This window comes from Canis aureus, chromosome 29 (assembly GCF_053574225.1).
Source record: "Canis aureus isolate CA01 chromosome 29, VMU_Caureus_v.1.0, whole genome shotgun sequence".
In the NCBI taxonomy this organism is placed as follows: domain Eukaryota; kingdom Metazoa; phylum Chordata; class Mammalia; order Carnivora; family Canidae; genus Canis; species Canis aureus.
This window is the reverse complement of record NC_135639.1, coordinates 28,244,111-28,304,615: the sequence shown is the minus strand read 5'-3', so window position 1 is coordinate 28,304,615 and position 60,505 is coordinate 28,244,111. Positions and strand designations below refer to the sequence as shown.

Genomic DNA, 60,505 nt, shown 5'->3' with positions numbered 1-60,505 from the left:
AGCTTCTGCACAGCAAAAGTTACAATCAGCAAAATGAAAATGCAACCTACGGAATGACAGAAAATATTTGCAAACTATCAGATACAGGGTTAATACCCAAAAAACATAAGGAACTTAATAGCAAAAAAAAAAAAAAAAAAAGCAAATATTCTGATTTTAAAAATAGGCAAAGGCCACAAGTAGGCATTTTTCCAAAGACTATCAATGGATGGACTATCAATGGCCAATACGTCCATGAAAAGGTGCTATGCATTCTAACTGGCTGATATCTCATTGTGGCTTATCAGTACCTCATACCTCACAACAGTTAGAATGGCTATTACCAAAGAGATAATACTGATGAGGCTGCAGAGAAAAGCGAACCCTTATGTACTGCTGGGGAGAATGCAAATTAGTACAGCCACTATGGAAAACAGCATGAAGCTTCTTCAAGAAATTAGAACTATCATATTATCTAGCAATCTCATTTCTGGGTATATATCTAAAGGAAATGAAATCATGAGATATCTGTACCCCTACATTCGTAGCAGCATTATTCATGATAGCTAGCTAATACGCGAAAACAACCTAAGTGTCTACCGACGGATAAATGAAGAAAACATAGTATATATATTTACAATGAAGAAAGAAGGAAATCCTGCCATTTGCAATAACATGGATGAATCTCAAGGGCATTATGCGAAGTGCAGTAAGTCAGAAAAAGACAAATTACTGTATGATCTCACATGAAATCTAAAACTGCACCCATAGAAACAGAGTAGACTGGTGGTTAGGAGGAGTTGGAAGGGAGGCAGGGGGAATAGGGAAATGTTGGTCTAGGGTTATAACTTCCAATTATGAGTAAGTTCTGGGGATCTAATGTACAGCATGGTGACTGTAGTTAATGATACTGTATCATATACAGTTTACCCTTGAACCACCCAGGGGTTAGGGGCACTGACCACTTGCATAGTCAAATATCTGTATATGACTTTGACACCCCCACAGTTGACTGGAAGCCCTACCAATAACATAAACAATTAACATGTATTTTGCATGTTATATGTATTATGTACTGTATTCTTACAATAAAGTAAGCTAGAGAATAAAAAATATTAAGAAAATCATGAAAAAATACACATATAGTACCCTATCTAAAAACATCTGCATATAAACAGACCTATACAGTTCAAACACATGCTGTTCATAGGTCTACTGTATCTGAAAGTTGCTAAGAGAGTAGATCTTAAATGTTCTTACCACACACACACACACACACACACAAGGTAACTATGTGGAGTGATGGCTATTTCAGCTAACCTTATTATGGGAGTCATTTCACAATATATAAATATACCAAATCATCATATCATACATCTTAAACTTACACAATGTTTTATGTCAATTATGATTCAATAAAGCTGGAAAAAAAAAAAAGTAAGAACTTACACCCTCCACTCCTCTGCAACACATACACACACACACACAGAAGAAAACTATTTTCAGCTCTTATCTTCTGAGAACCCTGTATCCTAAATGTAACTGGGGAGCTTGTACTACATGTATCAACTCCAATGTTCAGAATATATATCTGGCCAAACATTTTAAATCTTACGTAAAAAAGAAAGTTTAATTAAAGAACCAAAGGGAATTCTACTAGACTAGTTCATCCTCAGAAACACACAAGTGAACTGAAGTATGTCATTAAAATTTTGGTTTCTGAGTTAAAAAAAAACAAACAAAAATAGTCTGGCTTTTTCAAAGAGGCTGTGAGAAGTCACCAAAGGATTCTAAGCAGGTGGGGTAACATGGCCACTTTACATTTTGGAAAGATTGTTCTGACAACATTGTGGAAGGTGCATTGGAGGGATCATTGTGGTGAGGAGACACAGCTATAGTGCAGCAGAGCAGAGGACAAATAATGGTCTGGAACAGACGTAGTGGGAAAGGACAGAAACAGAGCTATGAACTCTTTTTGGACACAGAATTGATGACCTCAGACACCTTCCTAGCTAACACCCAATTCTGAATAAGGATGCCTGTCTTCCAAACTAGACTGGCCAGTCAGTATCCCTCATCCCTTGATGTCTTTAGTCTGAAAGGTCCTCCCTAGGATCCCCCTGCCTTGACCCTGCAGGCACATTTTAGAAAATGCTTTATTTTAGAAGTGGCAGCCCTACTTCATCATCTAACACATACACAGCATACACACTGTTTCTCTGTATCACAGTTCCAAAACGGAGCACATGTCAAGATGTCATCCATCTCCAGACATCTGACTCACATAGAGAAGAGATAGGAGGAGCCCATCACATACATCAAGCTATCAAAACACTCCTTTTTACTGCTTCTGCTCAGTCTAGAAGACTCAACCTGAAATAATTTTAAGATTTTCTGTTATTTGTAATGTCATGGAAAAGCAAATTACTGACATTCACAAGGTGATAATCTATAAAGAACAAGTTTGTTTTCTTTTTTTAATTTAGGATCTTATTAGCAATACATTAGCATCATTAATAGAAAAAAACTGTTGACACAGAAACTCAGAAACCAGCCATTAAGAAAATAATGTAGTAATCAACCACTATGAGAGAAAGTAAGTCCTCTCATTTGATTCTACTGGCAAGCCCAGGTTTATCCTGAGCTCTGAGAGACTCTGTCCTGAGTGGATGATGAAACTTTCAAGTAAAAGGTAAGGAGTTATAGGTGTGAGTTTCTGAGGGATACTGCCTCAAAAGAAGTTCAGGAGTAGTCACAGTCCTCCAGTTTACTCCAATGTTGGATGTTTCTAGGACGACCAGCGTAGTTTCCTTTTGAGGAGTTTTAACAATTCATCAGCCTCAGGAGTCAGGTCTTATAAAACGTTCCTCCATGTTAAAAAAAAGACTTTGTTCCAGAGGATTAAGTTTTTCATCGCTTCTCCAGCTTCTTGTACTTGGCTTCTGCCAGGGAGATAGGGAGAGGAAGTTAAATCTTTTAAAACCAGCTCTTTAAAAGATCTTTTTAGTCAGCATTTCCAGGCACATTCAACAATATCTATTATATTAAAAAAAAAAAAAGTCTATTGGCTTCAATCTCATAATCTGTCCAAACTGGGTTCATATTGGAGGCATATCATAAATGTTAACTATCATATTAGCTAAGGACAGATATTTGGATATCTATCATCGACTTAAAATTGTGTGTGTACAACTTAAAATTAGGAGACAAACATGTACACACACACACACACACACACAGAATTAGGAACAAGTTCCTAATTTACAAGCACCTGCTCAGACGGCTCCACCAGGATTAAGCAGATCTACTGGCACTTGAGTCACGGGGAGCCTTACTAAGCACAGAAAACTGCTTCTCCAGGCACTGCCCCAGGCACTCTCTGGGAGCCAGACTGGAACTCTCCAGTTGTATAAATGTATGTTTTCCCTTTTATTTTCTTATTCCTACACCTCACTATGGGAAAGCAATTTTGAAAGACACAGAGATTTAAAAGACCATCAAATAAGCCTCTTAATGTGATAGATTATCTTTTTCTTTAAAACCTTGAAAACAAAACAGAACAAACCCTGAAAGCATCTGGTATGATGCCTTCTATATATATAGTACGGTTCACAGTCACCATTTAGTAAATGTGGATAATGAAAATGTTAATCACACTCATCTCAAATCTCAATCTTTTACAGACTTCTCTCCTGAAGTAGTAAGAAATTGTCAATGATGAAAATAAAATAATTTGTAAATTATTACCTAGGATAAAGACAACTACATTGTTTTTAATCATGGATATAAGAGCCAGAGCCAGTTAGCAAACCATCAACAATACAGGTACCAGTTTCCTCCTTAAAAGAAGAACAATCTTTCAAGAAAAATCTATAACTTCTCTATTTTTTAAGACATTTATTCACATTACTAAAGCTGCTTCGGTCTGCTGAACCACAGTTTTAAGAGCTTGAGCTTTGTAATCAAACAGACCTGGTTTGGAATATAGCTCTTTCACATGCTAGTTTTGTAACCTTACGCAAGTTAACCCCTTCGACCAGTTTACTCCTCCAAAGAATGGGGATAAAAATCACATCTTATACATTATGGGAGGAGAAAAAGCTTAATACATGTAAAGCACTAAGAACGGTGCCTAATATATATCATTAAGTACTCAGGAAATCGTATTTTTATTACTACTACTAATAAAAAATTACCCGGGGCACCCGGGTGGCTCAGTGGTTGAGCTCAGGTGGTGATCCAGGCTCCTGGGATTGCTTCTCCCTCTGCCTATGTCTCTGCCTCTCTCTGTGTCTCATAAATAAATAAATAAAATCTTTAAGGGAAAAAAAAATCACTCTCACTAGGTTTTTGTGAAGATTAATTAAAATAGATCATTACATGCACACCATAAATGTTAACTATCCTAGCAGGTAAGATCATACGGCGGGGGGGGCGGGGGGGGGGGACAGACAGGGTACCCTTATTAAATTAAAAAAGAAATGAAAATGATTACCCAGTTTTTTTGAATATGCATCCAACTTGTAGGCTGCCTGCTCCAGAGCTGCTACTTGCTCTTCAATTACATTGATCTGATCCAGATAAGGCTGCAGTCCAGCATCTTTGAAAACAAAGACAGACCACACGTTCATAAAGCCTCAACACGGAGTGCAGAAAAACACAGAGTGGGAAGTAACAGTACTAGTGTCCCGCCAGCTGTGCCCCAGACACACTAGCCGGGTGACAGGATTCTGATCAATCGCAGGACAAACACTAGCAGGCAGCAGCCAGCTGACCAAGCAGAACTGTGAGCTGGACAAAGCAAGTCTCTCTCATCCATGAACAATCCTCTTTTAGATTCTTTGCTCCTCCAGCAATCTTTCCATTCCCGAGTCAGTTTCTTGAGTAATCCCCTACCAACAAAGAGTGCCCACAGAGAAGGAACACAAATATGGAAAAATGGAAAAATACATCCTACCAGTGTAACATTTAAAGATGCTCTGGTTTTCTGCTTATAGAGTAGTCCTTTATGGATTTCATTGTTAAATAAATTCACTAGAATCTAACCACCCCTCTTTTCCCCTATCCCTTTCCAGGAATAAACTGATCAAATCAAGATTCAGAAGCAGAAATAACCATACCAAAACATGCTAATCCTCAATATGGCAGAAATTCCCTTAACTTCGTGATTTACTTTTAGAGAATGAGCTCCCTCAGGACAGGTGCCATGACCCTTCCACTTCTCTACAACCCCAAGCACAAAAGAATATTAAATACAAACATGTTTAATTATAAAAAAGTATTACTTACATTTCTGGTTTAAGTCCTTTAGGTTTCTACTAATGTTTATAGCGATATCTTTCATTTCAAGATACTTCAGGCTGGTTAGTTTATTCATATTTTCCAGGAGCTTATAGTCTTCACTGGTGGCTTTAAAATAAACAGAAGATGTCTTTACGATTTGTCACAGATCACCAGAATGTGGAATCATAGGCCAAATGGTAGTTCAAGGCAGGACCCCAAGAATGTCAAAGGAGCAGGCCACTACTGATTTATGACATTTATACCCAGCCTGTGTACTCTGAATGTCTAAGTAGAAACTCAGATACTAATCAGCTGACTATTTAAACCAAATAAGATCCAATGACTTCAGACTCTTGGTTAAAAAGGGAAATAATAAATTCAGGTCTTAAGAAAAAAGAGGTGACATAGCCTTGGTTTTCCTATGGTATGAAAACATGTTATTTGAGGGATTGCATCCTAAGTATATATAAAACTTCCAACAGGCATCTTTCAGGGCACGCGGAGTGTTGCGGAGGGAGCCACACACCGACGCGGCTAAGGCAGCGCACAGCCCCCAGAGCCCAAGTGCCGCTCCAGCGAGCGAGCGAGCGGCGCAGGGCAGCACCCCAGTCAGCCCACACCCCGCCTCACCCGTCAGTTCTCCAGTCAGGTAAGTTGCCATTTTGGAGAACATGTCCCGGCAGAGCTCAGTGATGTCAGCCTCAGCCGGCTCCTTTGCTTCCTCAGCTGTCTCCACGGCGGCATCGTCTGAATCAAAGGAGAACGAGGACGGGTCGGGCCCTGCACCGGGTCCTAACCCAGCCACGGCATCCTCTCCCCACACCGCCTCCCGTGTCCTCATTCGATCAAGTCGGCCCCGTTCTCCACGTGCCATAATTTCAAGACCCTCACTTCGTCCTTGCCCACCTGACACACCGACTCCGTTCCCTTGCACTCGCCCTTGGCTCAAGCCCGATCCCGTGGCCAAATCACCTCAGTCGCCCGCTCAGGTGCGCCCCTCCGACCTGCTCGCTCCGGCCAGGTGAGCCCCCGGCCTCCTGCTGGGCACTTCATGCCCATCTACTCTGCGTACCTCGAACCGGCTCCTCTCTCTGGGTCGAGGGGACACCCTCGGCCGCCGCCGCCGCCGCCATGCCGGGCCCCGCGCTGCTTCCGGTAGTTGGGCTGCCCGCGCCTGCGCGCCGCGCGTGCCCCGCCCCGCCCCGCCCCGCCCCGCCCCGCCGCCCCGCCCCGCCGCCCCGCCGCCCCGCCGCCGCCCTCCCCGCGCCTGGCTCACCGCCCCGAGGTACTCCGTCTCCCCGCTGAGTTGTGCGGCTCCGGAGGAGTAATACAAAGAGTAAGCGTGAAGCTGAAATTGAGGCTAAAATAAGCCATAGTGAGTCCATCCGTTGCCAACAGTCGCGACGTCTGGAACTGACATTGCGCTCATCCCTGTCACTAGTCTAGTAAAACCCGATGACCTACCTGTCTGGGGCCGGTTGCGCTCAGGTGGCCCGCTGACCAAAGCCACAGGGCAAGTTACCCTCTCCCGAGAGACGCCCCCACCCAGGCCTGTATTCGTCGCCAAAGACTGCTCAGGAAATCCACGCTTTTGAAGGCAGTCTCATCCTTCCCTTGGGAAACCTTCAGTCATTGATTCCTGAGCCGAAATACTGGTCCTTCAGTGTCTTGGTTAAACAACTCATTTGCCCCTTTTTCTTTTAAGATTTTATTTATTAGTCATGAGAGACACAGAGAGAGAAAGTGAGAGAGAGGGAGAGAGGGGCAGAGACACAGGCAGAGGGAGAAGCAGGCCCCATGCAGGGAGCCCGATGCCGACTCCATCCTGGGTCTCCTGCATCACGCCCTGGGCCAGAGGCAGGCGCTAAACCGCTGAGCCACCCGGGGATCCCCAGCCCCTTTCTGAAACTGCAGGTTGGCACCTACTTCTCTTCAGCTGATACAGCCTTTCTGGAAGAACGCTTTGTAACTTTTTACAGCTGAGGATACACTCTAGTTATCTTGATTGAGTTTAGCTGTTTCACAAGTCTCCTAGGTGTATACACTGTACATGACGGGATGGTGAAAAGGGTGGGAGAAGGGAATGGATGAGAAAAAGCAACTGGGGATCAAGGTGCAAAACGAGAAAGAGGTAAAGATCACAGGGGAAGGGAAGAAGCACATATAGTGAGTCTTGGGATGCAGACCTATATACCCAAAATTTTGGTGTAGATTCCTAGTTATTTTTCATCTCACCTTCTTACCTCCCACACCCTACACCACACACACACACACACACACACACACACACACACACCAGCTACCCCTCATGGTAGCCTAAGGGCTACCTTACTCTCTTCATCCTGAGGACCAGGTCTCCCAAGGTCACTGTCTCCACTCTTTAAATGGTACAGTCATAATACTCACCATTTCAAATCACTCCTAAAAGTCAGAAGTTCTTATTTCAGAACTTCTCAGGCAGCCCAGCTCCTTCACATTGTCACTGCCCCCACTCTGCACCTTCCAGCAAGGATGAGTACTCCAGCCCAAGTACAAGAATGGTTCACAGCTCCAGCCTTCTTCCTCGTACCATCCCAGAAGCAAAACGCAAAGGTCCTGATTTTTCTAATGATTTTTATTGATAGTCACCAGAGAAACCCATATTATCCCTTGCAAAAATAGGGTCAGAGCCCACCACATTTTATTCCAAAGATCTCAAAATCCTGGAGTCATTTCTTTGTCTGATTCTTCTCAGGTTCCATCTATGTGCCTGTTTACAGCTCTCGCAGTTCCCAGTGTTTAGTGAAATGTCGGGAGCAGGCTTCTCAACTGAGCCTTCATGGTTTTTGCCCTGGATGGAGAGGTCACTCACTCCCAACTCCTCTGCAACACTGTAATCTCCAATGTGAGAAAGTCTCATCTCCTCCAAGGCTTCCCCTTCTCTTCCACCTGGAAACTCTATGGGGAAGACAAGAATTCCATGGCTGCTAGCAGCAGATCTCTAGATGCACAAAGGATAAAGATTTACTGGCAAATTGGAAGACATTTAGATAATGCTGCTCTCTTGGCTTCTACTTTTCTCACAAATCGTGGTTATCCGGGTGCCAGGTGCTTAGGGAACATAACCCTGGCTTCCTTTATTCTGTTTGTTAATGATTTTTTTTTTTTTCATCACAGCAGAGCTAGGAGCACAGGGAGTAAGAAGCCCAGGGTGAAATGTTACTTCAAAGAGCTACACAGAGCTACATGGCTACCACAGAAACACGGAGTCACAAGCCTAAGCATGATGCAAGTGACACACAGAAACATTGGTTCAAAAGGCCGGACCCAGGTGGGACTCAGCAGTAGCAGTGGAGGGATCTGCTGCCCTAGAAGTGGAGGGCATGTCCTGAGGAGTTCTCTATGGAGGCAATGAGAGAGGAGCCAGCTATCTGATGCTTTAGAATCCCTCCCCCACCACTCTCCTGCCCACCCTGGACTCCCCAGGGGTCTGGAGTCACAGGTGAGGTTGGCTGCAGATGCTCCCAAATGCCTTGATCCCCCTGTTGGAAGAAAAAGGGACAGGTTATTTGAAGGAAGAATTTGGGTCCCACTCTACTTCCTTTTATCTAGAAAATCTGGATCTGATTCTTCAACCTCAGACCATCTCCTGGAGGCCACAGCAGCCCTCAGGCCAGAGCAATCAACCTCAGATCTTCCCTCCACTCCTTACCTCCACTGATATAGTGACTACTAGGAACATGTTCTGCAGGAGCCTGAAAACAGGCTATTTCAAAAATGTTTTGCCTCCACTCACTGAGTAGAACAGATGGTAGGGTTCAAATGTGGGAAACCAAGAGGACTCAAGTGAAGGGCCACTCACCATGCCTGGGGAGGAAGCTAGCTGCTCCTTCCTCTCCAGCATCTCTAGCTTTGAGCCCACAGCATCTACTTGGGACATGACTCCTTCCAAGACAGTCTCCAACTGAAGAACTCTCCTTGTGAGTCTGCAGGATTTGAGAGAGACTAAGGGAGCAAAAATATGCATCATGGGGCTAAACATCTATAGGGGTAGGGGAGACATTATGGTCTGTGTGTGGATGGGAGCAAGGAAGGTAAGGCCCAGCCTTGTAGGGAGAATAAAGGAGAAGGGGAACACAGGTTCTCCCTGGGCTAGGACAGAAAATTAGAAGGTTATGGAAAGAAGCTCAACATAGGACATTACAAACACACTCAGCCCTGCTGCACATACGTGTAGAATTCTTCTCCTGAAACCCAGCCATCTGCTCTGGTAGCCTCTGGACCCGACTCGCCTGGTGAGCTACTCACAATGGATTGTCCTAGGTTCTCAATCTCTGCGTTGAGGACCACCTGATTAGGAAGTCAGAGAGGAGAAGATGACTCTGGGAAGTCATCAGCTCCTATTTCATCACCTGCTCTGATGGACTCTCAGGACCAGGCCCTTAGGCTCCAGTTCATTCTATTCCCTTTCTCTCTGAATCTCTAGAGACAATAGGATCAGTGTAGTAGTGCTGGACACAAAGCTGGACCAACCTCTGGGAGGGAATCACCTTCCACAGAAACAAAACATGAGCTCTTGGAAGCCTTGATTAATGAGACCCTCACTAGAAGCCAACTCAGTTTGGGAAAGGAAGAACACTACCAGAATTCCTGCCACTTTCTCTCCTGCCCTTGATTTTGGGGTCTATACTAGATAGGGATGAAGCAGGCACAGCAGGTATAGCTAAGGATCCAAGTTTGAAAATCCCAAGGAGAAAGTAAGTCCTCAGAAAGAATTGTCAGGGATTCTTGGATAATTGATCCTCCCCCCCCCACCCACCCACCCAAGACTATGTTTTAGAGCAGTGGTTTTCAACCTTGGCTATGCATTGCAATCACTTGGGGAGTTTTTAAAAGTACTGATGTCTGAGTCTCTCACTCCCCCAGCGATTATGTCTAGAGTGTAGAGACCTGAGTATGAGGATTATTTGACTCTCCACCCCTACCCCACTGGGGTATTCTAATATGCAGCAGTTTGAGAATCACTATCCTAGAGAGTTCTCTCCTGCCCCTCTATTGAAGGATTTTCAGTTTGGATTTGTGTTCTGGGTGTGTTGGCAGGGAAGGGAGAGAGAGTGGTTTTCTTTCACTGCCTCTGCATCAGCCAACTGGGCTCACCCTCTTTTCCTCCAGGTCCTGTTGCATTTGTTCCTGCTCTTTTTTGTCCAGGATGTGATTTCCATCTTGATCAAACCTGGTGAAGGCGGCTGTGAGCTCAGTGATCTCATGCTCTGCGTGCCCAAGTCTGGGGAAAACGGTATGAGGAAATGACTTCTGACCTGTTGTGGCTGTGATCTCTCAATTATAGACTCCCTACTTTTTTTCAGACTTCATGACTCTTGCTCTCTGGGGAAGAATGAGACTACGTGGGAAGGCCAGGATCTCCAAAGTTTAGCAATTTTACTCCCAAGAAATTGTTTGAATCTATGTCTTCCTTCTCTTAGTCCTGATAAATAGTTTTAGGCCCTCCAGTGTTCTATAGGAATTATTGCAAAATTTCTTTGCCCTAAATACTCCATCCCCGCAATCCCACCCTTCACTCCCTACCCCTGAAATTCATACTCTATAATGCAACTAGAGTAATTAAGCTTTCCAAGGTGCAAGTCTAAATACACCCATTCTCTGCTTAAAATCTCTCCTGGGAACCCTATTCTTAGGATAGATTGGTGGTATACAAGGTCTTTCCCAATGTTGCCCTTCTTCATTCCTCTGGTCTCATCTCCTGCTATGTTCCACTTTTATTTGATACCTTAGCAATGCTTAGCTAACATGTACCCTACATGTTGCTCAACTTAACACTTTTATCTCTTGGAATGGACTTCCCCTGCTTGTCTACATGTAGGAACTTATCCTCCTGTAGGTATTCATACATCACCTCTTCCAGGAAGCCTTCTCTTAAGCTCAAAAATAGAACTGAATACTCTTTTTACTTTGTGCTCTGTATCTTTTAGTCAATTCGGTTGTTGAACTTGTTCTGTAATTCAGTTTATTTGCTTACATGTGTGTGAGCTCCTGGGGGACAAAGACTTTGTCTTATTTAATTGTGTGCCCTACTCAGTGCCTGGATCACAGCTGGTGCTCACAATATATTTTTTCAGTGTGTGTTAATATGTTTGACTGGGAAACAGGGAGGCTAAGAGAATAGGCCCATGTTTGTAGGGGAGCATAGAACCAACTACAGAGCTTTGTGGGAATGAGAAATGTATGTAATAATTAGGAAATTATATTATTACATTAGTTCCAAGAGTTGTTCGACAAGGTCCAGGAAGTTATAGAACATGGCTGGAGACCTTTAAACCAAGGGCACAATTCTGATGGTCAGAATCAGAGCTCTGTAGGCCAAAGGCCAAAACCAAGGTCAGAGGCCCATAGGCCAAGATCAGAAGTTTTAAGGCAAAGGGTATATGGTTGAGGGTCAAAGACTTATTATAGATCAATCTCAGAAAAGATTGGATCTCTGGTTGCTCACTCCCTCAAGGTGTTGGTGAAATCTTCAAATTGGATCTCTTGCTCCCCACCCTGCAGGACCTTCTGTACATCTGAAACCCGCTCCTTCCTCAAACGCAGCCTCAGTAGGGTCTTGTTGTAGCCCTGGAAGGGAAAAGGAAACAGGTACCAGTTCCCACAGCCTTCCTTGCCCACGCCTCCATCACAGGATGCCAGGCTTCCAGGGATAAATCAAAGCCACACAAAGGCACAGGTCCTTATACCAGTCGGAACAGACCAGGCCTTGGGCTTGGGTCCTAATGCAGATGTGTGGCTCAAGGAGACTGAGTGGTTACCTGTTTCAGGAGATCAGAAAGTTGCAGCTCATCCTTCTGTCCAGCCAACTCTTCCTTGACCTCTGAGTATGTGTCATTGATGATGGCCAGGAACATGTTCTGAAGATAAAGTGGGGACCCGGGTCCTCACCCACATACCTACTAACAGAATTGAGCCCACTAACCTTATTAATGTCCCAGATACATATTCTAAAGGAGCCAATGTTTTCAATCTCAACTCTGCAGCCCACTAACCCCCACATCTCAGAGTCCCCAAGCCCCTGTTCAGCACAATCCCCTATTAGGGATGGATCAAGCTCCTGCTATCTTCACTCAGTTGCTTTGTAGTAACCTGACTACATCATATGTCAGGGTTCACCTCCATATAAGAGCCTACCAATCACTGAGAGTGCAGTTTTGCTGTCTTTACCATCTAATCCCAATCTAACCCATCTATCTCTAACCATGATCAAATAAAGAAACCTGCTGGCTTTGTTAATAAAAATTAAGCCCAGATCTTTCATAGTTGGCACAGAGAAAGAGAATATAAAGCAATGGTGATATAAATAGCTAGAGATTCCTTGAGGAAGAGGAGAATAGATATAGAAGCTTCTAGATTCAACCACTTTTCTTCATAGGGTACTTTTCTCTCCCTTTCCATCCTTGGAGAATAAAGGTTTCATTATACTGAGGGAGTCTGCAGATTCCCTTATACTCTGCAAACTGCCTGACGTGCTGGACACACTGAGCACATTAGCCAGCTCTTGGGAGAGCCAGAGCTTCCCCCACCTGATTCTCTACCCCTGACTGGAGATACCCATTTTAATCCTGGGTATAGAGCATGGGGTTGGGGGGGGGAGCTAAAACCTCACTCTACAGGTCCTTTATGTCTCCACCCCTCAGGCTCCCAATTCCCACCTCTCAGAGGGACCCTCACCAGGAGCACGAAGAAGACAAAGAAGACATAGGTGACAAAGTAGGCAGGTCCCAGGATGCGGTTGGCATTGTCAATAGCGTTGTAGTCAAAGTCCCCAAGGATGATCCGGAACTGAGTGAAACTGAGAGACCAGGGTCTGGGCTTCACCCAGAGCCGAACCACAGCCCTGACCCCTATTCACACCCCCAACACACTTTCCTAACTACCACTCTTCGGTGAACTCAGACTCACTATATTTCCAAACTGAGAGAAAGAGTGAGGTACAGAGATACTTGAGCATACACACCAGGACTTCTGGAGATTCTCACACAGATGCTTTAAGCACAGACATGCCTGCACATGTACACCCAGCCTCCCCAAGGATACGCACACCCACAAAACTGGAGGGTGAGGGGCCCAGGAGGAGGGAAAAGGGCAAGACACACACATGCACTTGATGAAAGTGCTAAAGTTTTCCACTTGGGTTCCAAAAAGCAGGTAGCCGAGTTGAGCATAGGCAAAGAAAACGATGAAGAACATGACAGCAAATCCCAGGATGTCCTTGGCACAGCGGGCCAGTGTGGAGGAGAGCTGAGTCATGGTTTTGTTGAAGCTGATGTACTTGAATATCTGGACAGGCCATGTCGAACCAAGCAGTGAAGGAAGAAAAGAGAAAAGCTTTGAATAGTCCACTCCACGGGCTATAAAGGTCACAGGAGTTGGCAAACCAGACAAGGAAAATGAGACAAGTACTGAGGAAGGGAGAATGAGTGCCCTGAGGTGTTGCTGGGGTGGGGGTCCCAAGGTACCTTGATCCAGGCAAAGAAGAGGTTCACGGCATTCATGTTGTTGTACTGTGTCTGCCAGAAGGCGAGGAACTCAAAGTCAGCATACATGTTTGGCTGCTGCAGGAGCTTCCCCATCAGCCGATTCACCTCAAGGGTTCTGAATATGTGGAAGCCCACAGCCACAATGGAGAGCTGTCATCAGAGAGGTCAGAGGTGTCAAGAAAAGTCAGGATCTCAAGAGAAGTTCAATGATAAGGTCCAAGGGGAGAGCTGGGGTAGGTAAATCAGGTGAGGAAAAAAAAAATCCTTCCATTCTGAGTTGTTGACTATCTCAGGTTCAAATGGAACTGAATAGGATGATTAGCGGAACGTCTTAAATCCCGAGAAGGCTTTGGAAGCAGTGGTAAATATGTAAAGTACCATGGATAATTGGAGCCAAGTAATTTTATTTCTTCCACCACTTCCTAGCCTTGGTTGAGAAGCTAACGTGTCCTATTAATAAGGAAGAACATGAAGATAAAGAGGCAGAATATTTTATTAGAAGAGAAGAGAAAAGGTAGGAGTTTCAAAGGGACAGGTCATAAAGGCAAAAGACGGAAGAGAAACAGAATAGCAAGTACATAAAGAAAAGGCGGTGCCTGGATCGCAGGTCAGAGGGAGACGGCATGTGGGAGACAGTTTCCCAGGGGTGAGCCAGAGGAACATCAGCCTCTGAGTTTGGGAGCTTTAACACAATGATTTGATCAGAAGTCATAAGAAGGGCTCGAGACTCCAAAAGGAAGACCTTGGAGCCCCTATTTAGGTGAATCCCCTTCCTCTTTCTAATATGTCCCAAGTATAGGATATCTGCCTCTCACCATGATAACAACCAGGTCCAGAATATTCCAGATGCTGCTGAGGTAATGAAGCCGGTGGATGTGGAGCTCCAGGATCTCCTCTACCATATAGTAGACGATGAAGATGCAGAAGATGATTTCACAGCCAATGATGAAGAAGTCCCAGTTGCTGACATAGCGGATCAGCTTAACTGTGCGGATTTGCCAGGATGGGATAGCACCTCCTGTGGCTGGAAACTCTACCACCAGTCTATGGGAGGAGAGGGAGATACCTGATGAGACCTAGGCTGGGATAGTTCCTCCCATCCCCTCTCTTCCATACTCCCCTACCATAGGGTACAAGTTTATGTGTCTCAAGCAGAGAAGGGAATCAGGAACCATGGATGGAGGGAAGATAGGGAAACAGAACCCACCTCAGAACACAGAAAAGATTGATGTTGGCATTGTAGACTGAGAAGTCAATGAAAACTACACGAGTGCCCCTATCTAGCCAGAGGCCCTCCTGAAGGTCCTGGAGTGCCTCTGCACTGGCCTGTCGGGATCCCGGAAGGTCCAGATAGTAGCCACCTCCACTGTAGCTTGTCAACCGGCCCCAATGAGAGGAGCCCCCCAGCTCATCCTGTGAATGGTATGTCCACCTGTCACAGAAGAAACCATCTGAGCAGAAAGGGCTGAGCCTATCCAAAAGCTGACTTCCAAGGCAATGGCATCACTTTATAATTGTCTGGGCTTTACAATTTCATATATTTTATATATACATATCACATATAATATATATTTCACGTATATTACCTTGTTTGTTACTAACTATGTGAGAAAGGAGGGTAAACATTATCCACATTTGAAGATGAGGAACCTCAGACTAGGTTAGTGTCTGAACTGAAACTCAAACGTATTTCTCATGATGTTCCTCAAAACTATGGATGACAAACCCATGCCCCACTTTGACCCCAGACTGAGTAGTCTCTACTAGGGAAACACCTGGCTCATATAATTCAGGAAATCCCCTTTCTGCTCTTGTGGTTGGGGACCTAGCTGCTTTGCCCCATGATTCTCAGTTTTGTGCATAAATTTCCTCCCTGGGCCCTTACTTCCCGCTCTTACATGTCCTATCCATCCTTTCCACCCCCCCTTTCTTTCCTAATTCTTCATCCATCTTCAACCCCTTGTTGCTTTCCCTATCCAGTCCAAGGGTCAGACTCTTCCAATTACAACTTGTGTGGCAACATTAGTGTTTCATCCATTCTCCATACCCGTAAGAACATCTGGGCCAGAAAGGATGCTTTCTCTAGCAAGACTGCCTCCAGGGTAGGGCAAATGTGACAGTGATCTGTGTGTGGAAACAAGTCCAGAGGCTATGACTCTGTTTGCTAATATACCTTCTCTGTTCCTAAGTGACCCAAATCAAGATCTCCAAACAGTCACAGATGGGACCCAGAAAGATACTCCCTCCAGGTCCCCCAAGTCTCTTTAAGACTACGTGGAAATGGTTCCCAAACCTCGGGATTGTGTCAAGCTCAGAGAAGCAAGCCCAGCAACATTGGTGGGGGGACTCACTCACGCTGTGCCATTGAGAGGCCCAAAGGGGAGCTGCTCTTCCTTGTCTGGAGAGTAGACATCATAGCAGCTCAAAATGTCCTCACGGAAATCCTCATGCACCACACAGGAGTCATTGCGGACCCTCAGCTGCCGGAGCCTTGGAACCCCCAGCAGCAGGTTTTCATAGTAGATGAAGGAGTGGGAGCCGTGGCCCAGGCTCTGGTTGTTGTACCATTTGGTCCAATACAAACTGTCCAGTAGTGGGCCCTGGGCAAACTAGACCACAAGCTGGGTTAAGCTTGACCCTGCCTCATCCTGACCTTTATTTTTGAGATGACTTTTGCCTTCCTCCTTGACACCCTCCTCCCCCAGCTTATCCCTAGTCCACTTCTGTTGCAGTCCTTGGCTGACCCATGAATCTTGGCCAGCTCTTGACCTGATATGGCCCTACTCTTTATTTAAAATGCTTTTTGAAGTTCAGCCTTACCTTTGATTTCCAATACTAGTCTAACTCCTGGCTTGACTCCTTGATCACCATCCCAGTCTCTCATTTACCTTTACCTAAACTCTAGTTTGACCCATTGATTCTTGCTTGACCCTTTGACTCAGCCTGGTTCCAGAATGATCTGTTCTCTGGATATAGCCCGGTTCACTGTCTGATATTGCTGAGTCCTGGTCTTGTGGCTTGATGCTTCAGGCCATTGAAAAGGACAGGGGAGAGGTAGAGGGGATCTCATACTCACATCCCAGAAGTCCGCCATGCTGCTGATGGCCTGGAAGGAGACTCCAGTGTCTGACGGGGTATGTAAGAAGAGCTCCGACATCACTTTAGTGTAATAATAGGCACTGGAGCTTGTCATTCCGTAGGTCACTAGAAACCAACCCAAGAGACTATGTCTTGCTCACTGTTCTCATATCCATTCTCCAGAGGAGACAGGAAAGCCCATTGCCCTGGAGCCAGAGATGCTACCTAGATGGGATCCCATTAGACCCAACTCCCGAGAGTAGGTTGAGGAGGCTAATAAGGCATTGGGGAAACCAGGGAATGTATTAGGCTACAAGGTCTCCTTTCCTCCTAACTTACCTTAAGACTGAGCTCCATTCAGAAATTGTTTCTTGATACTGTCATTCTGAAAATCCACTTTTCTCTTCCTAAACCAGTTTGACTTCCTAGTTCTTACTCCCCAAATCCAAGATATTTCCACATTCTGCAACAGTTAGTGCTTCCTTTCATTTGTCCTATATTTATGCTGTCGGGAAATTACCTCTGAATTCTAGAGTACTCTGAGGCCCTGGCCAAACACCTTACAATGAAGATGTGGTCTCCTGGACTTTGGAGTCAGTAACTCCACAGCAGTGGGAGTAGGAGGTAGGCATGGCACCTCTGGCCACAAGGCATCCTGATGGGCACAGTTGTCTCCTGAGGGAAGGACTCAGAGCATCATCCCCAGATCAAAAAAAGGCATGCCCTTTGCCCTGAAGAACTGAATATCTCTTAACCACCCTAACCCATATACCTATTCTGAAGTAGAGCTGTCAAGGGAAACTAAAGTTTTCTAGTTTAAAGACAGAATTTGGAGAATATAAGCCACTTATTTTATAGATTGTCCTCAATTTAGATTTGCCTGATGTTTCCTTGTGTTTAAATTCAGGTTATACATTTGGCAAAGAATACCAAAAAGTGATGGGTGTCCTTCTCAGAGCTTCCTATCAGGAGGCACACATTGTCTAACTGTATCATTACTGGTGATGTTAACTTTCATCCCTTGTTAAGACAGTGTCTTACAGCTTTCTTCAATGTAAAATTATTGTTCTCTTTGTAAATGGTATGTATTTTGTGAGAAAATACTTTGAAATTATGTAAACATCCCATTACTCATCAGTCTTTCACCTACTAGTTTTAATATCCACTAATGGTTTTTGCCTGATTATTACTACTATGGTTGTCAAGTTGTGATTTTCTCATTCCAACATTCCTTCTGCACTTGTTAGTTATCATTCTCTTTAGGAATAACTTCTCCTTCTTCCTCATTTATTTAGTCATTTATGTATATCAGCATGAACTCATGTATTCTTGTTTTTTTCTATAGTTTATAATTTATTAGTATTATGATATTGTTACTTAATTTTTTAGCCAAGTCATGCAAGATAAAGATAAAGAATTGTTCTTGATTTAAAAAGACTAAAGAAGCATAAAAACTAAATGTAATATGTGCATTTAGTTAGGATTAAATCCTGGACAATAATTTTTCCTTTTACTAGAAAGGCTATTAGTGGAATAATTGATGAAATTGTAATAAGGTCTGTTCATTAGATGATAGTACTGAATCAATGATAATTTCATGACTTTGGTAAGAGAATATCCTTATTTTTAGAGTTACAGATTAAAGTATTTAGGAGCAAAAGGGAATTATATCTGCAATTTATTCTCAAGTTGTGTGTGTGTGTGTGTGTGTGTGTGTGTGAAAAGAGAGAGAAAGAGAGATTGGGAGAGAGAACAATAAAAGAATTGCAAGCATGGTAAAATGTACTTATTTGGGAAATCTGAGTGAAATATATATATATATATATATAAACTCTTTGTGTTATTCTTGCAGCTTTCCGTAAGTCTGTAATTACATCAAAATATTAAAGTTATATCTGTCAGTCTCTTGTGAACAATTCTCTTTAAGAATTTTCCTTTTCAAATTTTGAGCTACATTTGCTCCCACCACCCCTAGAACCTATCCATAGTTTTGTGGGAAAGAGGGACCAGTGAATGGTCCTAGATTAGGTACAAGCAACGTCACACTTTTCCAGGGGAAAATCAGCAAAGAAGGAAGCATTGTGACTTCGTATTTCCCCATTCCACTTAAGTCCAAAAAACAACTTTACTTCTCTCTGATTCTCTGTGATTCACTGTGAATCACTGTGATTCAATCACTTCTCTGTGATTACTTGCCCTTAGTATTTGGAGGACTTATATTCAACTTTTCCAGATCTGGAAAATAGGTTGGAAGTCAAGCTTCTGTCTGCTGAAAGCCCACTACAAACTTAGGATGATCAGTGAGCTGAATTTTTCCTAATGCCATAGGCTGATTAAATTATTTCAGCTTCTGGATGACCACTAGATGGTACCCGTTGCTATATCTTTTTCTCCTCCAAGTCTCCAATTCTAAATTACTCCTCAGAATTAACATTGCTCTGAACTGTCAACCTATTATGGAGGCATAACATCTCTGATTATCATCTGAGATAGTAAAGACTATGTATTTTGAGTGAAGACTATGTATTTCACCTGGTCAAATGCCCACTGACACTCAGAAATTCAGTATTCCTTTTAACCATTTAATTGAAGTACATGCAAACAGAAAAGACTAAGAAACTATTTAAAAACCTTCTAAATTAAGATTTATGCCCTGTATAGTACCTATTCAGTGCCTTCTCTCCACCTGCATACCTTCTCTTCTTGCTAATTCTTATTTCAGCAACTTTTTACTTTGTCTCAGGAGATGAGGGGTGCTTACCTCCCCACCTCCATGAAATTCAATCTACTATTTCTCATACCCCAAATCAATACTTGGTAGAACATATTATCAGTCTACCAACCTGATTATTCTAAAGACACCTTTTATATTAATTAAACAAATGAATATAATTCATTAATCAAAGTCTAACATGTGTGAAACACCATGCTGGGTCACTGGGTCCTATCCTTAAAGATTTCTATTGAGAAAGATGTCCTAGAATGAACTTTTTTTTTAATAGAAATTTTCTTTTTTTTAATTTTTATTCATTTATGATAGTCACAGAGAGAGAGAGAGAGAAAGGCAGAGACACAGGCAGAGGGAGAAGCAGGCTCCATGCACCGGGAGCCCGATGTGGGACTCGATACGGGGTCTCCAGGATCGCGCCCTGGGCCAAAGGCAGGCGCCAAACCGTTGCGCCACCCAGGGATCCCGAATGAACTTTTTTTTTAAGTACATCTTTAACATTTAAAATTGAATTATACAGAATAGAAGTTTTTAATAGTATGCTGACCTCCCCTGCTCATGTATGCACTCAGAATGAATTTATTGTTGTAGAATGAGCATAAGCTTTGGAGCTAGACTGACCTAGGTTCAAATCCTAGCTCTGTCACTTATAGTATGGACTTGGACTCTGATTCCTTATCATTCCTTATCATTAAATTGGGGAATAAAATATCTTTCTTGTAATATTTTGAAGATGATAGATTATGTATTTAGAATGTATTGAACACAGTGGGTGCTTAGCAACTAGAAGTAGTCGCCCCATTATATGCTTCTTCAGGAGACAAGGACTATGTTTCATTCATTTAGCATAGTGCCTGATATTTAATAGTTTCTCAATAAACATTTGTTGGGCTTAACCAAAAGGGGGACAGTACCCCAAAAAGACTAGAATGAAATAAATCAATAATTTTCAAACTAAATAAAGTGTTATGACTCCATATTTGACACATTGCAGCAATGTCATCAAAATAGTCAAGGATAATTCCCATTTAATAGATGTTGGAAATAAGTTGGAATATTCCTTAGTCCAAGGAGAGCAATAAATTCGTAGTCTTGGGCAAGAGAAACAAAGCTAGTCCTTAGGGGCTTAGAGAGCAAGTACAGTTGGCCAGTAACCCTTACACAATGTGATGGCAAAAATGTTGATGGCAAAGCTCAATTTGCCTAATACATCAACCGTCGAGAACATCAGATGAGTATCAGGCTTAGAGGTTACTGCAATCTGAACCCAAAAGCAGGACAGAGGCCCAGGATTAGCTAGATGGAGTGATTATTTCAGCTCCCGTGTCTCTCTTCATCTTAATACAATATGGTGTCTGCAGCATGCTTCAGAATTACTTCCAAGGCTTATTAAAACACAGGCTGCTAAAAGTCTAGATGGGGCTCAATAATTTTCATTTGCAATACATTCCTATGTAATGTTGATACTACTGGTTCTGAGACAATTCTAGAACCACTGCTTTGACCTGTCGCTATATAATCCCACTTGTCTTTGATAGAGTTGTCACAAAGGCAGGGGTTTTTTCAATGCCTCTTTCCCGGACTCTCATGACTGGGAGTGAGGAAGAAGAAATAACATATTTCCCAAGAAGTTTTCAGAACCGTCCTTCTGAGCTAGGGAGGGATAGGAAAATTTTACAAACTACGGAGGCCTCTTAAAACATCCCCTCCTCACTCCAAGGGAAAATCATGAAATCCATTGCCTTGTGGAGCCACTGGTAGTCATGGGAGTGAACCACATCCCTCCAGCATATTGTAGGAGAAAAAGATTGAAAACAACTTGTTGATCTTTCCTGTTGTCTCCTTTCCCCTACTCCACCCCATTAATTTCCTTTCAGGTAAATCATTTGGCTTTCCCATGAAGAACCAGCTTGTCTAAGCAGAATATCCAGTTCAGAGATTTCTGAATCGTGACAAGGACTCAACATATCCATTCTACCATCATCCTTCTCCATGTCAGGAGAAAGAAAGGACCAGAGTAGCCATTTATCACCTCAGAATATCTATTATATGCCCTATGCTAAGTGTTTGACATGCCTATTTCTTTTAATCCCACAACAGCAGTATATATTAGGTGCAATTATTATCATCATCCCTATTTTCCAGTCTCAAACAGCTGAAGTAACTTGCCCAAGGAGCCAAGATTGAAATGCAAATCTATCTGCTTCCATAGTAAACTAATTCTGTTCTGCTCCTGGGACTGAGCTATATTCATGAATTAGAAGTTACAGGAAGGAAAATGTAAGCTCCAACAAAGGCAGAATTTCTTAACCACAAGGGCTTTCAAATTATGAAATGGACTATTTCACTAACATCCATATCATCTCTGAGAGTGTCAGCAAGGACTACCCACTCAGGATCACATGGAAGGGGCTCCTGCAAGGGGCATTCCTGGTTTCTTCCTTTAAGATCCAGTGAAGGAATAGAAGTGCTCCATTTCAAAAAGCAACACTAGACCAGGAATGGGTGGGAACTAGAAGGAATCAGAATTTGAGTACATGGAATGTCCATATGCCAGTACATAACTACTTTTTAATGTAGTGAAGGCCTCATTGCAGGAAGTTTTCAGACAGTAGATAATGACTGCATGAGAATGCTATGAAGAAGATTCAGAGACCAGGTGTTGGTCTCATCATCCAGCACAGAGTATCTGATTTTTTTTTCTCCTGGACAGAAATTAAGTTGTTTTGTCTACACTATATCATGCCTTTTAACCTTGGCCTCAGATTGAATATTCACAGTTGCTGAATAATAACAATAACTGACAACACTGACACATATTATATACCAGGTTTTGCACACATTGTCCCCCTAAGCCCATAAAAACTTCATAAAGGGGATCCCTGGGTGGCTCAGAGGTTTAGCGCCTGCCTTTGGCCCAAGGCGTGATCCTGGAGACCCAGGATCGAGTCCCACGTCGGGCTCCCGGCATGGAGCCTGCTTCTCCCTCTGCCTGTGTCTCTGCCTCTATGTCTATCATAAATAAATAAATACATCTTTAAAAAAAAAACTTCAAAAAGTAGGAATTACCATCTACATTTTATGGTACTAAATAACTTGTCCAAAGATCATATAGCAAGTAAGTAGAACTCAGATTCAAACTCATGTCTGCCTTACTCCAAAGACAATGAATTTAGCCACCATACATTACACTACCATATCCTCTAGACTCAAACTTTTCTGATTAGGGACTCTGATTCTTCTTCCAAAAATCAAGCCAAACATTTAGTATTACATGTTTATAAGGGCACCCTTATAAGAAAACTCAAAGTTTAATATCTGAGTTAGGAGATGAATTGCAAAAAGCATTTGGTGGGATCCCTGGGTGGCGCAGCGGTTTGGCGCCTGCCTTTGGCCCAGGGTGCGATCCTGGAGACCTGGGATCAAATCCCATGTCGGGCTCCCGGTGCATGGAGCCTGCTTCTCCCTCTGCCTGTGTCTCTGCCTCTCTCTCTCTCTCTCTCTCTGTGACTATCATTAAAAAAAAAAAAAAAGAAAAGCATTTGGTAAACTCAAAACACTACCATCTTAAAAGAAGCTCTAAATTCCTTCATTCTGGTATAAACAAATAATTGTATATAAATCTGGATCAAAAGTCATATTCTGACATAGGTGATTCCCCGGGGGAAGAAAAACTCACATGCACAAAAATGTTACCTGAGTTGTTCATAGTATTAAAAGATTGTAAACAACCTAAATGTCCTACAAAGAGGCAATATTGAAGTAAACTATGATATCATTGAGCCACTTAATGGTAATAGCTGAAATGGTAATAAATATAGAATGCAAAATTTTTTCTGTGTTATTGTAACAATTAAATATTTTACAGAAATGCTAGGTATGTAAAAACTTGAAGAAAAAATGGACTTTTTAATGAATGAGTAGTATAACAGGTGGATTTTATTTCTCTTCATGCCCATGGCATTCAAGTAATGCTATAATAATGATACAATGTAAAAATAGTACAATTATTTTTAAAAATCTTTTCACCTATTTGATTCCAAGTTACATGTTGAAATTTCCAGGTTCTGTGTGCTATGTTAGATTTCACAGTGGTTTCCTTAAGATCCTCTCTTGGTTAGGGCAGCCCTGGTGGCGCAGTGGTTTAGCGCCGTCTGCAGCCTGGTGTGTGATCCTGGAGACCTGGGATTGAGTCCCACATGGGGCTTCCTGCATGGGGCCTGCTTCTCCCTCTGCCTGTGTCTCTGCCTCCCTCCGTCTCTCTCTGAATGAATAAATGGATAAATCTTTAAAAAAAAAAAAAAAAAAAGATCCTCTCTTGGTTAATGGCATGATTTTATTTGAGATATCACACCTCTGTGGATCATCCCACATATGTTGCTAGCAGCTGGATTCAACCCTCTAGCTCTAGGATTTGGATGGGAAGCTTAAGCCAAAATGCCCTTCCCATGGCACCATTACAGATTCAGGGATTGAGCATTTCAGATTAAGGGGTCGTGAAGATGGGGCACTTGAGTGGCTCAGTGGTTGAGCATCTGCCTTTGGCTCAGGTCATGATCCTAGGGTCCTGGGATCAAGTCCTGCATCAGGTTCCCTGCAGGGAGCCTGCTTCTCTCTCTGCCTATATCTCTGCCTCTCTCTGTGTGTCTCTCATGAATAAATAAATATTTTTTTAAAAGGGGGGAGGTCATGAAGAGAGAGTTCTGGAACCTTTTAGGACCTTCTCTCTCATAGTAGATATGAATGAGAAAGCCCCAGAGTATTCAACCCCAAGATGACACTGATCACACACCTGGAAGAACTGAACAAAAGAAACAGGTGGGGCTTTGAAGATGTCAGAAAGTCATTAGATTGATCATCCCTGAGCCCTGCTCTCCTTTGGACTTTCATTATGTACACAATAAATCCCATATGGTTTAAGCCAGTTTTTACTGCATTTTACTTCATTGTAATATAATCCTTACTTATATGAAAACCAGGACATTTTTTCTCTAAATTGCATTATTTCCTGAGGAAAATGGAACTAGAACAGTAGCTTCTGCTACTGTTCAAACACCTCTGGAGGGCAGTCAATGACTTTAGCATATTTGTGCCAAAGTCTACATTAATTAAAATACATTATTACTCTATATTAAAGGGGGCTGCTGACCAAACCAACTGATGATGATATTCTAGGAACACACCTACCATCAATTCCTCAAGGCTCTCCAAGCTTTATTTCTGAGTAAATCCAGGCCTCTAGGATACAATAAAAATTTACATATTTACCTGTATGTGTTTATAAGCACTTATATGTGTATATATATATACACACACATACATATATATGTACAGTATACATATATATCCCTACTCCTAAAAATTCTTTAAGAACAGGGTTTAATATGTTTTTTAAAGAGGCAGATATAAAATACAGTCAAAAGAAATGTAGCCTCAGTTTGGATACTGTTTTTATCCATTATGATATTCCATGACTCATATAAAAATCCAACAAAGCCAACACTTCCCAGAATAGGGTCTCCTTCTTTTTTCTTTTTTAAAGATTTTATTTACTCACTCACTAGAGACTCACAGAGAGAGAGAGGCAGAGACACAGGCAGAAGGAGAAGCAGGCTCCATGCAGGGACCCCGATGTGGGGCTCCATCCTGGGACTCTAGGATCATGCCCTGAGCCAAAGGCAGACGCTCAACCACTGAGCCAGCCAGACGTCCTGCTAGGGTCTCCTTCTTAACCTTTGTGCTTTTTCTTACTCACCAGTAAGAACTGTGCAACCTATTTATGTTCTTTACTTGCTCTGGCTGCCAGGAACCTCAGGCTTGGTTCTTATTTGCTGTACTTTTGTTTATCGTAGGTTTTCTGGTATAAGCTATCTTCCTCCCCATCTTTTCCCATCTTTTTTTTGCTAAGTCTTTTTATTATAGTTCTAATGAGCTGTATTTTTTTTAATTAGCTATATTTTTTGTATCTGTGCTTTTCAATGTAAGCTGGCTCAGGTCCCTTTTAGACACAGGTGGGGCATAACTATATTATTATTAAAGAACTATGACTGTAATAATTATTATTAATCATCATAATCATGAGCTTGGATAATAACCTGATTTTATCCATTCTAATGTTTATTGTAGGGATTGAATATTCTTGTCCTCTCCTTTGAACTGTTGGAAGATCTTCCTAGCTCAGAGCAAGAACAAGAAGTTGGCAGTTACTTTGTGCACCTACTTTCCCAGATGATTGCCATATAGGCTGCCATATACTACTGAGCTCCTTTCTTGTTCTTAATTACCATGTGATGGGACTTAGCTGTCATTTTCTAACAGCCTCTCCTTGGGCAGGAGAGTGTCAACTAATTGACAAAGAATCTTGAAGAGCTAAGGTGCTTCTGCCAGCAAGTGTATAATTACAATTGTTTTATATGTCTATACTACTCCTCTGTTGGAAACTCTATGCCTTCAAGTTTTTGAAACTCAAAAGACAACTACTCCTTCCTAAGCTGGATAGCTGTGAGGAAAAGTATGGAAGATGCTTCTCTAAAAATCTGGAGGACTCTTCCCTCTACCCCCAAACCCAGCCCTGACAGTCATTGTGAGGGTAAAACTTCCACTGTTCCATCAATTTTCCAATTGTTGAGGAGTTGGAAGTTCCTTGAGCTTTACCAATTTATAAATTTACCCTGTGGCTACTCTGATGGCCTCTTCTTGAGCCCCTCTTCTCACCTGGATTGCCGAAACAGGTATTTCATCAATCTCTATGTGTTTCTTAGTGCACTGGTTCCAGTTTAGCTTTGGTCCTATAATTTGGGAGGGGGGAAGTTTTATGGTTACTCTTCAGGGTGACTCTTCTTTCTTGTGAAATAAAATACAAGGCCTTGAAACTGCCACTTCTTATGCCTCCCCAACAGCCTCTGATAATAGTTTTACAATAACTTAGCAAAACACTTTAATACCCTCTCCTGGTGGAAAAGAATCAGATCTCATCAGCCTCATTGATGATTTTGTATCAGGGAGGTAGTGAGTGCCTTGGTTTCTCTGGGTTCCATTAATTGTTGCCATTCCCATGTCAAACTTTGGACAAGAGTTCTTCTCACCCTACTTGTCATAGACTACTAGTCATTTCCCAATACTTTTCCTTCCCTTCTTACATGATCATGTGATGTTACCTAGAGGCATACGGCTTCCCAACTAAATACCACATTACCCAGCCTCCCTTGCAGCTAGTTATGGTGACTATTTACAAGTCCTGGCCAATAGAATGTGAGTAGAATGGTAGGCTTCCACTTACAACTTTCAGTTAATATCATTAAAAGGAAGAAATGTACTTTCCTTTCCTACTTTCCTTCTTCCACATAGCTGTAATATTGACATAAGAGCAGAAGCTGGACTATGAGGTAGAAGCAGCTGGGTGCACATGATTGTGGAGGCTGTGTTAGTCCAGAGCTTCAGCACACTCAGCACAGAGCCTGACCTGGGGCTCGATTCCACGACACTGAGATCAGGACCTGAGCTGAAATCACAAGTCAGGTGCTTAACTAACTGAGCCACCCAGGCACCTCTAGTCCAGGATTTCTTATACAACTCAGATTGTTATGTGAGAGCAAAATAAACTTCTATTTTATTTAAGCACTGATACTATGGCTAAATCAATATCCCAACTGAAGCATTTAATAAGATTACATCCATGTCAGATGGGTACTTTGGAAAAGCAATTTTTCTAGGAAAATTAGGGAAAAGGGGTTGAAGTCAACAAACTGACAACACAAAATTCCTATGTTAAGTCAAATCTAATCACAAATCTCCTGGTTAAAAACATTTACTGAGTATATAAAATTCTTTCTCCTTTGCTTAGTAGGAAGTTAAGAAATCCTCGTTAAGATTTCCTCGTTAAGAAATCCTCTTATTGTTGCTGTTCTCCTTGAGCAATTTCTTCTTCCACCCACACATTCTAATTAATGCTATTAGGTCATTTAAAATTGGATTCCAAATGCCTCATGTTTCTTAAGATGGAAAGTGGGCAGAAGAAAATTGCAACTTAGAAATGAGAGAAGGGTTAAATCCTCAGAGTATTCACTAGTGGATTATAAAACCAGTGTATTTTACTAAAATTCAAATGTATGTACATGTTCCCAGAAAATGGATAAAATTATATACACCAAACTATTAATAGTGTTTAGTAATAGTAGCCTTTAACATTTTCCATATTAATTGACTTTTTTAAACCAGAACTATGTATTAAACTTTTAATATTCTCAAGGTTTGGGAGGGCAAGGGGTAGAATTCTTTTGTGATGAAATGAGGAGAAACACTGTTTTATATTTTCCTTTCATACTTGCCCTTCTAGACTGTGGCAAAGCTCTTGCATATTCATAGCCTGAGGCCTTAGTTGGCTCTAGCTCCTACCCCTGCCTTCTCCAGGCTGAGAGCCAATAATGTTAAAACAAAATAAAACAAAAAACACAAGCAAATGGCAATGACTTTGGGTCTCCTCAGACTTGAATGGTTGCCTGTTTCTGAGACCCATAAGAGTTCCCAGGTCTCTCTGAACATTTTGTCCTCTGACATCCTGCCATTATCCTGGAGCACCCTCCACCATAGCATTTGTAGCTCTGAGTGTCACTATTGATTTACATGTTGACTTTCTTTGCTCCTTGAAGGTAGAAGGTGTGTCTCCGTATTTCTTGTATTTCAAAGCCTTTAACAGTTGGGAGGATCTGCCACAAAATAGGACTTCGCAAAACTTTGAATGAACGAATTTGTGAATAGTCAGGATCTTGTCCTTAGTTTGAACCTTTTGCTAATAAGCTCTCACCATTTCATTTGTTGAGCACTCCATACTGTGAAATAATGTGATTTGACCAGCTCAAACTCATTCTACAAGCCAGTGGTTGTCAGAACCCCTTTGTAACTCTTAAACATTACTAAGAACTCCAGAAACTTTTTATTTGGGTTATATCTAACAAGAATTACCTTATAGAAATTAAAATTGGGGAAAAATTTAAATATTTATAATAATGATTCATTTTAAAATAATGATAACAGGGATCCCTGGGTGGCGCAGCGGTTTGGCGCCTGCCTTTGGCCCAGGGCGCGATCCTGGAGACCCGGAATCGAATCCCACGTCGGGCTCCCGGTGCATGGAGCCTGCTTCTTCCTCTGCCTGTGTCTCTGCCTCTCTCTCTCTCTCTCTCTGTGACTATCATAAATAAATAAAAATTTTTTTAAAAATTTAAAAAAATAAAATAAAAAATAAAATAATGATAACAAACCCAATATACATAAACAACATAATTTTATGAAAAAGCAACTATTTTATTACACAAAACAAAAATATTTCATGAGAAAAATGGGACAATTTAACATTTTTGCCAGCCTGTTTAATGTCTGCCTTTAAAGAAGATTTCTAGATTCTCATATGTGCTTCAGAATTCAGTCTGCTGCTATATGTTGTTTTGGTTGAAGTCTATAAAGAAAATATGACCTCCCACAGATATGTACTTTGGTAAAGGAAGACCTCACAAACCTCCTGAAAGGGCCTTGGGAAGCCCCAGAGGTCCTTGGAGCACAACTTTGAGAATATTGGCCTTTGCCTCATATCTATGATTAGAACCTCCACACAGGCCTAATGATGTGTCTCAACTTAAAATCCTAGATTTACTGCTGCCACCATGTAATAGCATAAAGAGATTATTATCAATATGATTATAATTCCTGACATGTGTCCCATGTTTCATAGTTTTCAAAGTGTTTTCCCATGTAATGTCTCCCTGTAGCTTGTCAGACATGGTCTGACATTGCCCATGAGCAGTTTCCCTAATGTTAAATGCCATAGTTTAATTAAGTAAATTTCAAAGATCTAATTGGCATTATTAGCTAATCCATGATTCGGGCAGCATCCCATCTATCAAGTAGAGGAGAGCTCCAAAGGGCTACAGAAAAGGAAAGATTTTTAAAGGCACAGAGAGAGTGGAAAAAGGAAATTATTATCAAAGAAGCCATTGTTTTAGCCCTTCTCTGGGGGAACTGAAGGAGTCTATCAGTGAATTTCCTAGTGCTGGCCAGGAAATTCCCATGCTGACTGGTTAAAAGTTACATTTTTGGGGTATTAAAACTGCAGTTAGGTTAGTATTAAGTCTTGATTTACTGATATGGGGCCTTAACCTAAGTGACACCATTTAGGGCCTGTGGTTTTCTTGTTGACACTATGAATTATGAAATTGAAATTTATAATGATCTGCTCAGGGTCATTCAGCTGGTCAGATGCAGAGTCAATACTCAGACTCATGCTTTATGAATGTGAGCTACATGTTCTTTCTCTGGCTACTTACATCAGATATAGAATATCTAGATTTTGTCAGCTACTGTTGCCTGCTCTCCTGTACTTGATCAAAGTATAGTTAAGGGGAAAAAGCCTTTCCTTGACCAAGAAGTGGTATTTAAATGTACTACAGTATTCCTAGAGACCAATGGCAGCCTCATGGGAGAAAACTATAGGACAGGTGGTCACCTAGTAATGGACAACAGGATATGTCCAGGGTCACCAATCTTGTAACAGTGACCCAGGCACTCAGAATTCTGGGGCACCAAGGAATTCTGCTACAGCAAATACAGGACAAAGCCTGATGGTGGGACCTAAATCCTTATTATTTAGATTGAGCTAACTCAGATGACTTCGCCTTAGTACTAGAGGGACTTTGTAATTCTCTGTGTCTAGATGGGCCATGGGTAACTGAACATGCTAGGAAAAGCATGAAATCATGATCCCATAGCCAGTCTTAATCCCTGGCAACTACTTCTAGAAGGCCTAGTCTTTCTGATCCTCAGCAAGCATTATCCTGATGCTTTCTCAGGCTTTTCTCAGATCTCAGGCTTCCAGTGGGTTAAACTTTACATTTTAATATTTTCCTAATTTATACCTTGATGTGGAATGACAACTGATATATATTGAAAGCCCACTATGTGCCAGGCACTGTACTATTTTTAGTTACCTGTTTTCTACCAATCTCACAAAGGCAGTCATTATCATCATTCAATATATAAGGAAATCAGGGCTTCCAGAGATTTAAATATCTTGACCTACCTTTCCAAAGGCAATGGCTAATAACTGGTTGCATTTGAACCATGTCACCTTATTCCAGGTCCCATACTCTCCATCACCATTGTACCTTCACTAATGTCATGGTTCTATATGACCAATTTCCTTCTCCCATCATTACAGTCACGGAGGGTATAGGAGCTCACACACAGACATTTCCTGAACCTCCAACATATTTCTATTACTTTCCTTGTCAATTCTAGGAATGCTCAGTCAAGAAAGAACATCTTCTGTGAAGATTCCTCAAAAAATTAAAAATAGAATTACCATATGATCCAGCAATTACACTCCTGGGTATTTATCTGAAGAAAATGATATCACTATCTCAAAAAAGATATCTGCACCCCTATGCTCATTGCAACATTATTTACAATAGCCAAGACATGGAAACAACTGAAGTGTCCATTGACAGATGAATGAGTAAAGAAAATGTACCTATGTATGATGGGATATATTCATCCACCAAAAAAAGAAATGTTGCTATTTGCAACAATAGGGATGGACATTAATGACATTACACTAAGTGAAATAAGTCAGACAAAGACAAATACTATGTCACTTATATACAGAATCTAAAAAAGTAAACCCCACCAAACTCATAGATACAGGGGCATGAGGGGGTTGTGAAATTGGTGAATGTGGTCAAGGTACAAAATTCCAATTTTAAAATAAGTAAGTCCAGCATGGTGATGTAGTGTACAGCATGGTGACTACAGTTAACAATACTGTATTGTATATTTGAAAGTTGCTAAATCTTAAAGTCTCATCACAAGAAAAAAAAAGTAACTGTAGTGATGAATGTTAACTACTTGTAGTGATCATTTTCCAATATATACATATATAAAATCATTATGTTTTACATCTAAAATGAATACAGTATTGTATGTCAATTATGTCTCAATAAAGAAAAAAAGAAAGACATCCTTTTCCTAACCTCCAAACTTACTTCAACCTCTCCTATTAATATAAGATTCCAGCAATCTAGGGCAGAACCTTGAGATCCACTCAAAAAAGGCAGAGTAAATAGAGGGAGGCATTTCCTTACAACCAGTGACAAATAAAGAGCAACCAGTTGACAATAGTTGGTGTGTAGACACAAGTCACCAAGGGCTGAGGGTCTCTGCCCTCCTCCTAACTGCATGGTGACCAGAGCCCCCTCCTCCTCAACTGCATGGTGACCAGAGCCAGCCTTCTCCTGTCTCAAAACCACTCCTAAACAGGGCCAGTCCCAGGTGCACCTTTGAGATAACAATACTGTCTCCTAAAACAAATAGTCATTGTTTCTACACAAAGACCTTCAATGTTTCCTCCACCAACAAAAGGCTACAGCCATCCTGCCAAGAAGACAAAGGGCTAGAAGCCCTTTCATAAATATCATGATAGTGGGAGGAGATGAGTGGAGGCAGGAAGATCATTCTCCAGTGCTTTCTATGTGGAGGAATAGGACCAACTCCATCCATCAGGGACTGCTCTGAATTACTGATCATTTCTGAACTATTCATAATGACAAAAATAACGGCTTCATAATCTGTGAAATGAAAATAATATCTATCCCTTACAGGATTGCCGTCAGGATCAAATGAGATAATAGGCATAAAAGCTCTCTGTAAGATTTAAAAGGCTGCTCAACTGATATGGTTATTGTGGGAAGATGAATGGTTCACCTACATTGCCTGCATGAAAAAGATAGCTCTATTTTAGCTGATGAAACTCCAAATAGCTCTGGTATCTAGCACTACCCAGGCCCTAGAATAAAGCATAAGGGAGAAGAAATGTGGTCAGTATGGCTGACCACTATAGTTTATGAGGGCCTGTCCCAGGCCAAAGTTAGGCTATTTTTCCTAGCCCCAGGAACCCAAATCCTGGAAATGAGCCTCCTGGTGGTTTGTCCTTCACATAGGGTTTAATGCTCTAAACCTCACCTCCCATCCCCCCTCTTGTCTCTCTTAAAACATACCTTCCTTAAGCAATTTACACAATTTACACACACACACACACACACACACATATATATATACATATATATATAAAATAAATTAAAGCATAAGAGAACTGTCCATCCTCACTAGTGACCAAAGATGAAAGCAAATTATACCATTTCATGTCTACTTAATAATAAAAATTATAAATGAGAATATCCAATGTTTGTGAGACTGTGACAAAATTGGTATGATCTCAGAGTACTAGTGGCGTAAAAAATTTGTATGATCCCCTACAAAGGCAAAATGACAACGCATAAGCAAGTACTAAGACTCTCCCTCCCTGGAAATTCCCAAGGAAATACCTCAAAAGAAATGGCAAAAAGTACCAAGTATAGATATATTTACCTATGGTTGACAAATAGTGAAATAACAAGAGAAATGTTTCAATTGTGATGTAACTGTAGTCATTAAATAAAATATAAAAGATGGGATCCCTGGGTGGCGCAGCGGTTTGGCGCCTGCCTTTGGCCCAGGGCACGATCCTGGAGATCCGGGATCGAATCCCACGTCAGGCTCCCGATACATGGAGCCTGCTTCTCCCTCCGCCTGTGTCTCTGCCTCTCTCTCTCTCTCTCTCTCTCTCTCTCTGACTATCATAAATAAATAAAAATATAAAAAAAAATTAAAAAAAAAGCTACTTACAAACATGAGGAAATATTTAAGATATAATTGTAAGTGAAAGGGAACCATATGCAGGGTGCCTCGGTGGCTCAAGTGACATGGTTGTCTTAGTCTCAGGTCATGATCCGGGGGTCCTTGAATTGAGACCCACCTCAGGCTCCCTGCTCAGCACGGAGTCTTCTCCCCCCACACCCACCTATGCTCTTCTCTCTCACTCACTCTCTCTCTCTCAAATAAATAAATAAAATCTTAACAAAGGGAAGTAGGTAAAATATGTAAATATATGGATAAGGGCTGATAAATCACAATATGTTTGGTAAATTATAGGTGAATTATATTTCAAAATGTCCTTTAATGTTTTTGTTGTTTTTTTTCAAAGATTTTATTTATTCATAAGAGACACAGAGAGAGAGAGGAGAGAGACAGAGACATAGGCAGAGGGAGAAGCAGGCTCCCTGCAAGGGGCCCGATGTGGGACTCGATCCTGGAATTCAGGAGGCAAAGGCAGATGCTCAACCGCTGAGCCACCCAGGCGTCCCATCCTTTTATGCTTTTATATCATTTAAAAAATACAGTAATAAGAAGAAAAAAGTAATAAGCTGGTAGAATTATCTCAAAATTATGCTTTTATTAAGGTAGGACAGGTAGTTATCCTTGCTAAGACGTTGATAGGTATTGATAAATTAATGTGCAACACACTTCCATGTAGGGAGGCTATAGTAGATTCTGGTTAAAAGCCTCAAAAATTGAGTCACTGAATTCCTACTTCTGCCACTTACTTGCAGTGTGGTCTTGGGCAAGCCGTTTGACATATCTAAACCTTTCCTGATTTATAAAATGGAAGTGATAACAGAACCGATATCCTAGAATCATTGTGAGTAGTTAATAAGATAATGTAGATAGTGTAGAGCTTTTATTCAATAAAAGGTTAGCATGTGTGCTGGTAATAACAATGATGATGGTGGTGGCTATAGTGATTAACTAAGGTCTTCCAGAGAAAATGCCTTAACTTAAATGATGCAGTTCAAATGATATTATCCCTATATGTGAAGCTAACTACAAATCAAATAGACCTTGCTTTTTAGAGCAGTTTTAAGTTGAAAGCAAAATTGAATGGAAGGTATAGAGATTTCCCATATCCCCTTACCTCCATGTATGGACAGGCTTCCCCATTATCAAAATGCCCCACCAGACTGGCCCATTTACTGCAATCGATGTCAACCTATATTGACACATTATTATTCAAAGTCCATACCTTTCTTTACGTGTTGTATATTATATGGGTTTGGACAAATGTATAATGACATGTATTTACCATAATATTTCACTGCCTTAAAACTTCTCTGCACACCACCTATTCATCTCCCTCTCCTCCCAGATCCCTGACCCTTTTACTGTCTCCATAGTTTTACCTTTCTCAAAATGTAATACAGTAGGAATCCTACAATATGTAGCCCTTTCAGATTTGCTTTTTTCTTGAAAGGTATTTTTTATAATCAGTCTAGAGTACTAAGTAAGTATTTTGAAATTCCACTAGGCAATACAAAGATCATTACTCTCAATGATTGTGTTAGATTATTTATACATGTTATCTCCATAAGTATTGTTATCCTTGTTCTACCAACAAAGAAGTGCCCAAAGTCACAAAACCAGTATGTGGCAGAGCTGGTATTTAAATCCAGTTTGTCTGACTCCAATGTTTATATCTTTCCATTATGTCACAGTGTTTATCCTAATACCAAATATGGGTCCTAGAGCATCTGCACCCAGTCATAGGAACTTCAGGGAAAAAGCACACTGATAAAGATTCATATCCAACTACATGTACTGAATCTCTTAGAAGATAGTATCCTGATAGAACAACACGATAGCCACCCTGTTTAGTGTCAGATTTTATGATTAAGAGTTGCATCCCTATCATTAGGCAGGAGAACTTAGCATAGAGACTAGCAAAATTATAAGGATCTAGTTCAATGTTTCTTAACCTTTTTTGGCATTATCCCTCAACTCAGCGGCCTCTCTAGATGTTTTCTTCCTCACCCCAATTAAATTTTAATAGCACACAAACACTACATTTGTTTATGTACTGTGGCTTTTTGAGGGCCAAAAACTTTTGCAATATCCAAGTTGTCTTTCCTTTCCTTTTTCTTTTCCCTCCAAGAAACTACTACCCCCTAGGGGGTATATCAGCCCCACTGAGAATATATAGTCTAGTTGCAGATGGTCAGAACTCAGGGAGACTGACCGCTGAAATACCAGGGAGGTGAGGTCAGGACCTTGGAGAGTGCCAAAGTAGCCCTATTGAGACCATGTCCAAGGCTCACTATAGCTTCTAGATTTGCCTGAAAGAAGAGGCTGGGGAAGGATGGGGGCTTGGAAACTAGGAACAGTACTCTTTTACTACATATAGGAAGTATCAAAATGTAGAGCTCTAGTGCTTAACCGGTATGCTATACTGACACTAAATTGACTTCAGTGTCCCTGATAAGGTTGTTGTGAGGATTAAATAAAATATCACATTAATATGCTTATCTTAGGACTATCATCTTTCTACTCAGCTTTCCCAGAGATATTCTCTGATGCAACATCCAGGCATTGATCCTCTTCCCAGAATGAGAAGAACTCAGAATGTACCATGTTACTCCTATGCTTATAACTCTTCAGTGGTTCCCCTCAAAGCCTCAGGATAACATCCAAATCCTTTATCATACCTTATAAGGCCTTTTGTGACATATCCCTGCTCATATAGCCAGTCCTGCCATTTTTTACCACTTTGTTCTGCAAACTCTCTGCTCCAGACACACTGACGCAATCTCACTAAACTATGATCTCTGTCACCTCCAGGGCTTGGCACATTCTCTTCTCCCCTCCCAGGAAGTTTGCTTCTTTTCACCAGGAAGGAGCTAAATCCTCCTTATCTTTCAGCTTTTGTTCAGATATCATTTCCTTGGCATGTCCTCATAGATACTCCAAATCTGAATACAACTGAATTGCATCACAGAATTCTATGGGGTCATATGCCCATGGAGTATTTCGTCTAGTACTAGGCATCATATAGGGAGGGCATCAGGTCTGGAGATCAGGATGGTGACCATTATTGAATACTTTTTACTATACGCCAATTTATTTACTAGTACTAGTTACTATCCACTGGGGTAATGACTTCATGGATATTATCTCATGTGAACTTAATGTAATCCTATTGGGTTGGATAGGTATAGATTAGGAAACTGAAACCTTTCCAGTTTGTATCTATAGCTAGAACTTCAAGTAAGCACCCTTCAATGCCTGTGGCATGGTGGTCTCTCACATGGGAGAATCTTGGGTGCATTGACCACAACTACACCACTTGCATCTTTAGTCCTTTTATTGGGAATCCAAGCTCTAAGGCCTGCTGAACCTTTTTCCTGCTGCCTTTAAAGAAATGGGGATCAGACATAGCATAATAACTACATGAAACCCACCAAATTATTTGTCATTCCAAATAGAAAGGAATCATTTCCACTTTTAACAGAAGGGTAAAAACTTCCACTTGCCAAAAGAACATGGGGGCTGCTAAGTTAGTGTCACGAATGTGAACTTAAAAACTGTATTTCCCTTGTAACTCTGACAAAATAAGGTTAAAAGCTTTCTAACAATCTGTCTTCTTCTCCTGAACCCCGTGACAAGTTCTTTTTCATCAAAATATCTTAAGCTGAAAAGGTAATCAGGACACAGCCTGCTTACATAGATAGATGTTGTCTCTACAGGCATTGCTGCAGAAGTGTGTACACAGATGTACACATAGATGGCTCTTGCAGCCAGATGTACACAGAGATAGATGTTACTCACAAAGACAGATGTCCACCAGGAACACGATGTATACTAAAAGCTCCCGCAGGGTGGTCTTGACATAAAGCTCCCGGTTCTCAGCTGTGTTCTCAGTCAGAGTTGTTCCCCAAAGTCCTAAGGAACATTGGAGAGATGCCTGGGATTCCCCAGCAGCAGGGTTCCTCCCAGTTGCCCAACCCATCAGTCCCTGGACTTCACTCCCATTTCTACCCAGGTCCTCTGCTCACCCATAGCCTTATATCTTGGCAGGATCTGGCTACTCTAACACATTCAAGCCTGACCTCCTTCATCAAACACCCTGAGGTAGACAGTGGAAAAGACATTGGGTAGCAGAGAATGAAGACATGGGAAGGAGCTCCTTTCTTCAGGTGGGGCAGTTTAGGGTATCATCACAAACATCCTCCCTCAAGCTAACTCTTTCATACCTTCCTGGGCTCCCAGAGATAACTGTACCAGGCTCTCCCTCTGAGAGACCACTAGACTGGCCCTTGTGTTCTGGGGACTTCAGCTCTAACAGACAATTCTTAAAGTCTAAAGAGACTGAGATCCCACCTCTTCTTCAGGTTGTATCTCCCTTCCAACCCAAAAGCATTTGGGACCCCTCTCCTAACTCCAGTATCCCAGGAGAACCCTCCTCCCACAAGGTACCTCTGATGCCACGACAGATCTGGAAGCAGCAGCTGGACACCAGAGTCCTATATGCCTTCTCCTGGGGTCCATCTTCAGGCTTTTGGATTTGGGGTTGTGGAGGTATTGCACTGGAGATGGTACAGATCTTCAGTGTCCCACGTGGGGAGGGGGGACCACTGTAGGCAGGGTTGTCCCAGGCTCCACTCCCCATCTTTTGGAGCTCTTGCCCTTCCGGACTTTCCACAGCATTCATGGGGAATGAGGTAGGGGGCTGGCACCTCAGGTACCCACTGTCACCTGAAGAAAGAGGGAGGGAAGACCTAGCCCAGTCTAGACAGCAGAAGGCAAAGGAGCAGTGTGAGAGCAGCTGGTCTCAGGAAGCCTCCGCTTCCTGCCTTTTGTAGAGGGAATCTGAACCAGCTGTGGGGAGGGAGTAGACAGGAGGGGGTGGGGAATGGCCATCAGTCCTGTCAGGGGCTTTCTCTCTTCCTTTAGCTTCAAGAAAGGGGGTGGGAGGGGGCTGGAAGGCAGGGGTTTGGCAGGAGAGAGAGAAGACTGGGAGGGAGATGTGGAGACTAGGGTGGAAGGAGGGAGGGGTGAGAGAGGCCAGTGCTAGGGGGAGAGGAGGGCTGCCTACAGAAGGGGCCTGGTGGAGGAGTGGTCCCAGGCAGACAGAAGAGGAGATGAAAAAGCAAGGGGAGGAGCTGGCAGGAGAGGATGGCTGGCAGACTCCATTGCAGGTCTGGGCTAATTTCCACTAAGAGCTCCTGAAAGGGCCGCCATGGATTAGGCTGTGGACCAAGGCCAGGGACCGGAGACTGGAAAATACTGCCTCTTCAAGGCTCATTCAATGGTGTCTCAGGCTCCTTAAATGTTCTCACCTTGAGCTGTCCCCTGGTGGAGGAGGACTCCTATACCTGGAGGAAAAGAGAGTGGTGGGAGGAGCCTCTGATTTAGACACTTTAGGGGCAGGGTCTCTGACCACTGTTGAGGTGCGGGACTGAGAGGGCAGCACTCCAGAGTTCTAGATTGTCTATATCCTTCTTCTGAGGTTTGCCCTCATCTGGCTTATATGACAGAAAGGAGTTCCTTAAGGGTGTGGCGTTCAGCCTAGGGAAGAGCCTAAACCCTGACCAGGAGAATGCATCAGAGAGCAAAGGACAAGGACAATGTGACTTGGGACTCCTTAAAAGGGGTGGATGACTGGACCCAGCTCACCTGACAACTTTATTTTATGGCTCTTAGTACTAGACTAAGGACTATAAGCATGAACACAAAATGGAACTAAGAGAGTTATCAGAACTGATCTGCTTTCTTTTCCATTTCAAGTGTCTACATTAAAACCCTGGCCTGTGTGCCTGGCCCCTCCCTGCTTAGGCCCTGCTCCCACCTCTGATCACTTGCTCTGGCTCACGTATGAGCATATGAGATGGCCTGGAATGGTACCAGTCCCACAGGTGCAGGGGGTTACATCCTCCTCGATGGCTGGAGTGGGGGCTGCCCTCTCTCCAACTGCTGGTTCACCATCTGAGCCACTCTACTGCTCCACTTGACTGAAGCCTACCTTCCCCCTCAGTAAAACACCAGCCTGGTGGAAGTCACCAGGCTCGAGTGTCCCCATAAAGAGATCCTGATCCCAGACAACTCAGGGCTGGCCTCAGGTCCTTGATAGGTGTTCTCCAACACTCAAGAAAGGGTTGAAAAAGCAGCAGCTATCTTTTACCTCTGGCTCTGCAGCACAGATCTCCTGCCCCAGTCCCAGAAACTATTAGGGAATTAACTCTGCCTGGGCTGGAGTTAAGGCCTCTCTATGAGCTTTCCTAGATGGAAGGATTTCATCTCTACATTTTTCTGGCTAATGAGACATATTCCAAGGTGCTTGTTTTCTTTGGGAAGACAAAAAAAAAAAAAACATTTTGTGTGAAATCAGCTGATAGTGAAGGAACAGAAGCTGATATCTCCACCCACAAGCTTTTCAAATAATTGCAAAAGTATCTCTTATTTGCAAAACTGAAGATTAGGACAGAGGTGATGAACAGGAAGCTAGGAATATAGTTCAAAGGAGAGGAACAGGAGATGGTTTCTGATTCTGGTTTCTGACCCTCCCTCCCTGTGATGTTAAGACCAGAGCTGGGCTGCTTTATTCGTGGTCACCCTCCTAGAAAACATTGCTTTGCCTTTTTCAGTCTTGAGCATTCCCCACATGTGTGTATCAACCCATGATACCCTTGGGGAGCACAGGTTATATAACCAGCTTGAGAAATTTTCTCAAAGGTGCTGAGAAATCCTAGGATGTTTAGTCTTATTCAAGAAGCCATAAATATAGTAATCAAGTGGGAGCTCCTGATGATTTTGTGTCCAGCAGTTCTTCATGCTCCCAACCTTCATGGCACTTGGTTTTCCCTGAGTGGCCAGACCCTGTTAATATGGGCACCCACTACCAGAGTCCTGTAGCTCAGACTGCCTTTTAGCAATTTAGCAAAATCTAAGAGGCATGACCTTGATACCCAAACCTCCAGGTTTAACTCTTGGTTCTGCAACTTACTAACTGTATGGTTCTGGGCAAGTCCATTTGAGACTTAGTTTATATATCTGCAAAGTGTTTGTATTAAAGTCTGCCCTGCTGACCTTAAGGACTATTTTAGGATTAAAATGGTAGATATATAAACCTTTATGAACTGTGTGCTATAAGGCACAAAACAAATTTAGTTATTCTACCATAGCATTCATCCTGTGTATTCCACTCATATAGAGCAATTCATCTTTCAGAGAGATACCTTCAGTCAGGACTCTGTTGTCATTATCTCTGAGAGACAAGGGTCCCAGAACCCTCTGTAGCCACACCCATTCCATTCCAGCTGACACCAACAGAATGGAATTATGGCATTTCATCTGGAGACTATTTTAACAGTAGTCTGAAATGAAGAGTTCCAGAAGCTCTTAGAAGAGTTCCATGACCACATGCTAAGTCTTATTGTCTATTAGAACCCAAAATACTTCTTCATCATGATGCCTCTTAGCCCACTTGGCCAACTGGCCCCATTGCTTCACTGGGACACATTTTTTGGTTGCATGCTATCCTATTGCATGCACCAGGAAAAAAGGATTACTACATTTCTCCACCAGTACATCCCCTTTTCACCATCCTAGCCAGGCTTTTCAGTGCCACTCAGATCCACTTGGTCCTGACAGAGAGCCCAGAGACAGCAAAGGCCATAGGATGGAAACTTGTGGCTCATCTTTCTCTAAGTCCTCCATCTAAATTCTTCCAGGATAAGTCACCTTCCATATTCTAGAGAAAGGAACCCTGCGGTGATTCACAGTCCAGATTCTACAGGGAGAAACAACCTTCAAACTGCCTTCTGTGTTTTACATAGTGACCCTCAACCTTTTCCACCCCCAAAAACATAAAAAATAGAGCCCACTCCATAAGTAACAGTGGCTCACTATGGCAATGATTCTCAGTGGGAGACACTGGAGATCACTTATTCACAAGAAAACCCTGCATATAAGGGCTTACCCTTTACCAATATACCACCAGTCATCTACATAGCAAAAGTACTGAAATTTGAGTAGCTGAGGTTTTCAGCAACAAACACAGTGGATCAAGCAAACTGACATGAGTAGGCTATTCCCAAGGGAACCCTCCCTCTCTGTTTTTGTGCAATAAACATCATAGCACTGTGCCAGCTTCTCAATACCTTAGAGCAGACAAGCCAGATCCATTGGAAGATTCAGGTATATGAAGTCCTGTTGTAGCCATCCCAGCCCAGAAAGCCAAGAAAACAGCACTTAGTTGTATTTCATCAGGGACTTCAGAAAGAAGCTGGAGGAGACCCACCTCCCTCATCAAAATGACCAACTTCGGTCTTTTACTTCCTTCCTATTACCTCCTGGATTTAACAAGTCCTGCTGGACTTCCATCTCTCCAAAGAGAACCTTTTTAAATGAGCCCTCCAACTTTCCTACCATTTCTAGAGAACCCTCCTGGACAACTATCCCCATTTGTCCATGCCTTCTACAGAAGACTGGACAGGTAGAGGGAATCAACCAAATCCAGGCGGTGGGAGACAGATGATGCCATCAACAAAAATAAGGAAGTTAGTATTCAGTTTGCCTGGAAACTTGGGTCTGAGGCTATTATCATGCCCCCTGCTGAGTGTAGTCTAGACATGGAGTGCTCACATGATCCTGAAATAATTAGTCAGCATCATCACTTCTAGGCAGTGCTCAGCTGTGGCAGGCAAGGTTCTGTATAGGATGGTGAGTGGTAGCCTGGCCTCCTGCTGGAGTGGGTGGAGTGGGAGGGAAAGAGTGCCATATGAATTGGAAATGCCAGGCTGGAAAGAAAGGGTGATGTGAAGGGGAAAGAAAAGCATGAGAGAGAAAAGGGATTCTGGGGAAGAGGAATTGAGAGAACACAGTTCTTTCCTTCAGAACAACTCATCAAATATCATAGGAGACTTGATCGACTGAATGTCCCAAGCCTGTGAGAGGGGAGACTGCAACACCAGAGCAAATACCCCAGGGGCTCACTCTTCCAGTATCATTTCAGGGGCTCAGGGCAATCACCCAAAACTTCCTTGTCTCAGCTTCTAAGGGCCCCATCACAGGGGACACATTATTTTCTACCCTGAGTCCTCATTCCAGTCATAATTCATTCCACAGGTATTTACTGAGGGCTGTCTAGACCATGGGGACTCAGGGATAAGCAGCAAATAAGATAATCAGGGCCCCTATCTCATAGAACTTACTTTCTTCTTCTAAAGAAGATAGGCATTAAGCAAACACACAGATAATTTATGATTTGTATTCATAGAAAGTGTTGAAAAGGAGAAGTACAGGGTGCTATGAGGAAATGAGATGGGAGACCCGAAGTTCTAAGGCAAATGAGGAATAAAATCATAATTTCTACCTCTCTTCCCCCTTCTTAAGGCCCTGAGGCAAACAGGGTTTTCTGAGATTCATAAATATTTTACTGCTACTCTACACAAGGAAACAGACTGAATTAAATAACCAAACAAGGAAGAAGTTATGACAATGCAAGAAATGTTACAATTTACAGTAATCTTTATCCCTCATGGTACATGAGTTGAGCTCAGCTTAAAGGCTTGCATTAGATTCCTTCTGAACACATGGAATCCAACCAATTTTCATTCCTAAAATTGATAGTCTCCCTAACCTCTGGAAAAGATGCAGAAATTAATAAGAGAGCTAGAGTAGTAAAACTACAGAATGATGAAAAATTTCCTAAGGTGGTGGCTTTATAGGTGTATACTTATCTCCAAGTTCATCAAGTTGTGTATGTTAAATATGGATAGCTTTTTTTTTTTTTTTTTTTTTTTGGATAGCTTTTTGTATGTCGATCATACCTCAGTAAAGTCAGTACTGCAAAAACATTTTTAGTTTCCTGAATAGGAATTCGTAACCAAGAGCTTCTTTTTTATCCTATTCACTCTGTAATCCCAAATCTAGAAATCTATCCTCATGTTTCTATCAGCATAAGTGATAATAATTTTTTAAAAGCTGAAAAAAAGGAAGCTCAAATATCTAACAATAGAAAAAATATTAAATAAATAAGGATACAAGTTTGAAAAATACCTGTGAGTTAAGGATGCAATTCCTTTTAAAGGACAGGCAGGCCTCATAAGAACAGAATAATTTGGTTATTATTTGTTAGTCCTTTCTTTGGGAGCTAGAACTTGTTCCTCCTGCCCCATCTCCTTAAGAAGACAGAACTATATAGACTTGGACTCCCTCCAAGAAACTTAGGACCCATCCAGCCTTCTCTTCCCTCAACTTGAGGTTGACTTTGGATGACACAAAAAGAAGCAATTTTAGAATTAGAAAAGTTTCATTAGAAAACTCTCACCCAGGGATCCCTGGGTGGCGCAGCGGTTTGGCGCCTGCCTTTGGCCCAGGGCGCGATCCTGGAGACCCAGGATCGAATCCCACGTCGGGCTCCCGGTGCATGGAGCCTGCTTCTCCCTCTGCCTGTGTCTCTGCCTCTCTCTCTCTCTCACTGTGTGCCTATCATAAAAAAAAAAAAACAGAAAAAAAGAAAAAAAGAAAACTCTCACCCTGAACTCACCCAGAACTGCATGTCATATGGTACTGCCATTCATTAAAACTGATTGGAAATTTGGAAAAAAAAAAAAAAAAAAAAGATACATACACATGATGGATTGTTGTGCAGAAATCAACAGTTTGAGTCGTGTTTAATATCATGAGAAAATGCTCATCACAAGCTTTGTGAAAATTATGGCACATATATCTACAGAGTCCAAAATTTATGTGTAAATTATACTTGGATGCATAGAAAAAAAGGACTAATGTTAAAGAATTTTACAAATTTAGTAGTGATATCTCTGGATAGATGCTTTTTATTTCGCTAATTTTTGTTTTATTTTGTTTATTTTATTTTTGTTACTTTTTTGACAGTGATTATGAGTACTTTCATATTCAGAAGAAAAGTATTTTTTTAAAGATTTTATTTATTTATTTACGAAAGACACACACACACACACACACACACACACACAGAGGCAGAGACACAGGCAGAGGGAGAAGCAGGCTCCATGCCAGGAGCCCGATGTGGGACTCAATTCTGGGTCTCCAGGATCACGCCCTGGGCCAAAGGCAGGTGCCGAACTGCTGAGCCACCCAGGGATCCCCAAGAAAAGTATTTTTAAAAAGCCAGTAGTCAGTAGTTATTGTGTTCATAAAGACTTGAGGTGCATTTTCATCTTAGACTCACAGAATCTCTTAGGTGACTGCCTTCACCACACTAGCTCTCCACATTAGCCAGGAATCATGAAAGTTCATTCCTTGACATGGGAGTCATCTATGCAATAGATTTGTTTATCACCTGCTTGCTCCAAGATTTTATATAAATCGCTACTTCCCTGGAAATTACAGTTGTGGAAGAATACTGATAAAGCATGTGATGAGTATGAGAACAGCTGCTGGGAGAAGTACAGCATCTAACAGCAGCTCTGAGGAAGGAAGGTAACTGGGTTGGCAAGTGGAAAGGTCAAGAAAGGAATTTTGCAATGAATGGCATTGCAATGGACTTTGAAGGATGACAAATATTTTAAGAGACAAAAAGAAAGCCTAGCTACCATTTATTAACTATCCACACGGCAGATGCCTTACAGTGTGTTATCTTAGTAATTCTCACACAATCCAATGGGGTAGACTTTTATTGTTCCATTTTACAGGTAAAGAAATAGAGTATTCCAAGAGATAACTTGTGCTGGAATCCATCTTGTGAGTCAGGTTTGTCTGACTACAGCAAGAATGACTTCCTCTGTGTCATCCACATGGAGACAGCAGTGTGTGCAAGAGCAGGCAGGTGGGACCATTGCTTGCTCCTGTGGAAGAACAGCCCTGCTGTTCTCACTGGGGAATAGGAAATAAGTCTGGAAAGAGGGTTGGGAGTGAATATGGAAGGCATCAAATGCCAGAGAATTAATTCATTCAGGCAATAGAAATTCAACTTGTTTCAGGCAGTAGAAAGACAAAGAAAGCTTCCAAGCGGAGCAATGAAATCAAAGCTGTATTATATGAACAATAATTGAACAATAAAATGGTTTGATCTGGAAGCCAGGAAATCAGTTGGAAATTTCTGGGCTAGTTAGGGACAGGAATGAAAGCCTGAATGATGGTGGTGACATAAGAATAGAAAGAAATGGAAAGATGTGAGGCATCTCAGAGGCAGAACCTGCAGGGATTAGGACCTGACTGGATGTAAGGTACAAGGGAGAGGAAAATGGAAAGGTGACTCCAAGGTCTGAAACCTCTATGACTAGAAGAACAGGGAGGCTGCTAAATGGGATGAGGCAGGAGAGGGGGAAGGATCAAAAGTAGGTTTCAGAGTGAAATTCAGCTTCAGGTATGTGTGAATCTAAAGTGTTAATGGAACTCAGATGATGAAATCCGAGAGGGTCATTGGACAATTTGGGTTAGAGTTTGAAATGGTAATAAATACTGGTGAGAGTGACGTGGGGATAGTGTAGCTAGACGTGTTTATTGGAGCCACAGGAACAGTTGAAATTGCCAAAGGATTGCATGAAGGGAGAAAGGAGCTTAAGGAGTGGAGAGGGAAGGAAGAGGAGTCAGAAAAGGAGAGAGCCATAGAGAGAAGGAGGAGAACCAAGAGTTTTCAAGACACAAAAATCAGAGGAGGGGTATTTTTAAAAGGGAGTGATTATTGACCATATCAAACAGTGTTAAAAGATCAAGGGTTCTGATCCTTCAGATGCTTAGGTGGGAATCTCTCAGGTGACCTTGGAAAGTGAGAAGGCAATGGATGCCTGGTTTGGAGAAGCGAGGGTATGGAGGTTAAAGAGTAGGTGGTGAGGCAATAAAAGAAGTGGCTGGCTCCATTTAACTATACAAATGGGGGATCCCTGGGTGGCTCAGTGGTTTAGCGCCTGCCTTTGGCCCAGGGTGCAATCCTGGAGTCCTGGGATTGAGTCCCACATCAGGCTCCCGGCATGGAGCCTGCTTCTCCCTCCTCCTGTGTCTCTGCCCCTCTCTCTCTCTCTCTCTCTCTCTCTCTCTCTCTCTCTCTCTCTATGTCTATCATGAATAAATAAATAAATCTTTAAAAAAACTATACAAATAATTTATCAAGTTATTTATCAAGTACTGAATATGTACTGTATGAACTTCTTGCTTATCTGTTTGGGGATGTCCTAAGAAATTGAAACCAGCCATCCTTATCTTCATGTTCTAAAAGCCTCACTTGATTCCAATTCCTCTTACGGTGCTGGTTTTTTGTTTTTAGTTTTTATTTATTTATCCATGAGAGACACAGAGCGAGGCAGAGACATAGGCGGAGGGACTCCATCCCAGAACCCAGGGGATCACGACCCAATCCAAATGCAGACTCTCAACCACTGAACCACCCAGGCACCCTGGTGCTGGTTTTTAAAAAAAAGCTTTATTGAGCTATATAATTCACATACCATGCAATTCACCCATTTAAAGTACACAATTCAATAGTTTTCCCTATATTCACAGACGTGTGCAACTATGGTGCTAGTTTCAAAGGAAGAACATTTGGGCATATGATTTGGGCGTCAATACCTACAATTAATGCTGTAAATGGGGGAGAAATGGACTCCAGCAAATTCTCAACTGGCACCATCTTGAGCAGTTACGGAACAAAGCGGGAAGATGCAAAGGTGTTTTGCCTACCTACCGTGGCCACCAGGTGGCAGCATAACCCTTGCCCGGTCCCACTCAGCAAAGGACAAACCAGTTTGGAGGGATTGGCATTGGGAGGGTCCAGAGACCGGTCCTCTCCCAGGCTCCTTCCAGTTGCTTATTCTTTTCTTCTAGGTGACTCTAAAGGTTCACGACAGGCCCTACTAACAGTTCTTAACCTACAGGATTTATCATTCTGGAGACCTTGTAGACTTCTGTGTTGATCTGAGTCTTCTGAGAAGCAGACACCAAGGTTGGGTGGCAGTTGTGAGGTTTTGAGGAAGGCAAACACCTGTGAGAGAAGACAGGGAGGGCGCCAAGGAAGCCTAGGAGAGCTGTCAGACCGAGAAGTAAATCTGCCCCTCAGTGAAGGAGAGAGAGTGGGAAGGTTGGGTGGATTTCTGCAGCATAGTTAGTCTGAGGAAGATTTGCAGAGGCCTTCAGGGAGCCAAAATAAACCATCAGGAGAGTTCTGTGGTCTCCCTGGATGGGGCCACTTTCATATCGTTGCTAAACAGCTCCTAGGAAGTGGAAGTTCCCAGGCTGCTCACCTGGAAGTCTGGTCCAGGTGAACGCTCTTGGTCAAGTGTACATAGTTGGAGGTCTATGAAATCATTTTCATGGCCTCCATACCTTATTTCTAAGAAGGGACAGCCTTAGCCTTCACACAGCCCTTGCTCTGCCAAATGTCATCTGTGTTCCATACTTCTCACCTCATGTGCTGAGTGCATCCTGCTACCCCCACCAGAGAATAGGCTCCTCCCATAACCTGCATCCAACTCAGTATTCTCCTGGATTAATCCAGATACAAGCATTCTCCCAAGCAAGCCCTACCTTTTCCATGTCTGTATTTGGTTCCTTCTTGCTTATAAACCTGGGAACTTGAAGGTGGTGATCGGATTAGCTGTGTGTTGACTTTAGTCCTGAAGTACAGGCTCAGGTGCCAGCCTGCCCTGGCAGGAAGCTAATAGGCCAGCACCGGGCCCCCATCTTTTTACTGGGGCCCCCACTGCCTCAGGTGACCCTCCCCAAGCACCTGAGTGGTTGGCAGTATGGTTCTGGCCTCAGCCAAGATCAAGTACATGCTGGGGCAGCCATAGCTTTGTCAGGTGGTCCAGAGACCCGGGCGGGGGTGGGGAGGTCAGAATGAAGAAGCTGGCACTTGTCTAGGGAAAGCAGAGGTTTGGTAAGGAGGGTGTTAGGGGAGAAGACTACTGGGTACCCAGCATGGCAGGGACTGACTGGTCAATGGCCCCTGTGGGCCTCCCTGAGTGCTCTTGGGGCTGGGGCCTACTATATATGGGGCTCTGGATTTGGCTCCTCTCTCTCCCTGGCTGGTTCTCAGCTAAAAGACAGGCTTGGGAGGGATGGGATGAATTCAGCTGGCTCTTTAGGCTACTGCTTAAAAGGAGGTCATGAGGAAACCAACTATTCTGCAAGAGCATGTCTGGACCAGATGACATTGCAAATCCAGAGTCCCCAAGGTAAATAAACAGCAATAACTCTAGGCTTTAAAAGAGAATCCAGCCAAATTCTGAAGTGGGAGCAACAGAGAAATAGCCTGGAAATCCACCATGATTATATTAAGTTACACCTTAAATGGTAAGCTGAAGCTGAAGACAAGCATGAGATTTTCCCTTTTCCCTCCTGGGTGGGGAAAAAAGAGAAGAAAAATGGAGTGGGAGGTGGAGTTGAAGGGAGATGCCTCTGGGTGACCACAGGGTCTTCCAGACTGTAATTTGCCCAGGGGCCAGACCTTAGGTTTCAGGGTTTATGGAGCCTGGATGGGAGCAGTGGTGGGAGGGCAGAAGAGAGATGGGACCATCAAGTCTCCTACTCACTCTCAGCTTAGCATGTTTGTTCTGTGCTCGGAAATAACCCCTTGCTAGACAATCTGTGAAGTACCTACCACACACACCCAGCAGGGTACTATTTCTACCATATCACACCGTACCCCCAAAACCCCGAGCTAGCACAACTTTTCTGAGCCTTGCAAAATAAGACTAAATATAGGGGTAAATATTAATAGACCGTAAAAGCACTTAGCACAGTGCATGTAAGTAGGCACTGAAAAGATGCTAAATGAGTCTGTTCCAAGCCCATCTATTTCTAACCAGTTCTAGGGCATCTCTATTAGGAAGGGTCTCTCTCCATTTCCTGAACCTGTATTCCACTTGACGTGTTTGCACTCTGCCATTATCAGATACTATCTTGTCCACTTGACTAATATGCTTTGTCTTGTTTCTCTTAGAAATCTGTGAGCTGAGCTCCCCAGGGGGGGATCCGTGAACTCTGGCTCCATTCTGCCCCCCATGCAAAGCACAGCTCTGACCTTCTGCTGGGCACATGGAGGCGCAGTTAACACTCAATCCCCAGGTGGACACATTGGTTTGCAGGGACAGAATGGGAAAGCAGCAGACTCTTGGCTGGAAGAGGCTAGTGGAGAGGACACAGAGGGAAGCTTGGCTCAGGACACAGCCAGCTGCCCTCTGGACCTTGTGGCCCTGCTCTGCCCAGCTCAGCTGCTGTGTCACTGCAGGGCAGAGGTGACATCAGCTGTGGAAGGGGTTACTATCAGGCAAAGGAAAGGCTATGGGAGAGAAAACTGTCTGTGCTCTCTGGCATGGGACTAGATTGAAGGGGAAGGTTTAAGGGGTTGAGGGGCATTTCTGGCAGGGGTCTGCAGGGAGCTATGGAAAGGGAGGAAAGAGGAAGAGAGAAACAAAGTGAAGACTGGGATTGGGGGAGAGGAGATAGGAATGGCTAAGGCTCTGGACCTTTCACGTGTGGGGGGGAGAAACCTGTTTCGGATTTTATACCACTGGCTGTGATATCCTCAAGACACTCTTAAGAGGTTAAGGGAAGCAAATGGGGGCATTGCTCTCTCTAACCACAGAAGAAAGGCACGGGCAGCCCCTCTCATCTTAGACTTACGATCAGAGCAGAATCAGGACAAGAAAGACTTTCCTTCAGCTCATTTGTGGTGGGAGATGCTGGGTCTGTATCTGACTGCCCTGGATTCTGTGCTGCGCATCTATATGGAATACTAGGTGTGAGGCTGCCTTCCCAGAATAGGGAAAGATGCCCTGTAGCAGATCAGGCCACACAGAAATCTCCAACTTGGTCAGGTCCTGTGACTTTCTTGTCCTTGGGATCTCACCCAGGCTGTCGCTCCCAGGGTCACATATTATGCCCCAAGACATTAAGATTTCCAAATCAAGCAATCTCATCTGCAGACATACCACAAGTCCTGAGAATAGATACTAGGCCTGGTGGAGGCCCCTCCTCTAGTACACACACCAGAACATGTAAGCACAAGCCCAGAAGATATGCTCTAGACACCTAGTCAGTGGGGTGTCATTTGAGGTCTCCATTCTTCCTCTGGACGCAAAAACAAATCGCTGCCCAACTACACTTTCACTATTAATGCCCTCATGGGATATAGCACCACCATCTCCTCTAAGAAGAATTCTCTGATTCTCCCAACCTGTTCTTGTGTGTGCCTCTTCTCACTCTGGGCCAAGCGCCATCGTCCACTCATAAGGATCTCCTCCACCATGTGACTCACCCAAGATCAAGAGCTCCTTATAGCCTCAGCACTTGCCACTATGCCTCTCAGGCCATGTGGTTTCCATAACCATCCCCTGAAGGAGAGAACCAATATAGTCATGGAGGTCTGAGAGCCCCAACCCTTATTTCACTCAAGCACATCCAGAAACCAGTGGTGCCAGGACAGGATCCAGAAGGGCAGACCAGCCTGGGCCCCTCTCCTCTGGGAAGGAGGAGGGGAGTCCACTCACACTAGCCATCCTGGATGTCTGCTACCTGTGACTCAGCTTGGGCCAAGGGACAGGGAAGATTCCAAAGCCCAAGAGGTTCATTTCCCCATCTCTTGGCACAGAAATCGGTCCAGGCAAATGCTGAGCCAGATGCAGGAGCTGGCTTGCATCCCTTCCCCATAGTGACTATATCCCGGGGGAAAGCCTGAGGTCAGAGTTGTGAGGACATTGTGTACAGTGCTGGCCTCCTGCCCGGCTGCCACGATGCCATGGGCAGTGTGGATGGACAAATACGTGGGGCTGGTTGGATCACAACTTGTCTCAGTGTGCTTGCTTATTTGAGCAAGCTGACACTTTAATCTCAGGACCTGGGGGGCTGAAGCCACAGTGTCAGGGAGGAGGCTTGGGTCTAGTACCTATAGGTCATGGGGGAAGAGAGGGGCCTGGGGACCTATGGGTCATGGGGTAGGGACTTAGGTCAGGGGAATGTATTATCTTTACTTATGTACACTCAGAGTTGACTTAGATCTGTGTTTTAAAGTGTCAAAGGGTGAGGAAAGACGAGGTAAGAAGGCCAGAGCCAGGGGGCAGCTGGGCCAGGGGACAGTTGTGAGTGCCTGAGTGCCTCTGGGATTCCCAGCCAGTCCTTCTGTGGGCCTTGCTCTCCAGGCTCAGAGCCTTATGGGTATTGCTGGCCTGTCCTTGCAGGGAGCCTGGAAGGGCAAAAGGAAAGGAAGGTCCAGTGGGCTGTCCAGGCTGCATGAAGATCTGCGAGCACACCTGCCCTCAGCTCCGCAATCCCCATTTAACATCTGGCTGGAGACAGTCACAGACTCACAAGGTAGGGGTTCCACAAAGACCACCGGACCCTATCACTGAGCTGCAGCTCCATCCTGCTCTTCCCTTCTGCAACCCGATGTGCCATGCGTCCATGGATGTGTCCCCAGGCTCCCTCTCCCTGAACCGGTCAAGAAAAGAGAAGAGGGAGGCCAAAACTGTCCCCAGTGCTGGGGCCTGTCCATGTCCTGAATCAGCATTCATGAAACTCACACAAGATTTCCTGGGATGAAGGTCACTCGTGTGCTGAAAGCCTATCACAGGGGACCTCATCCTGCCCCAAACACCTGGGAGACCAGAGCTGGATATATTGACCTCCCACCTGGGAGGGAAGCACATGATGAGCCAAGTCTGCTGGCCCCTGTTTCACAGAAGAGAATGGAGGAACAAGGCATTGAAAGAACAAATCCAAACTAAATTGGAAAAAATAAACAGTCTCTGAGGAGCACTGTGCTCAGTAGGTTCAACACCTGCCTTCCACTCAGGTCATGCTCTCAGGGACTGGAGATGGAGCCTACATAGGGCTCCCTGCTCAGCGGGGAACCAGCTTCTCCCTTTCCTGCTGCCTCTCCTTGTGCTCCCTCCCTCCCCCCCTTCCTCCCTCCCTCCCTCTCTCTCTCTCTGTCTCTCTCTCTCTCTCTCTCTCTCTCTGTCAAATAAATAAATAAAATCTTTAGAAAACAGAAACAGGCTCTGGGATCTGGCTAGTTTCCCTCCTCCCGAGTGTCAGCTTATAACCAGAGTGTCATTCATCCCCTTGCCGAGCATGGCCTGGGGAAAGAACCTGAAACCTACAAACAGTGTGAGTTTTTGATCATCCACAAAGCAATGCAGGGTCAGTATCATGATGCCCAGGACTTGGGGTCTTCAGCCCGAGTCCAGGAAGCAGAGACCAGCACACAGTGTGTGCCACACACTTCAGAACCCCTGGCCAGGCCATGTCACAGTCAAGGAGGGACTGGCCCCAGTCTTGACAGATGTAGCAGCTGGTTTGGCAGCAAAGAGTGAGTCACAGCCACAGGAGGTGGGACAGGGCTTTTCCTCTTGAAGGCCCAGGAAAGCTGTGGGAGGGGGCTACCCTCCCTCCCCCCAGGCCTCCTGCCTGGAAGGCTCCCCTTCCAGGCTTCCCAAGGAAGTCTACCCCCCTCACTGAGCTGCTTACATTGGGAATCCCAAAGCCATGCTTGGGGCCATGAGGTCATTATAGGGAGGCTGATGCCACTCTGAGAAGTGCCTGCACATTCGGGAGGCATAGCAGTCCCCCTCATCTCCTTCGACTGTGACCTGCTGGGAGTCCTGTCCTTTCTTTGTCAGGGAGAGGAATTTTGACAGACAATCAACCTCTTGGTGCAATCAGTGGTGGGAAGTTGCAGCAGAGTCCTCTGACCACTCAGCCTTCCCTCCATCAGGTGTCCCTCTGAGACAAAGATCAAATAAAGGCAGCAGGGCAAGTGCTGGGGGTCATTTGGCTGCCAGGATTCTGATGGGAAGCAAAATCAAGTAAGAGGGCACAGAATTCCTCCTAAGAAAGATCCTTATTCCTGATAGAGGTCAGGAAAGCTGAAGTCAGGTGGAGAGACTCAGGCTGCTCTGGTGAGCTCTGCCCTCAGGCTGTCCCCTGCAACTGTGTGCAATCTAGACATCAACCTCGCCTGATGGAAGTTCCAGCTACTCTGGGCCAAGCTCCGAAAACATCCAAGAGGGCGAGTCTTGATCACACTATTTGTTCCTCAAAGGGGTGTCAGGAAAGTCATAGGCCGGTGGGAACTCAGCTAGGAAATTTGTAAGGCCCAAACAGAGAAGCAGCAGCCTCACAGGGCAAGAGGACAGCAGAGGGACAGAGAGAGAAGGAGAGAAAGAGAGAGAGAGAGAGGGAGGGAGAGGAAGGGAGTTATGAAGGGAGGGAAGGAGTAAGAGGGGGATAGAGGGAGAGAGAGAGAGAGAGAGAGGAAGGGAGGGAGGGAGGGAAGGAGTAAGAGACAGACAGAGGGAGAGGGAGAAAGAGAGAGAGAGAGAGAGAGAGGAAGGAAGGGAGGGAGGGAGAGAAGGAGGAAGAGAGGAAGAGAGGGAGAGAGGGAGAGAGGGAGCTTTGGGTTCCTGTTGAGCAAAGGTGATGCCCAGAATCTGCAAAGCTCCTGCATTCAGTAGAACTATTTGCCTTAAATTCCCTTATCCTTCTTCCCACCCCGCATCTGACCTTATATGTTCATTTTGTTCCTTGTCTCTCCCACCACAGTGTAAGCTCCAAGAGGGCAAGAACATGGAGCTAACTCACCAGTGATACCAGCTTCCAGAACAATGTCTGCCTATTCAATAGGGGCTCAATGGGTATGTATTGTATGTTGAATGACTGAATGAAGCAAACAAATTTTAGGACTCCCTTTCCTGGGTACATACTCTGCTTCCCAACCCTTCCTAGCTAAGCTGAGGTAAAATGACCATACGCTGAAACGAGCACCTCCTAAGTGTTCAGTTTGATGATCTTGACAATTGTATAGACTCAGATAACCAGCACCCAAAACAGGATATGGAACACATCAGTGACTGACTCAAACCTTTCCCCTGGCCCATATCCCAGTCAAGTCCCCCTATCCTGGGCAACACACTCTGACTTTTCTCACTGGAAGTGAGATGTTCCCGTTACCAGATTTCATCTAAGGGGATGGGCCATTACGTCCTTTCGGCGGCTAGCTTCTTTGCTGTGCATGTTTTTGAGAATCATCATGTTGCTGCACGTACCTGCTGTCCATTCTCTTCCATTCTGAGTGTCCGGGCTGGATGAATGGTCCATCAGTTGTTTATCTGCTCACCTAATGGCAGACTTTGGGATGGTTCCCATTTGGAGCAACACTGCATGAAGCTGCGATGGATTTTCTTCTACAAGTCTTCTTGTGGACATGGGTTACACTTCACTCGAGGAAATCCCTAGGAGTAGAGTTACTGTTCCTTAGGATAGATGAATGTTTGACATTGTAGAAAACGCCAGACTCTTTTCCCGAGGGGTGGTACCATTTCGTGCTCCCGCCAGCAATGTATGAGAGCTCTGGTTCTTCCACTTGCTCACCAACGTTGAGTCTCCTCAGTCTTTGTAAATTCAGTCATTCTAGTGAGGATGTAGGGTTATCCCACTGTAGCGTTTCTTTAAAAAATAGTTTTATTGAGATACAATTTGCATACCATACAGCTTACTCATGTAAGTTGTACCACTGGCGACTTTAAGTACATTCACAATGTTGTGCATCCATCAGCACAGTCTATTTTTGAACACGGTCATACCCCCAGAGAGCACAATACACTCCTTAGCCATCACCCCCCTTCTCCAATCTCCCTCATTACTCCCCCCAAGCCTTAGGCAACTCTTAATCTACTCCATTTTTATGGATTTCCCCATTCTGGACATTTCATGGAAATGGCATAATACAGTGTATGGTCTTTTATGATAGGTTTCTCTCACTTAGCATTATAGTTTTGAAGTTCGTGTACATTGTGCCGTGCGCCAGTGCTTCATCATCATCATCATTATTATTGCTTAATGACAGTCCTTTGTAAAACATGCCACATCTTATTTATCTGTTAGTCATCTGATGGAGATTTGGGTTGGTTCCCCTTTTTCTATTATGATACTGCTGCTATGAATGTTTGTGTACAGGTTTTTGTGGGGACTATGTTTTCATTTCTTTTGGGTAGACACCTGAGTGGAATTGCTGGATCACATGATAACTCCAGGTTTAGCCTTTGAGGAACTGCCAATATATTTTCAAAAGCGACTGTACCATTTTACATCCTCAACAGCACTGTACGACGGTTCCAGTTTCCCCACGTCCTCGCCAGCACTTGTTACTATCCTACTCTCCCTTTAGGATGGGTATAAAGTATCTCATTGTGGGTTTGACTTACATTTCCCTGATGGCTAATGGTATTGAGGGTCTTTCTTGTGCTTCTAGGCCACCTGTGAGTTTTCACTGGAGAAGCGTCTATTCAATTTTTAATTGGGTCATTTGTCTTTTTATTATTGAGTTGTAAGAGTTCTTCGTATGTTCTATACATAAGTCCCTTAGTCAGATATATGATAAGCAAACATCTTCTCCCATCTGTGGGTTGTCCCTTCTTTTTCTTGATAATGCCCTCTGAAGCACACAGGTTTTTAACCTTGACAAAGTCCAAACGATTTACTTTTTTCTTTCGTTGCTTATGCCTTATGTGTACTAAGACCGGTGATGTTGAGCGATTTTGATGTGCTTATTGGTCCATTTCTGTATCTTCTTTTGTAAAGTGTCTATTCAAATCTTTTGCCATTTTTCTTATCAAGTTATCTTCTTATGTACTCTGACATAGGTCTCCATTCCCTGGCTTGTTTATTTGTTTTCTTAATATTTTTTTGATACCAGAAATTCTTAATTTTCACGCAGTCTAATTCATCCTCATTTTTCTCATAAATGTTTTCTCGTTTTCTGTGTAGAGATCCTGCAATATTTTGTTAGATTAATTCCTATGTATCTGATATTTTTATGTTATTTCAAAGAGTATATTTTAAATTCTATTGTCCACTTTTTAATAGTATATAGAATGAAATAAATTTTTATTTTGACTTTGTATCCTTGACCTTTCTGAATTCTCCTTCAACTTTGGCTTTGTGAGTGTGTGTATTCCACTGGGTTTTCCATATGCACAATTGTATTTACTGTAAATAATGACCATTTTTCTTTTCTTTTTCTTTTTTTTTTTTTAAATCTCTATGACCAATGTGGGGCTCCAGAGTCCCATGCTCCACGAACTAAGCCAGACAAGCGCTTCCTTTTCTATGTTTTGTCTTTCAATTTCTTTTTCTTGCCAATTGGACTAACAAGGATTTTATGCACAGAAGTGGTGAAAGCAGACATATTTCCTTGTTCTCCCATCTTAGAGAAAAGGGATTTCGTATCTCACCATTAAGCAGAATATAGCTGCAGGCCTTTTGTAGATATATATTTTTAAGATTTTATTTACTTATTCATGAGAGACACAGAGAAAAACAGACATAGGCAGAGGGAGAAGAGGGTTCCTCGCAGGGAGCCCAATGTGGGATGGGATCCGCAGACCGGGATCACGCCCTGTGCCAAAGGCAGATGCTCAACTACGGAGCCACCCAGGCATCCCTCTGGATATTCTTTAGCAGGTTAGGGAGGTTTCCTTCTGTTCCTCATTTTCCAAGAGTTTTTTATTTTGGAGCTGAGAGATTTGTCCCTCCCATCCTCCTGCCCCCACTCCAGGCTGTAACAGTGCTGAACCCTCCTAGTACTTACTTCTGACACAGCAGTATGACCCCCATGCACAGTTAACTCCCTTACTTTTAGCAACCAGCTCAGTGCTTCACTTCCCTCTTACTAGGCCCAGTGAAAGAAGACAGCAGGAGCCTTGTCTCAAAGAGCTTGGACGTTGATAGGAGAGATAAGTTACATGCGGGTAATTATTCTCAAGTCTGTGGAAGAAGTGCCAAAAATGATGGAGCTCTCTGGAAGACACAAGTGAAAGAGATAGAGCATATCCTGCAATGGTGAAGATCAGGGGAAACTTTAAGAAAGGGATGGAGCTGAATTTGCCTTGAAAAGTGACTAATATTTGGACAGGAAGAGTAGAGGGGAAGAAAAAGCTGGGGAGAGGGATGGGAGCATATTTAGAACCAGCAAGGGCAGTTTGAGGAAGGTGTAACATATACCAAACAGGCAATAGGAATTAAGGTTGGAACAGGAAGGTGAGGGTCAAATCATGGAGCACTTTCAATAGGTAAAACTAAGGAACCTAGATGTAAATGAAATAATAATTGCAACTTACTATGTGTCCAATAGTGTATTGATCACTTTAATAAATTACTTAATATTCACAACACTTTTGCAAAACAAAAACTATCACCCTTTTACAAATGAGGAAATTAAAGCTTGCAGAATGAAGTGAATTGTCCAAGGTTACCATGCATCACAGTAAATTTGAGGACCAGGATCTCAGCCTAACATTTTTTCCCTCCCATCTAAAATGTTGCACATAGTTGAGATCACATAAATATATTAAGCTTTGTCCTCCCTCATTAACATTATAGCATGAACACTTGCCATGTCATTATAAGTGCTTCTTGGGATTCCCAGGTGGCTCAGTCAGTTAAGCATCTGCCTTTGGCTCAGGTCATGATCTCATCAGGATCCTGGGATCAAGCCCTGAGCTAGGCTCTCCACTCAGCAGGGAGTCTGCTTCTCCCTCTCCTTCTCCCTTATCTCACGTTCCCCAGTAATGTGTGCTTTCTCTCTTCTCTCTCTCTCTCTGATAAATAAATAAATAAATTAGTTAATTAATTAATTAATTAATTAAATCTTTAAAAAATGCTTCTTACACAATATTTTATTGATGTTGGCTGCATAATGCTGCATCATTGACAGTTTTTTAAAATAATTTTTAAGGATTTATTTATTTGAGAGATAGAGAGCACTCACGTGGGGGAGAAGGAGAGAACCTCCAGCAGGCTCCCTGTTGAGCATGGAGCCATATGCAGGGCTTGATCTCACAACCCTGATCTCACAACCTGAGCCAAAACAAAACAGGCACAGGCCCCTCAACCAACTGAGCTCCCCCAGATGCCCCAATACTTTTTTAAATATTATGCTTTGTAACTTTTTTTTTAAGAGTTAGAGAGAAAGAAGCTCGAGAAAGGGGCCGCAGAGGGAGAGAAACAGTCTCAATCAGGCTCCAAGCCCAGTGTGGAGCCTGATTTGGGACCTGATGCAGGGCTCAATCTCACGACCTGAGATCAGGACCCAAACAGAAAACAAGAGTCAGTCACCAAACCTAGTGAGCCACCTAGGAGCCCCCTGTGGTGAATATGTATAAATCAATTTATCCTCCTACCAGCAGTCTAAGAGAATGCTTATCTCATCTCATCCTTCCCAGTTATATTGAATATTCTCAAGTCTTTGGTACTGACAGATACGTATCATTATTTTGTATTGAATTGAATGATTCGTGAAGCACAAATCTCCAAGTATTTGTTTGCATGTTTTCCCTAATGAAGTGCCTATTCAGGTCCTTTGCTACTTTATCATTTTGAGTTTCAGTGAAGTTTATCAGTCTGCATGAGCCTTTGTAAATAAAGTCTGTTAATATTTTGCTGTTATAACTGTTATAACTGTTGGGACAATTTGTTTCTTTTGCTGACTAAGGAATAAGCTTAGAATCCAAGTCAGTGTGTTGGTTTGACCATTGTTATTTGAGAGCCACAGTGTGACCAGTGCTTCAGGAGTGCATGTGATCTCTGCTCCAAGGAGGAACAAATTCCTAGTTAGGAAAACAGAATAAAAATATTCTCAGATTATTAACTTGAGGTAGCTGGGTTTTTTTTTCCTTTTCCAGTTTAAACACCTCTAAATCTTATGCTAGCAAAGAAGAATGGAGTGGTGATTGAAATACCATTTAATTTAGGGGCACCTGTGTGGCTCAGTCACTTAAGTGTCTACCTTTGGCTCAGGTCATGACCCCAGGGTGCTGGGATCGAGCCCCATGTCAGGTTCTGTGCTCAGTGGGGAGTGTGCTTGAGGATTCTCTCATTCTCCCTCTGCCCCCTCTCCTTACTCATGCTCTCTCTTTCTGTCTCTCTCAAATCAATCAATCAATCAATCAATCAATCAATCTTAAATAAAAAAATAAATAAATAAAAAAAATAAAAAACCTTTCTTTGTCCATGTATCACCAAGCTGTGCTGGTTAAGAGAACCTCAGGATTTCTAGGCTCAGAGTACCAGGATCCCCAGAGAAGTGAGAGTGAATCACAGACTTTAGCAAGCACAGATTGCGTTTCCAACTGGGTCGCTAATATGAACAATTCTGTGCCTATACGAACCAGATGCAAGAACACTTGGGAAAGGCTGAAGGAACAGGGAGACCATTCTCTGTGACTTCCTGCAATTGACATCTTACTTATCTAAATGACTACAGGGATCTGTTTCTTCTTGTTCTCTTGAAGAATCAACATGAAATTTTAAAACTGCCATGGGGGATCCCTGGGTGGCGCAGCGGTTTGGCGTCTGCCTTTGGCCCAGGGCGCGATCCTGGAGACCCGGGATCGAATCCCACATCGGGCTCCCGGTGCATGGAGCCTGCTTCTCCCTCTGCCTGTGTCTCTGCCTCTCTCTCTCTCTCTCTCTCTCTCTGTGACTATCATAAATAAATAAAAATTAAAAAAAAAACTGCCATGCTACCCTGTGCCCCTTTGCTTAGAGGAAGAATTAGAACTGCATCCTCCACCCCGCAAGTTTACTTTGTCTTACACACTAAATATCTAAGTCAGTATTTAAACTCTATTGTATCCAAAGATTGATAACAGGGGTAGCCCCGGTGGCGCAGCGGTTTTGCACCACCTGCAGCCCAGGGCGTGATCCTGGAGACCCTGGATGGAGTCCCATGTCGGGCTCTCTGCATGGAGCCTGCTTCTCCCTCTGCCTGTGTCTCTGCCTCTCTCTCTCTCTGTCTCTATGAGTAAATAAATAAAATCTTTTTTTTTTTTTTAATTTTTATTTATTTATGATAGTCACAGAGAGAGAAAGAGAGAGAGGCAGAGACATAGGCAGAGGGAGAAGCAGGCTCCATGCACCGGGAGCCCGATGTGGGATTCGATCCCGGATCTCCAGGATCAAGCCCTGGGCCAAAGGCAGGAGCCAAACCGCTGCGCCACCCAGGGATCCCAATAAATAAAATCTTAAAACACACACACACACACACAAAAAAGAAAAACAAAGATTGATCACATACTTATGTGTAACTTCCAATTTGTTACTAATACTTCTTGATACTAAAGTTCAAGCTTTTCCCATATTACTCCTACCATGCAGCTATGTCTTGTAGGCAGTAGCAAGCTATTGAGAGCGGTTTGTTTTTTTTTTTTAAGATTTATTTATTTATTTATTTGAGGGAGAG

The 60,505-nt window shown here is 43.1% G+C and overlaps 2 protein-coding genes and 1 long non-coding RNA gene across 10 annotated transcripts; 1 reads left to right on the top strand and 2 right to left on the bottom strand.

Moving 5' to 3' along the window:
• Window positions 1-2,424: 2,424 nt before the first annotated feature.
• BLOC1S2 (biogenesis of lysosomal organelles complex 1 subunit 2) lies at window positions 2,425-6,451 on the bottom strand. Of its 3 annotated transcripts, none has more exons than XM_077878012.1 (5): window positions 6,335-6,451; window positions 5,893-6,009; window positions 5,269-5,388; window positions 4,475-4,579; window positions 2,425-2,921 (listed from the first exon to the last, which is right to left on the bottom strand). In XM_077878012.1, the coding sequence occupies exons 1-5, from the start codon at window positions 6,393-6,395 to the stop codon at window positions 2,890-2,892; spliced, it is 435 nt and encodes a 144-aa protein (XP_077734138.1). In that variant the 5' UTR covers window positions 6,396-6,451; the 3' UTR covers window positions 2,425-2,889. The 3 variants fall into 3 exon arrangements, with proteins under 3 accessions (XP_077734138.1, XP_077734139.1, XP_077734140.1); XM_077878013.1 differs by having other exon boundaries at window positions 6,235-6,376; XM_077878014.1 differs by lacking the exon at window positions 6,335-6,451 and adding an exon at window positions 6,169-6,309.
• Window positions 6,452-6,488: 37 nt separating this feature from the next.
• Window positions 6,489-18,579, top strand: LOC144301253 (uncharacterized). Of its 5 annotated transcripts, none has more exons than XR_013368068.1 (3): window positions 6,489-6,598; window positions 7,997-9,998; window positions 10,414-18,579. It is a non-coding gene; the product is annotated as an uncharacterized LOC144301253 (long non-coding RNA). The 5 variants fall into 5 exon arrangements; XR_013368066.1 differs by having other exon boundaries at window positions 6,491-6,598; window positions 8,419-8,572; XR_013368067.1 differs by having other exon boundaries at window positions 6,491-6,598; window positions 8,419-8,743.
• PKD2L1 (polycystin 2 like 1, transient receptor potential cation channel) lies at window positions 7,862-38,137 on the bottom strand. Of its 2 annotated transcripts, XM_077877994.1 has the most exons (16): window positions 37,762-38,135; window positions 37,114-37,227; window positions 16,864-16,991; window positions 16,143-16,396; window positions 14,995-15,219; window positions 14,603-14,831; window positions 13,767-13,937; window positions 13,406-13,587; window positions 12,979-13,099; window positions 12,063-12,161; window positions 11,750-11,871; window positions 10,399-10,525; window positions 9,473-9,591; window positions 9,104-9,227; window positions 8,714-8,783; window positions 7,862-8,199 (listed from the first exon to the last, which is right to left on the bottom strand). In XM_077877994.1, the coding sequence occupies exons 1-16, from the start codon at window positions 37,994-37,996 to the stop codon at window positions 7,943-7,945; spliced, it is 2,577 nt and encodes an 858-aa protein (XP_077734120.1). In that variant the 5' UTR covers window positions 37,997-38,135; the 3' UTR covers window positions 7,862-7,942. The 2 variants fall into 2 exon arrangements, with proteins under 2 accessions (XP_077734120.1, XP_077734122.1); XM_077877996.1 differs by lacking the exon at window positions 8,714-8,783 and having other exon boundaries at window positions 8,010-8,199; window positions 37,762-38,137.
• Window positions 38,138-60,505: the final 22,368 nt, after the last annotated feature.

Excerpts from the sequence above, each read along its gene's own strand:
- BLOC1S2 (XM_077878012.1), bottom strand. The coding sequence starts at position 6,395 with ATGGCGGCGGCGGCGGCGGCCGAGGGTGTCCCCTCGACCCAGAGAGAG. Across the intron at positions 6,010-6,334 it reads GAGAGAGGAGCCGGTTCGAG|ACGATGCCGCCGTGGAGACA; the intron begins GTACGCAGAGTA and ends CCTTTGATTCAG. Across the intron at positions 4,580-5,268 it reads AAAGGACTTAAACCAGAAAT|ATGCTGGACTGCAGCCTTAT; the intron begins GTAAGTAATACT and ends TTGTTTTCAAAG.
- PKD2L1 (XM_077877994.1), bottom strand. The coding sequence starts at position 37,996 with ATGAATGCTGTGGAAAGTCCGGAAGGGCAAGAGCTCCAAAAGATGGGG. Across the intron at positions 12,162-12,978 it reads TTGTCTTCTTCGTGCTCCTG|AACATGTTCCTGGCCATCAT; the intron begins GTGAGGGTCCCT and ends CTTTATCTTCAG. Across the intron at positions 8,200-8,713 it reads AGACCCCTGGGGAGTCCAGG|AGTTTCCAGGTGGAAGAGAA; the intron begins GTGGGCAGGAGA and ends TCTTCCCCATAG.